Source organism: Arachis ipaensis, chromosome B2 (assembly GCF_059453495.1).
Source record: "Arachis ipaensis isolate K30076 ecotype BB chromosome B2, ASM5945349v1, whole genome shotgun sequence".
NCBI classification, from domain to species: domain Eukaryota; kingdom Viridiplantae; phylum Streptophyta; class Magnoliopsida; order Fabales; family Fabaceae; genus Arachis; species Arachis ipaensis.
This window is the reverse complement of record NC_142437.1, coordinates 10,376,781-10,448,869: the sequence shown is the minus strand read 5'-3', so window position 1 is coordinate 10,448,869 and position 72,089 is coordinate 10,376,781. Positions and strand designations below refer to the sequence as shown.

Below are 72,089 nucleotides of genomic sequence, written 5' to 3'. Positions count from 1 at the left end.
GCCGAAAGGAAATGCGAAGGGGGGAGGGGAGGGGAGGGAGAGGGGGAAGGGAAAGGGGAAGGGGGGAGAGGGGACGGCGCCGGCGAAGCTTGGAGTTGCCGTCGCCGTCGCCGGAAGAAAGAAGAAAGGAGAGGGGCTGCGACGGAGGAGAAGAGAAGAGGGAAAAGAGAGAGGGAGCGCCGGTGGAAGGGAGGACCGTTCATGCATGCTTCTGCCGCCGTGGAGTGCGTCGCCGGGAAGAGGAGCACGACGCGAGGAGGGCGCACGCGAAGGAGAGAGAGAGAGGGATCCGAGGCTGAGCTGGTCCGTGCATGCTTCGTCGCAGGTCCGCGGGTGATGGCTGGGTGGCCGAGGAGAGAGAGGGATCCGAGGGTGGAGTGCGTCGCCGGTCCTCGGACGCTCCGTCGCTGCCGCTGGGGATGGATGGCCAAGCGCTGCTGGTTTTGCATCTGCTTTTTCTGCTTCTTCTTCTGCTGCATCTGCTTCTTCTGCTTCTTCTTCTTCTGCATCTGCTTCTGCAGCTTCGGCTTCTGCATCAACATCTTCTTCTTCTGCATCTGCTTCTACTTGAGTTTCTGTTTCTGATTCTATGACTGCCTCTGCTTCTGCATTTGTGATTGCTTCTACTTCTGATTTTGATTTGGTTGTTGAATTTGTTGAATTTGGGTTGAATTGTTGAATTTGGATTGATTTGTTGAATTTTTTATTTCTGGATTTGTTGAATTTGTATTGATTTGTTGAATTTCTGATTTTTGGATTTGTTGAATTTGTGTTAATTTTATTGATGTTGTTTTTTTGGGTGGTGGAGGTAAAGGTGCTGGTGGTGATAGAGGTAAAGGTGCTGATGGTAGTGGAGGGCATTTTTGTCCAAAAAAATTTAAAAGGACGATTTTAATACAAAAAAATACGTTAAGGATGATTTTAAATCAAAATATACACCAGGGATGGGTTCAATTCCGACCCTCAATGTGAGGGACCAAAACAATACTTATCCCTATTTGTTATTCGAAACACATAACAGAAAAATAATTCTACATACTAATAAAAGTAAATTATAAAAAATAAACTCCACGTCCTTTAATTAATTTTATGTATAGCAAAATTCTATAGAAAAAAGAACAATCACAAAAAAATCTTCTAATTAATTTTATTAATTATGAAAAGTTTTTATTGAGTAAAAAATTATTTCAAACTGTATGTTATGCAGATGTTTTAGTAAATTTGGGTTGGTTCGATATCTAATAATTTGGGAGCAAAACTTATTCCTCTTATGAATATCAATTTCGAGTTGTGCATCAAAAGATCCCAATGTTGGACGAATAAAGAAGAGAATAAAAGATTCGAAATGTGAATGAAATTTAAATGACTTGATATTAAAATTACAAAACAAAATAAATTACTTGAAATTAAATCAAAGTAATAAAATACCTTCAATAATAAAGGTCAAAGGACTTTGAATTCAAAAGACAATGTGAAAATATTAAAGAAGAAAAAACAAAGACTTTGCAAGAAAGTAAATTTGCAGAAAGGGAAAGATTACAAGAAATTTAAAAAAATTTAAAAGATATAGAAGGAATCTTACAGAAAGAAAGCTCTTGACAGACTTAGAAAATCGTTGGGGATGTGAGTATGCGAGAGTGTTTTCTAAAATCGAACTCCAAGCTATGTCTATTTAAAGCTATCTTCAACCAATCAGATTTCCTTCACGTATTATTCCTTATACAAGGAAGTCAAACATAATTGTTCCCGCTATAACAAGTATGATAACCATCTTCAACTGTCTCGATCTCTGGCCTCTCTATTGCTTCGATCATGTACCTTTATTTTCGATTTGCACCTTCAATCAATCTAGCTTGCTTATTGATGCAATCACCTTTGTGTGCCTTCTCAACATAATCCAAACAAATGTCTTCAATTTGTTCGTCATCAACTTATTATTTTTAACCAACACTAACCATGAAAGATTCTGGCGTTGATAAATTTATCTATAAAAAATAAAACTAATATTATACCCATAAAAGATAGATTTAAGTTGACAAAACAAACAAAAACCTAAATAATTATTCAGAATTTCTAAATTATCCCTTCTTTACCAAATCTAATTCAATAATCTCTCTTCCTCCTTCTCTTGCACCACTTCACATCCCATGCGCACTTTAGCCAACCCTCTCCCTTTCCCATGTCCATCTTATGCTGCCTCACCCTAACCCTATGCCATCGCCTCCACCACAATCGTCATTTGCTGCATTGCCACCACATGTGCTACTGTCTGCCAGGACACCACCCTCTGGACCCCAACCCTACTCTCTCAGGTGGAATCTACCGCCGAATCCCTCTTTCACATTGCCGTCGACACCTCTGCCACACCCAATCTTGTGGAGTCACACACACGCACCGGCCAGTACCGTGTTGAAGAGTAGGGATCATAGTTAGCAGAACCGGACCGGACCGGCCGGTTCGATTGAAAAATTGGTGAACCGGATCTAGTATCGGTTCGGTTTGATATTTGGACCGTATAAGGTATAGAACCAGAACAAATCGGTCAAACCCGGAGTGAACCGGTGAGAACCGGTCAAACTCGGTAAGACCGGTCTGACCGAACCGTTTGAAAGGCAAATTATCCAAAATGTATGATATGGGGTTTGAACCCCTATCTGCTAGAAGATCAAAACCTCTCTTTGCCGCTGAGCTATGTTGATTTTCATTAATATGTATGCAAATTATAATATATATAGATATCTTTCATCAAATAGTTTACTTTTATTTATTTTATTTTAATTTTAGTTATAAACTCACTTATTTTTTCTTTTCATAATTATATAATATATTAATATTATTTTTAATGAATACATATAGCACTTTTTTATTTTACTTATATTCAATTAATTTTAATTTTAAAGTCACTCATTTTTAAATCAATTATATTTTATTTAACTATAAATTTTATTAATATATATATATATATATATTAAAAAGATAAAAAAATTATAAACCATAATTTATTTTTTCTTTTTATGATTATATGATATCTATTAATATTATTTTTTCAATAAATAATTATAGCATATAATAATAGGTAAAGACTCACATGCAGTTATCTTCATATGAAGTTAATAATTGAAAATCGTTAGATGATATTTAGTTAAACTTGTCAAATCATCTAACTGTTTTTAAATATCAACTTCACATGAAAATTAATTGTATGTAAGTTTTTATTTATAATAATATAATAATACAATAAATATAAATTAATTAATAAAGTATTAAAATTTGAAAATAATTATTATTTTTATAAAAAAAATAAAAGTACTTATAATAAAGAAAAAATAATTAAATTTTACATAATTACTTAATTATACCGGGTTAACCGGTTTGACCAGTGACCCACCGGTTGAACCAGTAACCCAGTGACCCAGTGACCTCACCGGTTCGATCACCGGTTCGGTTCTGACAACTATGGTAGGGATGTGGTGGAACTAAGTTCAGTCATGGAAAATGGGTTCGACATCATTCGGCTCGTCCCGCCAGAGAAATTCGGCATTGTCATCGTCTTTGCCACGAGTTTTGGAATTAGGTCAGCATTTTACCTCAATTTTGGCATTTTGATTTTTCACTGTTGAAGATATTTTCTTCTTCTCTCAAATTATGTTGGTCTTCATTTATTTTAATTTTTTATTTTATGTTGGTGATGAAATTTCACTTTATTGTTGTTTATTTCGACTAGAAATGGCTTGAGGAGGAGGAAAGAAGATGATAATTTGAACATCAGGAAGTGGATGAGTATATAGGGGACAATGAAGCTGGATTTGTAAAGTTGAAGGTGAGGGTGGTAGTAGAAGAGGAAGAGGAAGAGAAAAAGAAGAGATGTTGTGAAATTGGATTTAATAAAGAAGGAATAATTTAAAAATTTTGGATAATTTTTTAAAATTTTGGTTAGTTTTGTTAATTTAAATATATTTTTTAGGGCAAATCACTCAATTAAGCCAAGGGGTGGAAAAAATTACAAGAATCAGCAAAATCAAAAACTGGTTCATGAATCAACCAAGAGACATTTCTATATAGTTCGAATCAACCTAATTCGAACTTCATTTCAATGTAATTCGAATCACACTGATTCGAATTACACACACACGCACACACCCACTAATTCGAATCAACCTGATTCGAATTACTCACACACAGTAATTCGAATCAGGGTGATTCAAATTACACCCATGCACGCGTTCCTAAATAATTCAAATTTGGATGATTCGAATTACACAATGTATAATTCGAATTAGACTGGTTCGAATTATACTGAGCCAGACGTGTATAAATATGGTGTGAACGTGAATTGATCTCATTAGAGTGAGAAAATAGCTAGTGAGGAGAGTTTTGTAGTGTTGGTTCATCACAAAGGATCGATTAAGAGGAAAACATGATATGGTGTGAAGTTCACTAATAAGGATCCTCTCATTATTTTTATTAGGCCTACGACGAGCTATGATGAGTTTGTGAATTCTATACTACCGAAACTTGGTCTGCAAGGCGTCAAACAGGTTCAGAAGTTATTCTATCAAATTCCGATCTCAGTGCTGCAAGAAATAGTGAAGCATGATTGTTTCACGATCGGGAGTGATGAGGACTTGCAGGTCCTGTTTGATTGTCGTCGGCAGTTTCCCGAGGTTAGGACACCTGAGCTGTTGGCGAAGTTGGTTGATGTGGTATCTAGCTCGGGGGGTTCGAACCGGAATACCCACGCTATAGGCACGGTAGCCGGTTCTAGCTCCAAACCTGTTGGTGCATCTTCGTCTGTCCTTGTGAATGAATCTCCGGTCGAGCCTGTCGCCTCCCCGTCCTTCGCTGTTGATCTCAACTGTAGTGGAGGTGGAGAGGTTGGAATAGTGGATGTTTTGCCGACTTCTTTAGAGTGTGCTGCCCCGGCTGGTCTGGGCGATGCATTGCTGGATGATGTTGACGATGATGATGTGGAGCCGGATACCATTGCTGATGACAGTGGCGATGATATTGGAACAAGTGATCCAGCTGGGGCTGGAGGTGGTTCTAGCTCTGCCACACAGCAGTACCCTCCGCACTTTTCATCTTTGGACTTAGATTCCATGAGACAGGAGGAGGTTCCTGGGGAGCTTACTAGATTTGGTGCTAGATATGGCCAGGGGTCTGCAGGTCTCACAGAGTTTCAGGTTGGTCAGCAGTTTCAAGATAAAGATGAGGCTGTGTTAAGTGTGAAGACGTATAACATCTGACGCGGGGTACAGTACAAAGTGGTGGAGTCTGACTATCGCCAGCTCCCTCAGGGCACTAACAAAACCACTAACATAAACCACTAACATAAACTACTTGCAAAACCACTAACAAAACTAATAACATAAACCACTAACATAAACCACTTGCAAAACCACAACCCTAAACCACTAACATAAATCACTTGCAAAACCACTTACAAAACCAATAACATAAACCACTAATATAAACCACTTGCAAAACCACTATCATAAACCACTTGCAAAATCACTAACAAAACCACTATCAAAACTGCAAACATTATAACTAACAAAACATAAAAAAACCAGTCACATACAATGTTACCAACGTCATTTACCATCAAAACCACTAACATAACGTATATAAATAAACGAATAAGTTACCTAATCCTACTTTAAAAAAAAAAGATTACGTACTAACCTCTTCGTTGATGACCCCGGCTATATGAGCTACTCCATCCAAACGATATAGTCTGTCCGGATTATCCCCCATGGGCTGAATATCCTGCTCGAGCCTTTCTTCGAGTTGTGATAGGTTGTTTTCTCTGGAATTTGGTGGGGTATGATAATGGAAAGGTGGTTCCAATGAGGTTGGTTCGAACTCCTTTATAGCCGAAGCAAGAGTAATTCGAAACACCGCAATTCGAATTACTACCGGAGACAAAAATTGAGTAATTCGAATCAGCCTAATTCGAATTACTTAAGAATGCGTGCGTGGGTGTAATTCGAATCAAGTTGATTCGAATTAGTGGGTGTGTGCGTGTGTGTGTAATTTGAGTTAGTTTAATTCGAATTACATAGAGATGAAGTTTGAATTAGGGTGATTCGAACTATATAAAAATGTGGACTGGTTGATTCATGAACAAATTTTTTATTTGGCTGATTCGTGTAATTTTTTCCTCCCCTTGGCTTATATAGGTGATTTGCCCTAATTTTTTATGAGCACAAAGTTAGTTTTGTTTTTTATGAACGTATTTATCAGTATTTGAATTTTTAATAATTAAAAATAATTATTTATTCTTATTTCAATTGCATAAAGAAAAATAAATTTAAAGAATATTAACAGACAAATATATACATGTATATAAAAGTCTATCAGTTGTATTAATACTAAAGCGTTTTAGTATATTCCTTAGACATGCCATTGATATATAATTAATGTAGGATGAGTCAAATATGTGTATACTAATAAAATTGAAGAGTAATAATTTTGATAAATCTCAATTAATATGAATATAATTTATTCATAAAATAATAAATACATCTAATTTGAATTATAAGAATATTTCTTTTTTTACCACATGACTGATCTCCACAATATTCCTGAAAATGTTAATAAAATAATTAAATAATAAAAGAAATGTCTAGAGAAAGAAAAAGAGACAGCACAATTATATAAATAGATCCAAACAAAAGAAAAGAAGTAATAATTAATCGTGCCTTTCCTTTCCTGCAAGAAGACATCTCTTCAACTATAATAAAATAAGTCAGCTAAAAACATAATTTTTTTTAACTAATATTTATTAATATTTTTTAAAATTATACTTTTATCATTTTATTTTTCATTTCTTTCATTTTTTTTTCCAACACAAAATTAATTGTTCGTAGATGGTCAGATATTTTTCCATGGGTAGCTTGAATTATAAGCGTAGTCTACTTTTAGGAATTTCTTTTTGTGGAAATATTTAGCTTTCCACTAAGGAAAATAGCGTTTGGAGTATTCTCTAATAGAGATGGTAAAAATATCGATCTGTATTTGTAGATATTCGTAAAAATTATTCATGACAGGTAAATTAACGAAAATTCATAAAATTTTTATAAGGATGAAGATCTGTTCCGGCAAAGAAATGAGAATGGAAGGAGACATTACGGGGACCTATAAATTTCTTTTTAAAAATTACTTAAATATTTTTATGTAAATATATATTTAATAGATTTTTTTAGTTTTATTAAAAAATAAATTAATAATATATTATAATATTTAAATTTACAATAACTAATTATTTAAATTTTTGTCATTACAAAAAGAGAGTATTATTCATGTTTGATTTACCACTAAAAATTGTTATATTATTTTGTTAGAAATTATTTTATTTTATTTTATTTTGTATGTTAAAGATTTTGTGTGTATATTAATTATGTTGAATTTGTATTTAAATTGTGTTCTAATTTGATACATTTAGTTGAATTATATTAAATTATAATTGTGTTAATTTTTTTAATTTTTTTAGAAGCTTAATATCCATGGATATCTATGGATATCCACCTTTTCCGTGGGCAAAATAAATGGGACTCGTAACAAAAATGGGACGCGGATAAAGGACGTTTTATTAAATGGAGACGGGGATGGGGGAGTGATCCCGTCCCATGGAATTCCATTACCATCCCTATTCTCTACCCATATTTTGCGAGTAGCGATTGATTAAACGGTTCGAAAGTTCGACCTTTCTTCTTCTTTACTTTACTTAGGTTGGTCCATCTGATCCAAAAAATTTTATGTTTCCATTTTCAATAATATTAGCTAATAAACGTTCAATCTATTGACATAAACTCTTTGGCAATTGAAAACAATTCCATTATATAAGATGGAATAGCTTGTGCGACTAATTTTATTAGAACTTCTCTACTTGTTTTAGATAGACTCGTCTTATTCCAAAATTAAAGATATACTTTTTGAATCTTTCGACAAAAATAGGTAGATCTAAGGATTTTGAATGAGTCTCGATTATCTTAAGTCCTAATCAATCTTAGATAAGTGTTTATATGAGAGGTGTCATATTACGACTAAGCAAGATCTTTGACTTATCTAGATTAATTTGTTGTCTAGATGCTAGTTAGTAAAAATGTAAGATTTTCTTTGCCTTTGTTATCTCCCAATCTGTAGTGTGTACGAATATAATAGTATCATTCACAAAGAAAAGACGGGACATTGTCAAGACATAATGTGAGTTTCGAATGTCGTGAATAACATTTGTTTGTTGTGCTTGAACCTGTTAGGAATAAATAGTATGACCACAATTCAATCAATTATGTGTCAAATAATTTGTTATTATTATATGGGTTAAGTACTGAAATCGTCCCTAAGGTAAGGGGCGAAAATCAAATTCGTCCCCGACCTTTTTTCGTTATTAAAATCATCCTCAACGTTCAAAAACGCTTTAAAATCATCCTTCCCCGAATTCTTGGACCAAAATATCCTCATCATCATCATTCTTTTCTTCACCTTTCTCACCCCACCACTTCCATTGCCACTAACATCACCACCACCACCACCACCACCACCACCACAAACACCAACACCAACCAATACCAACACCAAAAACATCAAGCAACAGCAACAACATAACTCAGAAAATCAGAACTCAAAACTCAGCAACAACAGTAATCAAAACTCAACAAAACTCAGCAAAACTCAGCAATAACAAATTCAGCAACAACAATAATAAAAACTCAGCAAAAAGCAATAATCAAAACTCAGCAACAATTCACAAAAACTTCAAAAATTCTACAACAAAAATTCAGTTCACAGAAGAAGAAGAAGAAGAAGAAGAAGAAGAAGAAGAAGAAGAAGAAGAAGAAGAAGAAGAAGAAGAAGAAGAAGAAGAAGAAGAAGAACAGTGGCGGATCACAGACGGCAGGCGGTGCAGCGGTGGCGGCGGCAGCGAAGATCGGCGGCGTCCGTGAAGACCGGTGGCGGCGGCGGGGAGTATTCTCCTTCCCCCTCTTCTTCCCGAAACCCCCTCCTCCCTCTTCTCCCTTCGCGTTCCCTTCCCCCTTTCCCCGAGGAGCAGAGCGGCGGCGGCGACAGCGAAGAGCGACGGCGGTAATGAAGACCGGTGGCGGCGGCGAGGAGAGAAGATGACGGAGGCGAAGGCGGCGAGGTAGCGAGGAACGGCGACGAAGGCGCGGCGGTGACTGGTGCGATGGCGGCGACGAAGGCGAGGCGGTGACTGGCGCGATGGCGGCGACAGCACGCGGCTCCTCCAACGGCGGCGATCCCCTCCCCCCTTTCCCCTTTCCACTCCTCCTCCCCCACACCCCTTCCCCCACCCCCACCCCGCGTCCTTTCCCCTTCCCCCCACCCCCACCCCGCGTCCTTTCCCCTTTCCCTCTTTCGCCGGCGCCGTCCCTCTTCCCCCTTCCCCTTCCCCTCTTCCTTTTTCCCCACCCCCCCTCTTTCTCGCCCCCCTTTCACCCTTCCCCTGATTCTCTTTCTCCCTCAGCCTTTCTTTTCTTTTTTTTTTAATTTTATTTTATAATTTTTTAATAAAGGGTAAGTTGGTAATAAAAAATATAAAATTGGTAAAAAGGACGATCGTATAACGTTTTGTAACGTTGAGGATGATTTTAATAATAAAAAAAAGTCAGGGACGAATTTGATTTTTGCCCCTTACCTTAGGGACGATTTCAGTACTTAACCCTTATTATATTAAAATATTATTATAATAAAGTTCTTGATTAAATTTAGAGATTTATCATTGTGATAGTGATCATAATATTAAGAGATAAATCTTTTAATTTATAATTTAATCTAAATTGTTATTGATCACAGAATTATTAAAAGGATATTAATAATCTGAAAATATCATTATATATATAATGGTCTTCATTGGATGAAGATTAATATATCTCATATATATATATATATATATATATATTAAATTCCTAATGGTTATAATTATCGCATATTTGTTAATAGAATATTCTCAAGATGAACATGGTAATAAAGTTTCCTTTGACCTGTAACTATTATAGTAATTAACAATATATTTATTATACTTTAATTTCGGACACCTAATACCCTAGGGTACTAGTTGAATGGATATTGGGTATGATTTAAATACTTGTAGAATTAATGATCAGTCAATAAGGAATCCGTCAACACTCGCTAATAAAGAGTTTGAGCTCTATGATTATAATGATTGAGATGAATAAAATCTTGGCTAAGGGAATTGAATGAATGAAGAAATGAGTTTCTTAAGTCATTCACAGTTCATTATAATAATAAGGGTTAACCAAGAGCTAGAAAGATGGAAGGAATTATACCTTGTTCTTCTCAGGTTCTTAGTAAAAATAGATTACTTCATACTATCGGGTCATTGAGGAGTGTTGCTAGACGCCAACCTTAATTAGTAAATTTAATATGACTAATTTACTACCCGCTTAGTATTAAATCTATGGAGTCACACAGTAACGAGTGTTCTAATCTTTGTTGTAGAATTATTTAATTATTATTTTAATTTGATCAAATAAATAATTATATTAATTCAAATAAAATATTATTATATTCTTTACTAGCACCAAGAATATAATAATAATAATATGATAATTGAGAATATTAAATGAGATTTGAGAATAATTAGTTATTCTATTTCTAAACTTGAATTCTAAATTTAGATGAGATCCTAACGAGTTAAATCTCAAAGTAGTCCTTGCACTTGCACTCGAGTCTCAAAGTGATCCCTGAGATTAATAATTACTTAAATTCGTCATTGAAATTGTCCTCCGAGACTCATAGTAGTTCCTAAAATAATTTCCGTCCATCTTGCCATTGGAAATGACTAAAACGACGTCATTTTGTATTTATTAAAAAAAAAAACACGCTCTCCTTCTCTAACCCTTCTCCAGTTTTCGTTTTCCTTTTCCTTCCATGCTCCCTTTCCTCTTTCCCAATCCTTCTCTAGTTCCCCTTTTCCTTTTCCTTCTCCAATCTGAGCCATTCCCCTTCTCTTTCCCTTTTCTCTTCCCCTTACCAGTCCACTCCTAAGTCCTTCCATGTAAATGGCAATGGGCTGCAACGGCTCAAAAGTGGAGAGGCTTCCGGCGGTTTTGTTGTGTCGCGACCATTACAACTTGTTCGACAATACACTCTTTCAAAGCTACGCCCTCTTTGGCGCCCACGTGGTGCACATGCACTTCCTCAAAATACTTGCCGCTGTCATTGTCTTTTTCTTCCAACAACACTACTCCATACCTCCCCTTCCCACTCTAACTCCAATCAACGGCTGTGATGATGCCAGCAAGAAATCCTCCTCTTCCTCTTCCGATGACTCTGAATCATGCAACCTCCTGCATTTTGAATCAGATTTTCAAGATATAGACGATAGCTAGACATAATTATTCATCACTGTAAGCCGTCATAATGAGTATCTCAACCACCATACTCATGATAACATCACTTTCATGCATTACGTACTACATCTCCGCCACCTCTACCTTTCTCTCTTAGCACCTCGCGCTGGAAATTCTTCAACTTCTTCGAACCCTATGATGACATTTACTGTGCCACTGCTGATGTGGAAACAAAAAAAGAGAAGGAGGACATTGACAGGGGAAAGGGGAAGGAGAAAAGTCTCAAATTGGGGAAGGAAAAGGGGAAGGAAAAGGAAAAAGGGAACTAGGGATGGGTTGAAAAAGGGGAAGTGGAAGGGGAGCGCGAAAGGGAAAAAGGAAGGGGAAGGGTTGGAGAAGGGGAAAGGGAAAGGATAACTAGAAAAGGGTTGGGGAAGAGGAGGTGTTTTTCTTTTTTCTTTTTGATAATAAATACAAAACAACGTCGTTTCAGTCTTTTCTAATGGGAAGGATGGACGAAAATTATTTTAGGGATTACTATGAGTCCTAAAGAACAATTTCAGAGACGAATTTGAGTAATTATTAATTTCAGGGATCATTTTGAGGTTCAAGTGCAAGTTTACGGACTACTTTGAGATTTAACTCGATCCTAACTGATTCTGTTTTAGATTGAATTATGATATGATTTATAAATTTGAAAGATTCAAGTTTAAAATAGTAAGATATGATTCAAATTTAAATTGAGATTCAATAATAAATCTCATACTATATATATATGCCAAGAGTAGAAAAAAGAGAGGAGAATAACACACAAGTATTCTATTCCTTTATCTCTATATATATAAACGTATGTGAGCCTAATTCTTAGAGAAGAATTTTATGGAGTGCAAAGAGTTGCAAGAGGTTTCTCAATTTAGATAAGATGTCCATTGGTCAAGGAGTTGATAGCAAAGGTTGGTTTCAGTGTGGATACGTATAGCGCTTTCGTACAATCGAAGGAGAAAGTGATTTTTACTAGCGTACACACAGGTATTTAGATCTGATCTATATATTGTTTTTCGAATAAAATTTTTAAGTATAAAATGGATTTTTAGATTTTTTTTCTTCTATTGTGTGTTATGAACACATAGTAATCCTTTAGAACTAATAGATTAAAGAAGACTTTTGCACATAGAATGAATAGATAGGGTGACAAAAAATTTTCTTATCAAATACTCTTTGAAGGCGCAAAAAATTTTGATGGAGTTTTGTTTTTAAAGATTGAGAAAGAGATGATAGTGGTGCACTTGCAAATAAGATTGATCCATTTTTTCAAAAATTTTATCATGTTTTATTTGATTGGAAGAAAAAAAATTAAAAAATAAAATAAAAAAATTAAATAAATTTTTATTTTATTTTTTATATGTTTGAATGAAAAAAAACATAATTAATATTGCGAAATAATAATTTTATTTTTTTATATTTTAAAATATATTAAAAAGGAGAGAACAATATTAGAATATGATAATGAATATATTTTCTTTTTATTTTTCATCCAAAGTTAATTAGAAGAAAAAAATTTAATAAAAAATGACCATTTTTTTCTCAATTTATTTTCATTCTATTTTTGTTTTTCATTTTTTTCTCAATCAAACAAAACCAAATTTGAGTACTCGAATAAGAAATTCCATTCGATTCGATCATAAGTTTTGGTCATATCTGATTTAATTTTTATATATTCTTTTGCACTCATTTTTTTCTCGTAGAATAAAAATATCGTTATACGAAATTAATGATAAATGTGCGATGTCAAATGTCCAAATCCATTCTTATAAATTTGTTCATTATTATTGGAAAAAAAAAAAGTAAACTATTAAAATAGTACTTGAAAATTTACTGATGCTAATGAAAAATAAATTTTTGAAAAATAAAAAATACCACAAAAAAACTGAATATTAAATATATATTCTAAAAATAATTTTAGAGATTATATTTTGATGTAATATTTTTCAAGTATTATTAGAAAAATAAGATCTTTTTATTTTTAAAATTTAATAATTTTATGTCAAATAATTTTTTAATTGTGAATGACCAAGTTTTAAAAAATAAAAAATCTAACAATCAAATTTCGTTTCAAATTTTTTGTACACTTTATAAATATTTATTTAAATATTATTAAATACAAAATGTTTTTATTATTTATAAAAATATAATATTTATTAATTATTTTTATCATATTTTTAAATTATTTAATAAATATTTTATTAATAATATTTTTTACATTTTTTTTGTCAACCTTTAAATCTTTTGAATATCAAATTAACAGTTAATAAAAAAAACTCTCATGTGAGACTAATTTTTTTAGTTATGAAAATTCAGTATTATGTCCGATTATAGAGAAATAATATATTTTTTTATGGACGTAGAGATATATTTTTTTTTAAATTAAAATTTACAAATCAGAGACTCAAATTTGTAAAAGCTACAAAATTTAAGGTTTAATTTGTGATTAAAAATAATCAGAACCTCAAATTTATAGATGAAAATGTTTTTTTTTTCCATGTAAAGTAAATTGGGCTCCAATTTGTAGCTTAAAAATTTTTTTTTATGCTAAAACGCAAATCTAATCCTTAAATTTACAAATTAAAAAAAAATTTCTAAATTTAAATCTCAAATTTATAATATCTATACACAAAAATATACAAAATTTTTACATTATTAAAAATACCATTTCAACTATAACACAAAAAAAAGAGTAAACACCCAATTCGATCTTTGTCCATTTTTACAAAGGACAAAGCGATTTTTGTCCAAAAAAAGGATATTTCGACTCTCAACCTTTTTATTTTGGGACAATACGGTTCTTCTGTTAAAAAATTTATTAAATAATAATAAAAATTAGTTTTGTGGGGTTTTATTTGTATTTTATGGGGGTTTTAAACCTCCACAAACTATTAATAACTTTGTTTTTGAAAAATTTCTTTATCAATGGTGGTTAAGTGAAGAAAAATCATTGAAAAAATGATGCAACAAAAAAAATAATTATAGTACAATACTTTTTAAAGGAAAAAAATAACATCGAATAAAAAATGAAAGAAGAGAATTTTAATGTTGATAATATTGGTATTGGTGATGATGACGGTAGAGGAGATAATGATGATGATAAAGTATGGTTACACAATAAAAATAATAGAGGTAGGAGTGATAATAATGAAGATGAAAAAGATAATGGTAGTAACTGATTATATTGTTGAAAAGATTTTTGTGGAGATTTAAAACCCTCATAAAATAATACAAATAAAATCCCACAAAACTAATTTTTATTATTATTTAATAAATTTTTTAACAAAAAAATCATATTATTCCAAAATAAAAAAATTGAAGATCGAAGTATTTTTTTTAAATAAAAATTACTTTATCCCTCGTAAAAATAGACAATAAACGAATTATATCTTTACTCTAAAAAAAATAAAAGGTGGCCATGTGAAGGTGTAGGGGGAAGAACTCTTGGAACTTGGACTCCATTCCTATTTTAGGCAAACAGAACTTTTTTTTTTGGGAAAAATAAATAGACAATATCATCAGTAAGGTGATAAAGTTATACTATCCTTCCCTACAAGTTCGAGGAAGCAACGAGGAAAATACATATTAACAAAAAGAAAAAAAAATAATTCAAAATGGTATGTGCTTCAAAATTTAATTTTCTATAGAACATAGTGCAATTTATATAATATTAAAAAACAAATGAATATATATATAAGAGATATATTTGATTTAAAAGATAAGCATTAATGACTTTAACATGACGTGGAACACTACCCTTTGCTTCTTGTTATCATCAAATTAATATGTTACGTACCTTGTGGGAAATTAAACTCAAAATAATTAATTGGTGGCAAAATATGGAATATAGTTCTACTCATCATAGTAGTCATGGTGAAAATTAACCATATACGTTTCAAGTACGAAAAAATTTGAAGGGAATAATTTACCCGGTTGTACACGCTGCAACATGAAATCAGATGAAATAAATTGCAATCCACTGCGTAAATTTCGTGGCATTTTCATAAAAGGTTCTTTAAAAAAAAAATTCGGGTGATAAAAAAAAAAGGTTGTGAGAAACAAATATAATAATAATGTGTATGATCTAAGCAATTACCTTGGTAAATATTTAAGGAAGGAAAATACACAGTAATAGCAACTTCGCAAGGAATTGCACTGTGATAGTTTCATAAACCAATCAGAATATTAGCATTACCTTTTTATTTTGTTCTCATTTCCTTTTTATTTATGGGGAGTTGGTTGTAAATTTTGATTTTGGGACTAGTCTTTTTTATTTGATAAATAATTAAATAGTATTACAGTTGTTAACAATTTTAAATAATAAGAGTAACAACTTTATTATTAGATTTTTTTTTGGACTTACTTTATTACTACATATTTAAATGTGTAAACTCCCCACATTTCTCCAATAAGACTCTAATGAGACTGATTTTATGATGGGTTTGGATTGTCTTTAAAAAGTGTTTTTGTTTTCTTTATATTTTTTAAGAATATTTTTTAGAGTTAAGTATGATTTTGGTCTCTAACGTAGAGGTCGAAAATCGGAATCATTTCTAATTTTTTTTTGTTACAAAATGATCTTCAAAATTCCAGTTTAATTTAAAATCGTCCTTTTTACCAATTTTATTTTTTTATTACAAAATTACTCCTCAATACAAAAATTATAAAATAAAATAAATATAAAATAAATAAATAAAAAAAGAAAGAAAGGGATACAAAAGCAGGGGGTGGGGAGAGAGAGGGGGCGTGAGAAAGGGGGGAAGAGGGAGAGGATGGGGGAGAGAGAAGGGGGACCGCACCACCGCACTGCCACTCAGCCGCGTTGTCGCCTGCCGCACCGCATCCCACCACCAGTTTCTTCTTCTTCTTCTTCGCCGCCCTGCCGCCTGCCACACCGCACCGCACCACCAGCTTCTTCTTCTTCTTCGCCGCCCAGCCGTTCTGCCGCACCGCACCACCACCAGCTTCTTCTTCTTCTTCTTATGTGAATTGGATTTTTTGTGAAATTTTATATTTTTTTATGAAATTTGTTGTGGAATATTGTTGTTGCTGAAATTTTGAATTTGGAATATTATTGTTGCTGAATTTGTTGATTATTGTTTGAATTTTCTGATGATGATGATGATGAGGCCATGATGATAATGGTGGTGGTGGTGGTGGGTTCTTGTTCAGTTTGGGCTTCTGGTTGATTTTGGAAAAAACTCTAATGAAGATGATGATGACTATGATGATACTGGTGGTGGTGGTGGTAGTTCTGGTTGGGCGTAGGCTTCTGTTCTGGTGGTGGTGGTGGTGGTTGATTTTGGGGTAAAGGGAGAAGGGTATTTTCGTTCGAGGGACGACTTTTAAACAAACTGAAACTTTGGGGACCATTTCGTAGCAAAAAAAAGGGGTAATGCTAGGTAGACAAAAAAAAGTCAGAATTTGTCTTATTTAGCATTAATTAATTATCGCAACAATTAATGAATGCTAAATAAAGCAAGTTATGGCTGTTTTTGGCTGATTTTCTTTGGTTACCAAACATTTCCGAAAAAAAGTTGGAGACGATTCCGATTTTCGACCTTTACATTGGGGACCAAAATCGAACTTAACTCTATTTTTTATTAAAAAATAATTTTATTTTAAAATAGAAAATGTAAAAGTACTCCTTTAATTTATTTTAGTATACAATTTATTAATTTTTTCTTAAAATTTTATTTTGTTTATAAAAAGTAACACATTACTTGCTTAAAATAATTTTTTAAGCTTTAATAAAAATATTTTTTAAAACCTTTTTTTTTTGTAAAAATAGGGAGACTCAAACCCACAACCTCTAGGTGAGTATAGAAAGACTATGTCATTTAAACTATAGCTCGTTTGGCAAATATTTTTTAAAACTTATATCCAAACATTTTTGTAATGATATAAAAATGCTATTTTTAATTTTTTATTAAATAATAATCCAAACTAACACTCCTCCATTATTAAACAAATAAATTACATATTTACTATTTTACATCAAAATACAAATATTTATTTTTCTACATCTTATTTCCCAAATTTGTTGAGAAAAATAAAAAAAATTATTCCAATTTAACTGGTCGTACTTATCAAATTGGAACAGCAAAACACAGCATAACTTTCAATTTATTGACCTTTCTTTCTTTTAATATAAATGTGATAAAAAATACCTCAATTAACTTAAAAATAAAAAATATCAATATGCTGAATTGTATTTTGTTGTTCTAATTTTACTAATACTACCTGTAAAATTGTAATAATTCTTTTTTCTCTATTTTGCCGTTAGTAATTGTAAATTGTATGGCTGTGAAATTGAAAAATAATATATAAAATAGTAAATATTTTTAGTTTGATGTATAATGATAAATATATAACCGATAAACACATCCTACATTTTAAATTGGGTTTTTACTTTCATTTTCACATAAATGTTAAAGAGTACTCTATACAAATTAAAGTTATATAGAAAAAATATATAAAAAAAATTTTATAATTATTTTTTACTATATTATTATTGTTCAAAATATGGGTCATAATTTTCTCAAATATTATTTTATCCCATAATAAAAAAGATATATAAACTTAAATTTTTAACATATAATTCACCAAATGTTAATTGACAATTTTTACATCAAGAGTGGTCAATTAAGTAATTAACTGATTCGGAAATAGGAAGGAAGAAGGGTTTGTCACAAGTCACAAGTGTGCTTAGTGGACTCAGTCATTTGAACAATATCATGAATCATAAATGTGTTAGTTTGGCACTTTGGCTTATAATGGAAATAAAGCAAAGCCTAGGCTGTATTTGTTTGGTATTTTCATTTTCATTTTTATTTTTATTTTCAGTAATTTTTATATTTTAGATTTTATTTAAAAAATAGTAAAATAATAAAATTTTATTTTAAATCTTTATCTCTTATTTTTTTTATAAAATTTTGAAAATAAAAAATACTAGAAATAAAAAAAAAAAGTGCCAACCAAAGCAATCTTTAGAGTTGCGGAAAGAAAAAAAAAGCATTAGGTCCCGGGCTGAGGTTCACCATAAATTTGGACGGATCATAAACATCATTGTCTACCACATTAGTCTAATCAAATATTCAAATTTTATAATACACGAATAATTATAATGATATAATAAAAAATTATTATAAAATGACAATTGTATTGTATTGATAAATTAGTAATTTATATATATTATTAAGCAAAATTTTAAATTTGTTTCGAAAATCATTTCTGCTTATAATGTGTTTCAAAAATATTTTATACCCACAAAATTCAGTCAGTCATCATAATTTGTGTATAAATACATTAATTATTTAACTTATTTTCAGTATCTTTTTTAAACATATCTTTATACAAATAAACCTATTTTTCATATATACATTATATTTGTTTATTAATTGTTACTTTACATCCCTTCCACTAGTCAAACAATTTAATTCTCTTATATGAAGTTTTGTAGTTTGAAATACTTTTGAAAAACCAATTTAAAATTGTCCTCTATATTAATTGACATTGTCAATTTGTCATGAACTCTAAGCAATATTAAATTAAAACAATATAGATTTTGTACTTTTTTGAGTTTCTTGAACAAGATGGTGACTTTTTGACTAGATAGATAAGAGTAAAGACAAGGATCACAGTCATCGATTTTATCACCGCCGCACCGAATGCGCCGCATTTACACTTACCAGTTGCCCCTTCACCATTTTCCTGCTGCGCACACTGCCGCCACAGTCCCTTTTTTTTATGATTCAGCGGTTCAGCCTTCACTACAATTTAATACCAATTCAAAATCCCCGCATATTCTTTTTTTTTACACAACTATTTTACAGAAAAAAATAATTGAGAATTAATATTCAATTTAACTCTAAAATTATAAAATAAAATTTAATTTAACTTTTAAAATTATAATAGACTTAAATTAAATTTTAAAATTTATAATCGTAATTTATATTAAATTTTAAGTTAATTTTCGTTACTGATGTATTAATTTAGTAAATTAACTTGTTGCGATTTGAATTTTTTATCTAAATTTTATGTGTTTAAAATTTATTAGAATTCTTGAAAAGCCAATTAAATTTATAGAAGATTTAGTAGGTATTAGCTAAATGAAATTTAAAAAAGAAGTCCAAAACTCCAAATCAACAAAAAAATCAGTTCAAAATTAACGTGAGTTACTGTTATAAATTTTAGAAGTTGAATTGAATTAATTATAATTTTAAAAATTAATTTAAATTAATTTTAAATTTCAAAAATTAAATTGAGTATTATTTTAAAAAATTACCTATTTAAATATATAATTTTTTTTAAAGATAAATGTTATTTTATTAATATAAAATAAAAGTATTTCTATAAGAAAGTACAAAATAATTGGATATTTTCATTTATTACCAACTGTGACTGAAAGAGTAAGAGTTTAAAGAAGAGTAAAGTAAGAGTAAAGAAAACTAGCAGCATCTATAAGGTATGGCTCACGAGTTCACGCACTAAATTGCTGGCTTCTTTCACTATTTCTGGTGCCGGGCTTATTACCTTCTCAAAAACACACCGATTCCTCGCTTTCCAAGTGCTCCAACACAGCGCCACTATGAGGAGGGTCTTTTGTCTACCGTTGAATTGAGTCACTGCTCAGGATAAGACTCGTTGTCACCAATTGAAAAAAGTCTCTTCTCTCATCCATAGGTCAGGGGTTATTAAGTTTAGACTCCATATTATTGAAGACATGGAACATTGGAACAAAGCATGAGAAATTGATTCAGCTTTCAACATGCATCTTGGATAAGTGGCAGGAGTAGATGCCATATCAACTTAATTAATCTCATATTTCTTATTTTAAAGGTTAGTGTTCTTTATTTTAAAGTTAATATTATGAATAAAAACAATATAAAATTTATTTTAATATGTTTATATTACAGTAATTATAGCTCAAATAACATAATCTTTTCATACTCACCTAAGAGGTTACGGGTTCAAGTTTTTCTATCTTCGATATAAAAAAATTATAATAATTATATTATTTTAAAAAAGAAAAAGTCTAGAGGCCAGCAACTTTATTAAATTCTGGCCAGCATGTAACCAGCAAAGAAAAGTGAGTTATTGGATAAAATCTCACACCATTAAAATCATCATTGATGACTATTTGATGATTACAAATCACAAAAGTTGCTCGCCCCTAATATTTCTCTTTAAAAAAATATTATTCAAATTAAAATAATACTTTTTATTATTTAACAACGTTATTTATCAAATTGTGCTAAATTTTTTTTATCAAAATATAAAATAAAATGACTTCAATGTTAATAATATTTCATAACTATCGAAAATATTATAAATATAAATATAAACATACTAAAATTTACCACATAAAATATAATATATTCTCTTTAATAATCATGCATCTCAATGAAGAAAATCATGTAAATAATATTCCCACCATAAATTACATTAACATCAATATAATTTTAGTTAAAATTAATTTTTGAAAATTGATACAGATATATATTTGCAAAAGTTAACCCAAACACTAACAAAATTCTGTAAAATCCAATCAAAGAAGAGTTTCGTGAAACGGGTAGAACTGAAACACGTATGTATTGGAAATTGTTTTACATCCACCAGAATATTATATCTAATCAAATGCCTAAATTCCTAAAATTAGGTCACCATACATATCATTCCAACAAATATCACATTCTGACGCAACAAACCATCTAGTAATGGAAATTCTTAATTCATCAAATCCAAATTAAAAGCGGAAAATAGAGGAAGTAAATTGCTTTCACGCTAGAAATACCATTACATAATTACAGTACATTAACATTACATTATTATATATAAATTCCATAAGATAATTGATATAGATAATTGAAACATTAATTAGTAGGATCCTATATTCCTATTCTCAACGGCATATCCACATCAAAATAATATATATTAATCTTTTTTGTTTATTTCAATTGATTGAGTCATTTAAACTCGATTTGACAAAAAATTTATCTCGTTCAAAAATATAAATATCTCATTTTATATTTAATAAAATAAAAGATTATATGCTTGTGATTTGATTCAAAAATCCATCTATAACTTTTAAATTAAAAAAAAAATTATCTTTTATTATATATGTTTACTAAAATTATTTTAAATATTAAAAATAATTTTATCAAACATCATTTTATAACTTATAAAAAATTATTTCATTTTAACTCACAGGAATTACCTATTCGAGGAGGTCCGTGGAAGGATATTTGTCAGATACAGTTCAAGAATCAGGAAGTGAAGCAGAAGATGATTACTGGGTTGTCCATGAAGGTGGGTGACGGGAGACGAACTCGGTTTTGGGAGGATGTCTGGATTCATGGAGGTTCTTTGAAAGATCGTTTTCCAAGGCTCTTCTCTGTTTCAAACAAAATAGGATCGGTGATAGGGGATTGTGGGTTTTGGGATGGGTTAGTGTGGATATGGAATTTCCAGTGGAGGAGAGAATTATTCCAATGGGAGTTGGATCTAGTGAACCAATTTCACCACACTTTGAGGCTGGTGAAAATTGAGTTTGGAAGAGAGGATAGAGTTGTCTGGAAATATGATAAACAAGGAATTTTCTCTACTAACTCATTTGTGCAGGTGTTGCAGGTGGAAACGGTCCCGGAGGATATATCAAGCTACAGCTTTACTAGGACTATTTGGAAAGGCCTTGTCCCACCTAGAGTGGAGTTGTTTGTATGGTTTGTCCTAATTGGCAAGGTCCACACGAAGGAGAGACTGAGTCGGTTTGGGGTCATTCACCAAGAAGATAATTTATGTGTTTTATGTAACAATAGTGTTGAATGTGGCCACCACTTGTTTCTTGGTTGCAGCTTTTTTTGGCAGGTGTGGTGTGCTTGGTTATCATATGTTGGTGTGCAATGGACTTGCCCGGGTGCGATAAAGGAGCATTTCCAAAGTTGGACTGAGATCTCAAATAGAAAAGAGGAGCGCAAGAGATGGATGGTATGCTTTTGTGCGATCATTTGGAACATATGGTTGGAACGAAACAATAGGATATTTCAAAATAAAGGAAAAGGAGTTGAGGAGATTATCAACATGTCCTTTCTGAACTACAAGGAGTGGTTAGGTGCAGACCCTTTCTGTTGTTGATGGCAATGTCGGAGATGACAAAAAGGGTTATCTAAGTTTATTCTACTTATTTGCTTTTAGTTTGGTTACTATGTTGTTATCATCTATGCTCCACTTGTTGTGTTGAGCTTCTCTTTAAAAAAAAACAATACGAAATTTAAATTCATGACGAATAAATTCTTGATAGCAAAAATGTGGCTAATTTTTTTATATAAAAAAATATTGATATTTTTATTAGGAATTAGATTATTTGATATAATTATAAATGGGTGGATTATGTAGATGAGAGGTCAACACAAAAAGGATATGTTACAACTTATAATACCGTAACAACATCTTAATCAATACAGGAGTGTGTTGAAAAGGTCAGTATACAAATAAAATATTATCTTCACTTTCAGGTTAAAAATAATTTCTGCAGGAGAGTGATCCAAAATAAAAATAAAAAATATTTTAAAAATCTTTGCCAAACTAGTGATACAGAAACTCATGGTGTGTTTGGATTTGCGTTGGAGAAGAGAGAAATTCGTTTGAGTTCCTTGAACGCTTCATCTTCATGTGCAACATTTTTATGCTGTAAACGCAGAAGTGATTTCTGTCTTCAACCCAGGTTTACCAAAAACTAAAAATTCTAGCTTTTCCGTTCACCTTTTACATTGGATTGAACTTTATGTTCTATGTACCAATTATGTCCTTCATTATTCATATGTTTATTATTTTTTTATAATACTTTTTTTTAATATTCTCTTGTATATATTATTATTTTTTATAAAACTTCTGTTTTTTTATATGAGTTCTTTTACTATTATTGTTATTTCTTTTTTATATGGAATAATTTTTTTATTTTGTATTATGATTCTATTAATCCTATTAGAATACTAAAAAATATTAAGAATATTAAAAAAAAATTTAAATTTATTTAAATATTTAAAATAAAATTATAAAATAACATAAAATAGTTATTTAAATTCATGTCTTTTTTTAATAATTTTTTATCTAAAAATAATTTTGAATAATATAATCCAAACAATATTTAGTTTACTATAATCCATTTTGAATTAGAATTACCAAACATAAACCAGGTTAATACTAACTCACTTTTGATTAAAATCAATTCTACAAAATCAATTTTATACAAACCTCCCTTTACAAACCGTAATCCAAACCCACACTCAACTATCCCACTCTTACAAAAGAAATAGAACTTTTTCAACGAAGATAGTTTTGATTCACAAGACTCGAACGATGTAAGTTGAGAAATTAAAATTCTACTGAAAACAATAACACCACACATTATGTTAACATATTCAAACTTAAAGACAAATTGGAAACTAGCTCATATATAGTGAGTTCCTACTTCCAATGCAACCTTCACTCTAAGAATTAGTTATTCAAATTTTGCAAAACACATTTTAACGCTGGGAAGTTGCATTTTCTAGATCTCATAAACTTAGGTGATCTTCCAATCTAATCTAGAGGAGTTAACCACAGATTCAAACATAAAATAAAATAAAAGCTTCTAGTAATGATTAATGAACATACTGAATAATTTTGCCAGCTGTAATCAGATGTTGTTTCTCCACCAAACAGGAATGCCAGTAACAACCGCATTATCAGAAGCAGACGAAGAAGAACAACCCTCACTCTTTACACCAACCACCTCTTGGAACCCATGAAAACCGTCACAGCCACCACCAACCACCTTCGCAAGCGGCGGAGCAGCGGCCAAATCCCTAACGGAGAAATTAATAACGCCATTCTTCAAGCCATCCCAATCCCTTAACCGGTAACACAAGAACTGAAGGCAGTGATCGGGTACAACGGTTCCCAGGAAATCAGATAGTGCCACCCTGGCAACCCCAACGTCCCTAACGGATCCCGTGGGGGACGTCTTGCACTTCACCTCAAACGCGATGCTACGCGCGTGTGCCGCAACTTCCACAACAAACTTCTCGTTCCACGAGACGAAGCCGTTGGAGTTGCTGCCGTTTCCCTTACACGACGTCGTGTGGGCGGTTAGGGATTCGGCGCGTACCACCACGAACACGTTCTTGGTGGCGGTTTTTCCGTTCACGCGGAGGTTCTCGGCGGAAAGCACCGTCAGCTCGAGGGTTCTTGGTTTCGTTTTGATGGAATCCATAGTATTTTGAGAGCTCTTCTTTTTCTTTTTTCGGAATGAAGGAAGGGACTTGTAAATTGTGAACTCTTTGGCACGTGGGTTTGAAGTAAGAAAAAGTGTACCGGGATAGCAAAAAATTGAGTAATCATTATTAAATAAAATTTTATATCGTTAAAAATATTATTAATTATTACAAATCATAAAAGTTAGACCCTAGCATTCCAATTGAAGTAATAGTTGATACTTGATAGTGAAGTATTTTCAAAGCGTGATTCGATTCAAAATCTAAATTAAATCGGTTTATGTTTTAATTAATGTCATGTATAAGTGGAATTTGGATTTTCTAAAGTTTAAATTTTACTTTAGAAAATAAAGTGTGATCTTTTATTATTAATTTTATAGGTGGAACAAAAAATAAATATGAAAGAAAAAATATTCAAGGATAGAAGATCAGATTTTACTCTTTAAAATAAAATTCAAATTTTAAAAAATTCAAATCCATACAAGTATACTTAAAAGAGTGAAAATTCATGTGTCAGTTAATTTTATCTGAAATTTATAATTAAAAATAATTAAATAATTTGATTAAATTTTTATCTAATAATTTTTAATTATAAAAATTTGATTTTTTTTTGTGACGGTATACAAAATGGATTACACTTGAACTTTTACTATTTAAAATATAATATCTTTAAAATATTGTTTTCGTTGAACTAAATTAAAAATTAATTCTTATAATTTGATTCAATTATGTAAAATAAAAATTTAATAAAAGATGAAGATTAATATATAATTATTTTTATGTGATATTAATAGCTGAAAATTATTATAATCTAAACAAATATTAAATTATCTAAACATAAATATTTTTTTTCGCTCATGATATTTTATCTAAAAGATGACACACATGAAGATTGAGATGTGTCTCGTTTTTTGGATAAAGGGTGAGGAGAGAAAAGAGTATCTAGTAATTTTTAAATATTAATTTTACATAAAAATAATTGTATGTAAATTTTCACTTTAATAAAAATGTATTTGATTTGAATGGATAATTTTGTCTTTTGTATTCATTTATTTGTAATACAACCTACCATTGTTACGAGAGTTAAACCTCAAAGTAATCCATGAGATTCACAAAATGTACCGATTTAGTCTCTGACTTTTCAATTACACTATTTATGTCTTCGAGATTGAAAAAAATGCATCTATTTAGTCCCTTTCCGTTTTTCTGTTTAGACTGCTTCCCGGCGGCAATAATGTGGCAATAGATTGCCATGCTAGAGTGTCAATTGAAAGTGTTTAACCCAATGTGATCCCTAAGCCCTTTTTAACCCTAATCGCTGCATGGGTACAAAAATCATTTGATTCGACCTTGTTTCTCTTTTGGTTCATCACCAATCTTCGGTTACCTACCAAAAACAAACTTCAATTTTTAAGTCCTCATGAATTCTGAGCTATCTAGGTATTCTTACTTCCATGAAAGAGCTAAGGTAATCTTTTTTCTTCTTTTTTGTTGTTTCAATCCCAAATTCTTCAATGGCACAAGTTGTTGAGGAAAGAGAGAACAGCAGAACTCGCATGAGTAATTTTCCAAGAGATATGCTAAAAAGGTTTATGTCAGTGAACCATCTTCACCATCATGAGCTACAACAACAACAACATCGCCATGGTGATGGAGATGCAAAACAAGAGATTGAGCTGAGCCTTGGTCTTTCAATGAACGGTCGTTTTAGTGTGGACCCAACAGCAAAGAAGATCAAGAGAACAACATCAATACTCGAATTCTCATTCTCAAAGTCCCCTCATCAGAGATGGAGATAATAACAACGGTAATAATAATAATAATTAAGATATTGGGGTTACTCTAATAAGATGCCAATGCCTTGCACAACAAATCTGATAAGAACATGTTCCCTTCCAACAGAGACAGAGGAGGAGTGGAGAAAGAGGAAGGAGTTGCAGACGCTGAGGAGGTTGGAAACAAGAAGAAAGCGCTCTGAAAATCAGCAGAGGAACATGAAGGTCATGAGAGAAAAGAGTAACGGTTCTTCTTCTTCTTTCTCTAAAGATATTGCTACTTTTGTTGATGGAAACAATAGCAATTTGGTGGAGGCTGCTTTGAATGAATTTAGTAGTTTGGAAAGAATGACATTGTTGAGTACTAGCGTGGTAATCCATTGCCACACATCACTGTCGCCAGGAAGCAGTTTTGACGAAAAAACGGAAAAGGATCAAATAGGTGCATTTTTTCCAATTTCGAGGATATAAATAATGCAATTAGAAAGTCAGGAATCAAATCAGTACATTTCGTGAATCTCAGGGACTACTTTAAGATTTAACTCTTGCTACGACGACCATTAATTATAAGACGGTTGCTATCAATTATTAATCAAAGAGAAAACAGGTTAGAGTTCACCTTTAATAGGTCAGACTTATAATAAATAATTTTAAAACTTAATTTGATTTAAAATTTGTTAGGAAGTTTGATAATTTAAAAAAAATACAAAATAAATAAATACAATTAAATAAAATTAAAGATATAAGATCAAGTCCTTGTTATTATATTTTTAGTACAATAAAATTATATATTTATAGGTCTAAAATAGTGGGAATGGATCTTTTTAATTGTTAAAAAAAATTGAAATATAAAATATAATTTTTAATTTTTTATTATTCTCTCTTTTATATTTATTTTTGGTTCTACTTATAAAATTAATGGTGAGAGATCATATTTTACTTTTTCAATTATTAAAAAAGTTGAGAGGATCCATTTTCTAAAATAGCCTATCAAAGTATTTTTTTTGTGGGCCAAACACAAACTTCTCCCAAATTATTTTTAAACCGTTCTCTTTTATACTAATATATCTAAAGAATGAAAATATATTTTTAAAATTTTGAACGCATTAAATCATTTCGATTCTAATTAAATCATCTAAAAAAAGCTGCATCTGCACTCCTAAATTCACAAGAGATTGTGTGTGTATATGTTTGTGGGATAAGAGAAGTGGTAAGAAAGTTGTTCTTATTGAAATTAAAAACTGATCAACTAAATTTCATCAAAGCACCAGTGGTCTAGTGGTAGAATAGTACCCTGCCACGGTACAGACCCGGGTTCGATTCCCGGCTGGTGCAAAGTTTGTTCGGAGCGGTGATGTAATCCAAACTTTGTGTTGGATAGGGTCCTTCACGTTCTGATCCAATTGGATGAACTCAAGTGCCGTCTGAGCTCTTCTTTTTGTACTATTTTGAAAAGGTGTGAAAATATTTTGATCATCTAAGACTTTTATCTTCATTCTCCATAGACATGTTGTTTAAAAAAATGATAAACTGAAAAAGTCTTATTTCGGACCAATTGTTCTTTTAAAGTGCAAATAATTCTCTAAATTTTACTGACCTAAATGAATATTTTCTCTAAATATTTTATTACATGATGAATTTCTCGGAATAATACAAGTTCGCTTGCAATATATTTGGTTGTAACTACCTCTAACTTACTAATTCTTCAAGAATCAAGAGTATTATATTTATATCAATTCTGCTACGTTATCAACAATATTTTTGTCAACTTCTTCCAACTCTTATTTATAATGGTATTTAATAGAAGTGTCTTTGTAGATGTGTCTAATAAAAATATTTTTTTAGATTGTGTTAGGGGTCGGCAACTTTTGTGATTTGTAGCCATCAATGATGATTTTAATGGTGTAAGATTGAGGTGAGATTTTATCCAATGGCTCACTTTTCTTTGCGGGTTACATGCTGGTCAGAATTTGAAAAAATTACTGACCTCCTAGGTTTTTTCTTTTTTTTATGGCTATATTTAATAAAAGTGTCTTTACTCTTTATAAATATATTTTTTAAATGTATCCCTTTATATATGTGTTTAAAATATAATAATTAACTATTGTTAATAATAAATTAATAGATAATATGTTGGTACCCTATACTTTTCCTATTTATATATATATATAAGTAGTTATCCACATTGGAGAGACAAATCTACCAACAAGTACCTGCGTGCGTTTTTTCATGTACCAAATAATTTCGTTGTGATTACCATGAATCGTGAATTAAATAAATATTTTTCCTCTTTGGAAACTCAAAGGTGAATTTTGATAAATTAACATTTTTCACATTGGAATTCAAATGCACTATATACATGTACTAGTATTTGGCATGAGATTAATGAGTCAAAGACCTAACGCATAACATATTTGAACAACGAGACATAGCTAGATAATTAAAGTTTTGAAAATTATTCTCATCTCATGGGATATATTTTAAAACAATTTAATTTATATACTTTTTTTCTACAAGAACAATCTCAAACTAGGGATGACAATAGTTTATTATGGGACAGAGACTCCTCTCTCATCCCTATTCCTATCTTATTTTTGTCACAGATTCTTGTTTACTTTTTTTTTAATTGCGATGGAGACAAAGATATTAAATTTTTAAAAATTAATACAGTTATAAAAGATGGTTATAATAACGAGCAATGCTAGGGGGCCAGCAACATTTGTGATTAGTAGCCATCAATGATGATTTGATGGTGTGAGATTGGCGTGAGATTTCATCCAATGGCTCACCTTTCTCTGCTGGTTACATGCTGGCCAAAATACAATAAAATTGCTGGCCCCCTAGACTTTTCCTATAATAACATCTAAAATAATATAATTCAATCAAATATATCAAATTAAATATAATTCAAATACAAATTTAACATAAACAACATACATACCAAAAATTTTAACATATAAATTAAAATAAAATAAAATAAAATAATTTCCAACAAACTAATATAATAATTCTTGGTTTAAGATTTAAATTTATTACATAACATTATATATATTAGATTATTTAAATAAATTTTTTTTCGCAGAAATTTCACGAGTCTCTGTGAGACCAGGTACTTCAATCTCCACCTTCGTGTTAATTTATTCCTGGGACAGATTTCTCTCTTCGTAAGAATTTTGTGAGTTTCAAATAATTTTTCTGTCCCGGATAATTTTTATGGATATCTGTAGGTGTAAATTCTTTTGCAATTCCTACTCAACTAATTTTTAAACAAAGTTTTAGTTCTAAAAGATAAGAAAACAAAATAACGAATGCTAATTATGTTTTCATAATCTCATTACAATACTTTTTGTCCAATAGAATAAATGTTAGATTGTGCGTTGCTCACTAAACTAAAAGTTATAACTGTTACATACAATTCCGTATCTCTAATTAAGCTTATGACATTCTCTTGGCTCAAATTCACTCTTGGGGCATATTTGGGCTATAATTAGGCTTATGACCCTCTATTTTGTGTATGCAGCAATTCATTGTTCAGCAGTAGACTTTTAAATGGAGCTTAGAACCGTAACGAATTAATCCTTAATCTGTCGGATTGGAAAATACGGTAAACAACTAAAAAAAATCGGCTAAAATCTAGTATAAATCACTTCCAAATTTATATATATGCACTATAAATATAAGATAGAATATCTGCTCTAATTTATGCTATTTTTCTATAATTCTTATACCTTCTAGACAATCATCGACGTAATCGTCGAAATCCCTTATAAATACCACTTCCTATATATTTAACTCATAAATTGTGACTGATTAAAAGTTTTCATTCCCTCAAAAATGAACAAAAATAATTACTGTTGAACAATAATGTCTATCGATAATCTGAATACATACAACTCCTTTGACAAAATTAATCTAGTCGGCATTATTATAAAAACATTATATAGTTTTCAATTGACTTCGACTCGAAGTACACTTTTAGAAATGCAAGATGTATGTTGGCCATTGCCAAAAGGAACCAATAATAATAATATATAGTCATCCTAAAGTGGTAACTAAAAACTACCTAAGAGTGCCTAATTAACATTACGTCCTCTGCATGGTAATTGCCAAGATATGATCTCAATAATGTGTTCTTATGTGACACAGTGCAAGATAAGTTCTACCTCAGACATGATAATAAAGAATGTATGTCTTAAAAATTATTTGATAACAAAATAAAATTAACAAAAAAATAGTCAAAATTTATCCATTTAAGATTCATTAATTGTTGTAACTTTATTAACTCTAACTTTATTATTATTATTATTATTATTATTATTATTATTATTATTATTATTATTATTTGTAAGTGCATGCCGTTTAACATTTTTTATGAATGAAACTTTTTTGTTATAAAGAAAAAAGTATGTAATGTGAATTACTCTGTAGTGATATATTTGAAAATTAAAGTGCTAATAAAATCATATATACAAAATGTTATTAATTTAAAAACCTTTTAAAGATGTTAATCATTCATATAATAAGAAATTATATGAGTGTGACTTGGTAGGTCATCACTCTCGATCTCTTAATTACGAGGTGGGAAATTTAAAATATATATTTTACAAAAATCATACCCACATCTCATATATAATATATATTTTACAAAAATTAGATATATAGTGAAAGAAGTGAGAATTGAACCCACAACTTCTTTTAGAAAAAGTCTAGGGGTCAGCAACTTTTATATTTTGTGGCCAGCATTTAACTATCAAAGGAAAAGTGAATGATCTCCCACCATTGGATGTAATTTCATACCATTGAATATACTATTGATAGCCAATTGATGGTTACAAAACACAAAAATTGTTGGCCCTCTAGCACTCCTCCTTCCCTTATGTAATGATTTACAATAAATAAACAACCACTAAAACTAGTTAATTAATTTTGTTAGAGCATTAGATTCTTATTTTTTATATTATTAATATGTATAAAATTCGAAATGATTAAATTCTATATTTACTTTAAAAAAAATTGATATTTTTGCGGGTAGGATAGGGTAGGGTAGGATAAGGTTTAGAATTTTTGGGTGCAAGTAAGATTAGAGTTAAGAGATTCTCAACCCGCAAATAAAGTAGGGTAGAGTTTTTAATAAAATTTTCAACCTTCAGGTAGGATTAGGGTAGGGTTCAAACCCTACCCTACTCTACTCGTTATCAGCCCAATTTTTAAGTGGATGACTTATGATAAAAAGAAAGAAAGTACTATCTTTTAAAAAAATCATATAATAACACTAAGGTAGCGTTTGTTTTGAGGTATTGGGACAGAGACTGAGAGACTGAGATTCAGTATTATATTTGTTGGTTCAGAGACTGGTACTAAAATTTCTGTCTCTGTCCCTAAAATTTCAGTATTTCAGTACCTCCAAAAAGTGAGGACACAAGGGACTGAAATTTTTAGAGACAAAGACTAAAATTTTAATAACATTTTATACCTAAAAAATACGCTCATTTCAATTAATTAATTCCAATTTTATCTTTTGTAAAAATTAAATTAGAGTTTCATTCTTGTTTTAGTTTCTGTCTCCCACTTTATACCAAACAAAATATTAAAATTTATTTCTATCTTTGTCTCTTAGTATCAGTCTCTCAGTCTCAATCTTTCAATCTCTGTCTCTCCAGCAAACGCTACCTAAAGATGCCCAGGGATTTAGCAACAGCTTTATTTAGGAATTTGCACTATTTTAAACCAACACAAAAGGAATATCAACGTTTAAGCGGCCTCCGTTCTTTAAGACGTGGAGATTGGAATTTGTGACAGTTTTCAGCGATCATTGACGTAATCCTCGCTATATCAAAATATTATATTATTTAAAAGTCATTATAATATATCAATTTTGAAATTCATGGTTATTTTACAACAATTTTAATTTAAACCGTTTCTATTTAAATCATAAAATTTTCAGTTTTTTTTTTTTTTTTTTTTTTTTTTTTTTTTTTTTTTTTATACCGTAGTTTATAAATTTGCTATCTGAAAACATAATTTTTTTTTAAATTTAAGATTTAGATTTAAAGTTTATAATTGTCATTAAATCTCATTTACAATTATTACAAAAATATTGTATTTTATAGCATAACTCTCTAATCGCCATTATTTTTTTTAAACATTCTAAGTATTTTTTCGTTACTTTTTAGTGGTATGTTATTTAATTTTAAAAACATTATTTTTTTCTCTAGTGTGGTGTATAAATTAACTATATGTTATATTAAAAGTATATACAGTATGTTATTATTAAAATTCATGATCAATTATTATTATATTACATTATTGTAGGGAGCAAACCCCTCCTTTGAAGTAAAATTATGTATATACAATTCATCATAGCTGGATGAAATAATAATTAGAATGGACTTTTATATTTATTAATTTGTGTACGTCTGCATCATGGTGAGAAGGAGAAAGAAGACAGTACACTACCTTCATCTAGCTAGATATGTAACTATACATTGTCTTTATCATTATGGCGTGTTAAGCACTGCTTGAAATTTATTTGGATACCATTAAATTATTAAAAAATTAATAATTTTTTTATTTTTAAGTATATTTAACAAAATTTTAGTAATATAAATAAAAATATTAAAAAAATAAAAAATTATTTTTTAAAATTATAATTTATATATTTTTTTAAAAATTTTATTAAAATTTTTTTAACATAATAAATAAATAAATAATATTTTTAAGTTATTATATCCAAATATATTGTTATATAAAAAATATTTTTACATAAAATACATATTCAAACATAAATTATTTTAATTTTTATAAAAAAAATTAAATAAAGATAACTTGATTTTTTTTTCATAAAAACTCATCCCAACACAAACTCTTAATTATATAAGATAAATTAATACAAAAGAGACATATTAATAAAAATAGAAGAGCATACAGTATTAACGCTATGTATATATTTTTAGTTAATAATATTTTTTATATTATTTTTTATTAAAAAGATTATTACCATACAATATACGAAACTAATAACAAAAGAGAAAATGGATTATATGAACTCTCTAATTAATAGTGTTGATACAATGTCCTTATTCAATTTTAAATTATAATTTTTGGTATATCATTTTATATTCTTGTTGTTTATTATATATCTTTTTCTCAACGAAACTCAGAAGGAGAATGCGCACCAAACGCTAGTGTCTTTTTTATATGGAGGAATGCAAAAGAAAGTGTTAACTAAAAATTATTTTACTTATTTTAAAATTTAAACTCTTAATTTTATATCCTACATTATGAATTTTAAAGTTTTTTTTTTTTTTTTTTTACCAAAGATACCCGCAATCTCTTAATTGAGTATGGGGAGACTATGCCATTTGAGCTATTACTCATTGGCTTATAAATTTTAAAGTTGATTAATATTATTTAACTAAATTTTTTTTTTTAATTTTTTTTTAAACGATCCCTATAATATTTTCTAATCAATAATTAGGCATTAAAGTAATCAATCTTGTCACGCATAGTAATTTATTTTTTATGAAAAAGTTTCAGGCGCGCTTTTATTAAAATCTAGTCAATATTTATTAATCATAAAAAATATGTAATTTCATATCATTAGATATAATCTTATACTATTAAAAATATTAATAATAGTTAATTGATACCTACAAATCACAAAATGTGCTAATCACAAAATATACTGATTCCTACTCCCTAACATTACTAATTTTTTATACTATACATTATTTTGATATCAAAACTTTTTAACAATTACTACGTGTATTTTTTATTTTATTAATAAAAAATAATTTAAATACATAATTTTTTATTTTATGTCACATTTTATATAAAGGTACATATTATGGTGAAGAGAAAAACTGATAAAAGAGAACGGAAATTACATTCTCTTTTATCAAGTGGAATGCATCATTTTGTTTTTGTTAATTTTTTATGAAATGGAGTTAAATGCTTTTCTTGTTTTTGCACCCAAGACCTCTTCCGATCATATTAGATTGGTCTTATAATTAAGAAACCATATATATTTCATTTGATGAACAAATAAAAGTGAAGACGTAAATGTAGTTGAAAATCGTTAAATAACAATTTAATCAAACTTATCAAATTATTTAACAATTTTTAAATATCAACTTTACATAAAGTAAGTTTTTACTTCAAATAAATTGTTTTATAATTTAAACCCAATTAACCGGAATTCCAGTTACAACTGCATTAGAGCTATTTCCGGCCGACGGCGGCAACCCATTCGCCAATGAAACCACCGGCATTTTGACCCTAACCGAAAAATTGATAACCCCATTTCTCTTAATTTTTCTATCCCATAACCTATAGCTCAAAAATTGCACTTGATTTTGAGGGACATAGCCTCCTACTATATCCGAAATTGGTATCCTTGAAATTCCAACACTATTGATTCCCATCATTGCTTTGTAATTCACCTCCAAAGTTATGAAACTTGCATGCAATGGCACGTCCATTATAACCTTCTCATTCCATGTCGGATAGCTTCCGCCGTTGACGTCCATTCTAGTTGTCCTCACGGCACTGCTTGCGTCGGTTTTAAGCGTCACAAATGCATTCTTCTTTATAGATTTTTTGTTCACTCTAAGATCCTCTGCTGATAAAATAGTAATCTCTAAACTCCTTGACATATTTCTTATATAAATGTTACACAATGTATTATGTGGGGGCAAGTAATATAACTAAAAGCTTAGGGACTTAATTGGATATATATAGAAGAATATTAATTTGGCTAAAGAATAATAAAAATAATGAAAAATATGAGAGAAAGAAGAAGGGGAAGAGAATGTTTTATATGCAATTTTAAGTTGTAGTTTTGTGAGGAAATATGAGAGAAAGAAAAGAGAAAGAAAGAGGTTGTTTCTGAGGAAGGAAACAAACGAGGAACGTCTCTTTGTTGTGCCGTTAGAAATAGAATACGCCGCGCGTGTGGTTTTCTCAAATGTTGTGGACTAAGGAACTTGTTTGACATTTTCAAGTGCCATAGTCAACAACGCCGCTAAAAAAAATTTTAAAAATATAAAATGAAAATGTGCAACATGTATGGCCAAATTAATGGCGCAATATACGAAAAAATATTTAGTAACTAAATTAATTTTTATGTATATGTATATAAATATATATTTATTTAATATATATATATATATATATATATATAACTGATTTAGTGATTTTTTTATAGAATAAATGTCATTTTCGATCTCTAACTATTTATTAGATAGACTTTGCGCTTCCTAATAAATATAAAAATCTAAATTGATCTCTATCTATTTTAATTAATTAATATATATACGTTTTAGTCTCTGTAATTGATTTAGAATAAATCACTTGTTGATGTGTCAATAATTTGTCTCTACAACAATGAAAAAAATGGCCAAACAAATAACTGACAAGTAAATAAGGACCGAAAAAATGGTTAAACACGGAAGAAAATATTTACTCTTTTTTATATATATGTAATAAGGCTGGAGTGAATTAGCCAACAATACAAACTATAATAATTTGATGACCTTCCCGATAACTCTCCACACACAAAAAGTTAAAATAAAAATTAGTATATAAATACAATTGTGTTATGAGTATAGAAAAAACTGTTATAAATTTGATTATTTATTTAAAATAAATTTAATTATATTGATGATAGAATGATAGATTATTTAACTGAAATAATATGTATAAATATATAATTGTTTATTCGGTGATTGATTTTTAGTGTTTACGAAAAATTTTTATATAAATAATATTAATTAGTGAACTGATGTTAGAACTCTTTTTTGAGCTAGGGAGAAAAATTTTAAATTGAAGTAAGTTTAATATTAATTCATTAATTCCTTCGTATTTTATATAATAATGATTCAATACTCTTATTTATATTTTTAACAATTTTTAATAGATTAACCAACTCATTAAGTGATCTAATATTAGTTGAGTCGTAACAATATTTCTCATTAAAATAACTCTGTTCTCAAGATTGGTAAAAAAAAGAAAAAAAATTCTTTAAATCCTAAGTACAATTACTCCTAATTACAATTATCAACCCCATCTCCATTTATTAACTTAATAGTCTCTTCACTCATCTCCATCCAATACTCAAACATGACTAGACCAAACATGAGTACAGAATCTATAGAAGGAACCACCATCACCCTCAATTTCCATCTAAGCCTAGGCTTCAAAGCAGGCAGTTTCAACTTAATTGAAAAAATCATCACAGACAGAGAGCTAAAGTATAAGGCCATCAAGAACTCAATCCTAGGAATGTGGGGCAACCCAAAGAATGTTACCATCTCAGAAGTTGGAAGGAACAAGGTCCTTATAAGCTTCAAAGACAGTCGCACAGGAAATAGATTCCTGAGGAATGGTCCGTGGAATGTTAAGGGACACCTGATGAACCTACAAAGGTGCCTGTAGAAAAACTAAATGCTGAAACTGCCAGAACCATTGGAGAAATGATTGGAATAGTGGGAGAAGTGGAAGACCCCATAAAAGAAGGAACCCTACAAAGGAACTTTCTAAGACTCAGAGCAGCCATCAACATTACACAACCTCTTCAGACAGGTTTCTGGTTGAATAGAGGAAACAAGCCCAAATCTTGTATAAGCTTCCACTACGAAAGACTACAGGACAACTACTGCTTCAAGTGTGGAATCATTGGCCACGAGAAGAGAAACTGTGACAAGTCTCAAGCCATGGAATGTTGGACTCTACTAAACCAAAGTATGTTGTAGGGATGGGAACAGAAAGGGCAAGGCCGCTGCACTCGCCAAGGGAGGAAGAAGCATGGGAGCAACAAATCAGGGAGAACGAAGTAGCGCGTGGAGATCAAACGCTGGAGGATGAAGGTGTCAATAGCAAAAGCACTGAAAACGACCCTACGAACCAACGGGTAAAAGGAGTAGAAGAAATAGGGGTCACTTCTGGAGAGATTAAAACAAAAGAGACAGATGGAAGAGGCGGCGAAAAGATGGAGGAGCAGAGATGAGCTATCCCATTATCACAAGAAAATTGGCCAGAAGATAGAGACATACGCCTCCTGAATCTCCTCGGAACAGCAGTTCACAACTTATGAGGAATAAAAGGTAAAAGTTTGATGGGAGGAGAGGAAGCTTCAAGAAAGGAGAAGTGGACAGGTCTGGAAGGTATCTCTCAAGAGGAAATTAGGATCCAGTCTGGGCCATCAAACTGGATGAGGCCCAACTCACCACAAAACCAAGATAAGAGAAGCAAAGAAATGATGGAAGGAAAATCAAACAATAATGGCCAAAGCAAATCTCAATACTCAATAAATTTACTTCAACCGGGGCAGGATCCCATATGGGCCCAACGAGGAGGAGTTTGCCAATATGATCATCCATCCAACCCTCACTCGGGCCCGTGAAAACAGGAAAGGGAGAAAGAAGGTAGGCAAAACAAAGAGGCCAAGGAAGGGGATAAGAACAACGTCAACCTTAGATGGGCTGCAAGAGAAGAAGTTGAAAAGTGGAAAAAAGAAATGAACCAGGAGAAAAAGCAAGCATACAAAAATCAGGATAGAGTTACCTACTATGTTGAACTTGCATCGGATGATGAGATGGCTGAATCTAAAGCAAGCAACCAAGTTAACAAAGACATGAAGATATGGGAAGAAATATTGTGCATAGGAACAACAACTAACCAACTCCAACCGGGAAGATGACCAAGAGTCAAGGAACAGCAAACGGAACAAAGGAGTGGTACAGCAAGAAAACAACATGGATTTGGACGAACAAGAACCAACTTACAAGGCTGAGGAGGCGGGCCCACACATGCCCCCACCCCAACCATGATTATCCTAAGTTGGAACTGTCGCGGTACCATGATTATAACTCAACATAGAACCAAATCAGAAGGTACCAAGGCAGTTCAGATACGAGGCCTACTCGGACGATAAGGAGGAGTGCAAGAAAGTCATAAGAAAGGGGTGGACATCTAAGGCACAAGGTGGAGACTGGAACAAATTTATGGAAAGAACTAGCAACTGCATCAAAAATCTCCAAGAGTGGCACATGAGGAGCTTCAAAAGAGCCGACAAGGATATTACTAGATGGCAACGTAAAATTCAAAATCTCTAAAACTCCCATCACAACCCAAGGCAGCAGCAGCAAATTGAGAATGCTAAACAAAGAATTAGAGAACTATGGAGATAAGAGGAAAAATATTAGGCTCAAAGGGCTAGAGTGAAATGGCTCAAATAGAGAGACCGAAATACGGCCTTCTTCCATGCTTCAACCATTCAAAGGAGAGATAGGAACCGCATTGACAGGCTAAGGGATGCAAAAGGGAGATGGGTACAAGATCAGGAGGAAATGTTGCGGCTCAGAGACTACTACTCTAAGCTTTTCACTTCTAGCGGTGTATAAAAGAGGTCCCCAAAAGAGTCACTGAAGAAATGAATGCAGATCTCCTGAAAGAAGTCACAGAGGACGAGATCAAACAAGCAGTGTTCAGTATGGATAGTACCAGAGCTCCAGGGCCAGATGGGTTAAACGGTCTTTTTTTATCAGAACCACTGGAGCACCATAAACAAAGATGTATGTGCTGTGGTTAAAAATTTCTTTAAAGGAGGCTCTATACCAAGACAAATCAATGAAACACAGGTGGTGCTCATCCCAAAGATTAAGCAAGCAGAAACCTTGAACCAGTTGAGGCCCATAAGCTGCTGCAACTACATCTACAAAATAATATCTAAGGTGATAGTGGCTAGATTGCGAGGAATCATCGATAAGATCGTTTCACTAACCCAAAGCGCATTCGTCAGTGGAAGGCTCACTCAAGACAACATAGTCATAGTCCAAGAAACAATTCACAGAATAACAAGTAAAGGGAAAGAAGCCACAAAGGACTTAGCCATTAAGCTCGATATGAATAAAGCTTATGATAGGATGGAGTGGAAGTTCATAGAAGAAGCACTAAAGGCTTTCGGGTTCCATCAATAATAGGTGAAGCTCATAATGGAGTGCATCGGAAGCGTGACATATAAGTTTAAGATCAATGGAGCTCTAACCAAGGAAATCATCCCACAAAGAGGATTAAGACAGGGAGACCCCCTTTCCCCTTATCTTTTTATTATAGCTTCGGAGGTTTTTACCATTTTAATGGACAATACCTTAAACAGAAAGATTATTACAAGAGTTAAGCTAGCATCTAAAGCACCAATTATCACTCACTTATTGTTCGCTGATGATTCATCATATTTTCAGGGGCAGTAGAAGAGGAAATCTATCAACTAGTATAGATTCTGAACCAATATACCTCGGCCTCTGGACAAGTGATTAATTTAGAAAAATCAGGAATAATCTTTGGTAACCAGATTCCGATCCAAACCAGAGTCAACATAGAAGACATTCTCAACATCTCAACTTGGGACAACCCAGGGAGATACTTGGGACTCCCGGCTCATTGGGAAAGGGCGAAAGGCAAGGCTCTATAGTAGATCACGGAAAAAGTGGAAGGAAAAATAGAAGGATGGAAAGAAAGCCTGTTAAATCAAGTTGGGAAGGAGGTTTTCATAAAAGCAGTCATACAAGCAATTCCAACATACGCCATGTGTATTCTAAGGTTTCCCAAATCTTTTTGAAATAAATTAAATGCCAAAATCGCAAAGTTTTGGTGGAGGAGTCAAGGAAAAGAAAGAGGGATCCATTGGAAGGCTTGCCGAAGATATGCAAGAGTAAGAAAGAAGGAGGACTCGGTTTTAAAGAGTTTCACTACCAGAATACGGCGCAATTAGCCAAACAAGCTTAGAGAGTGATCAGGAACCCGGAAGCTAAATGGGTACAAGTGCTCAAGGCCCTATATTTTTCAAATTGTGATTTTTGGGAAGCGTCAAAGCATCAAAATGGCACATGGATATGGAACAGCTTACTGCAAGAGATGGAGCTTATAAAATGTAAAGGAAAATGGAGCATAGGCAAAGGAAGTGGAGTGAAGGTATGGGGAAATAACTGGATTCATGGATTCAACGAGCCACTCAATAGAGGAAGTATTGACAATCAAAGAGTAGAAGAATTACTAACATCCTCTAGAGATTGGGATAGAGCGAAAATCCAAAGGAGTTTTCCCCTAGATGTAGCAGAAAAAATAGTCCAGACTCCAGTAAGCAGGATCTCCAAGGAGGACAGGTTATTGTGGCCCTTTCAGGAAGGATGGAGAATTCACAACCAAAACAGGGTACTGTGTGGCAAAAAAAGAAGAAGACGAAAGAAATCGCAACAACAGCCCCTCATCAAGCGCAGCGTTCGAGGAACTATGGGAAGATATTTGGAACATAAAGGCACCCCAAAAAATCAAAATGTTCCTGTGGAAGGCCACACACAACATCATTCCGGTAAGAGCTAATTTTTTTAAAAAAAGAGATTATTGATTAAAAGTGTTTGTCCGATCTGTTTGCAAGAGGAAGAGACCGGTGAGCATACTCTCTTGCTCTACAAATGGACTAGAGCAGTGTGGTTCGGCTCACAGTCGCAATGTATGCCAACAAACCAAAATGTCAGATCAGTGGGTGAATGGCTGCAACAAATGTACATGAAGTGTAAAGAAGCCAGCAGAGCGGAAGCGAACCAGAATTGGAGTAGAATAGGCATCACTATGTGGACAATATGAAAGGCAAGGAACAACCACGTATACAATAACATAGAGCCTAACCCAGAGTCTACCATCAATCATGCAAGAATAATAGAGAAAGGGTACAATAGCCTAATAAAAGAAAACATCTCCAAAGTCAGAGAGGACAACAAAGGGAGGCCAATACTCCTCCTCATAGCTGGCTCAAGATAAACTCTGATGCTTCGTTTTCCATTGGAACCAAGTCAGGGGCAACAGCTTTTGTGATCAAAGACCATGGAGAAAAAATCATGGGGGGATTAGCAACAGTGATTCAAGCAAACTCAAGCCTATCAGCAGAAGCACAAGCAGTAAGGGAAGCTGTAATTCTAGTGGAAAATTTAAATATTCAAAAAGCCATCATTGAAACAGGTAGTCTGCACCTTGTTCAGACTCTCAAATCCGGGATTACAATTTGGGAAATAGACCCAATCATTCAAGACATAATTTCTATTCAAAAAAGACTTTCAAATTGTGGTTTCACCTGGACCCCTCGGAAAAAAAAAAACAGACTGGCCCATTCATTAGCAGCTCTGAAACTCAAAAATCAACTTCCTACTATTTGGCCAACAACTCCCCCGCCTCAAATTGTAGATATCATCAGAAGGGAAAGAATTAGACTGCCTCTCCGAAATTCTCATCAGCAAAGCTGAAGGCAGAGTTAGAGTAGTCAATAGAGCTCACCTCGCAAGCATGGCTTGATCTATATTATATATTAATAAATAATTATATACTTTCATATATATATATATATATATATTTTCGAAGTATAAAAAAAATTTGTAGTTAATAACTTTCTTTTGAGAATTGGGTATTAATTAACCAAAATATATATATAATATGATAAAAATTTATTAATTGGCAGGTTTCAGGGGATTGATGATTGGAGCAGTTGAGAAGGAGAAGTCACCAATGCCGCAGAGAGGTTCCGGCCTTGTAAGCTTGCAGTGATCCCCTCAGAAACCTCCTCCGCCAGAGCAGTGCCGCTTGTCTAGGCACCATTACGATCAGAGCTGTTGCATCGCAAGCAGCTTCCAGCAGCCTTGCATCAGTGAATCGGAGTAGCGCTCCTCAGAGACTTTCCGTCCAGAAGAGCTGGAGTAGGGGAGCCATCTCCGTCTTCCTTCTTCACCGGAGTGCTGGAGCGAACTGGGTCACTGCCAAGAGCCAACCTGATTTAGAGAATCCTCTTCTATTTCTCAAGACGTTAGCCCTGGAATTTAGCTTCTTCTAGTTTAGCGCGTTAAGTGAGAGTGGTTGGTTGAGAGAGAGAGGTAATCCGTAGTTTGAATTAGGATAGTTAGGCGGGCGGGTCTGGGTCTCGGTTCCTTTTCAGTGTGTGGGCTGGGTGTGCGGCCTTCACCAGGTCCAAAAAAAAAAAATGAACCCATCAAACTATGGCTTCCTCTTTTAGTATTGTAACCCATCCGCCCAAATAAAAAGCTACCTCCTGCAATAACTTGACACTAGCGCTGTATCCGTAGTCGTTGCCACTCCTTTCTTGGTCGCGCAACCTTAACCACTAGTACCGACATGCACAGTTTGTCACTGTCCTGTTGTTGGTGTCTTGATTGCGCGGTGGTACCATGGTGGTTGTGATCGCACTATCGCGGTTCCAGGAAAACGCCATTGCCATGGGCGCCTGTGGTTGGAACTCTCTGTAAAAATCTCTGTTGGAACTCAATGCTGCCACCATGTGGTTGTTCGTTGCTCATGGTGACGAAGACAAGGTTGTTTTGATGGGGGAGTCTTATTACAACTCAACTAATGTTGGACCTCTTAATTAGCTGGTTAGTCCATTAGAGGTTGTTAGGAATATAAATAAGAGTATTGAGTTATTATATGGAGTAAGGTTCTGAAAATTGAATCGATTATTGAACCACTCTAACTACTGACTTGGTATACTTACTCACCTCCTTTAATACAGTAGTTTACGCGAGAAGGGACGAGGCAGGATGGATGGCCTAGTTTGAAAAAAGATTTTAGAGTGTCTACGGTGAAACCAGGAGGGTTTCTTAATGCCTTCTTTTTTGTTCTCATTGGAATTATTTTACCAAAGAGAAAAATCGTTATCTTCTATTAGCAGAAATCTAATTATTGGACTGCACGAAATGTGTACGAGATACCATAAGGGCCCAATATCTCAATAGCATCTTTGTCTAAAGTTTCGAATGAGACTTTGATCCGAAAGGCAAAAGCAATCTTATTAAAAAGTCATTTACTGATTTATTGGTTCAACCGGAAGAACCGTTTTATAATAAAATAATAAATAAAATATAAATAAATACACCAAAATATAATTAATAGTTTAATATAAAATTTAAAATATAATCCAAATTAATACTACTACCGCGAGTGACAAAAAGCCACGTGGTGGCAGCATTGAATTTCGACAGAGATTTGTGATGGAATTGAGTTACTTCTATGATGAAAGATTCTCAACAAAAACACCAATGTTAAAACTTTCACTTCGAGTTAGGAAAATTTTTTAAATTAAACTAAGTTTAATATTAATTCATTAATTTTTTTATCATCTATATTATAATTTAAATACTCTTTTTTTTTATCGTATTTTCTAATTTGATAGATCAATGTATTTTTTTTATTACAGATCAAAATTTTATTTAAGGGTTTATCATTAACTTTAAATACTCTTATTTATATTTCTAATAATCTCTAATGGGCTAACTAACTAATTAAGCGGTCCAACATTAAGGAGGTCGTAACAAATGATGTATAAAATATGATATTGGTGACAAAATAATTGATATAGTTACTAAAGTAACGTATTTGAATTTTATAGGAACTTGGGTTCAAAATTTGCTTTTAGAGCAATTTTGGTACGTAACATTAATAGTCGCCAATCGGACCATGTTTATGAGTTGTGGAAGTAGATATATAACAAAGTATACGCACATGTAGCAGCCGGATGAATAATAACGGAGTATATAAAGTGGACTAATTATATTATTTATGTCTGCATTGTGCTGATGAATGAAGATACATTCATCTCTCTTCTTAGACTTGTATTATGAATGGCAGCTAATTAATGCTTGCTGATCAGTGATGACACACATATATTATAGCCGCCATTAATATTTCACTTGTTAAGCACTTCCAATATCGTCGTACGGTGGTAGCTATACATATATATGCAGCTGAAAGGCACCTAACCCCTGTATTTATACCCCTTTTTTTTAGAAATATTATTTTTTAAATAATCTTTAAATTTTTTCATTTAATTATAATAATTTTTTAATTTTTTAAAAAATCGTATCGATTGAAATTTAGTTTAATTTTTATATTTTTTAATTTTCTCTTATTTTTAAATTTTGTACACTATTAAGTTCTTTTTTTTAAATGAAAAACTCAACACAATAAGATATAGAGTATCAATAGAAAAATATTAGACAGATAAATAAACTAATTCCTAATCATCTTCGATAATACTATTAACAACCAAAAGATCAAATATCACTCCATTTTCTGTAACTTTTAATCAATTTGTTGACTACTTCTACAATACGTGTTTCTTGATTCATGAAGATTATGTCTTTCTTTTCTAACCAAGTGCTCTAAATGATTAGTTATTTTATCTTGGAACATTAAAAATACATTTATTTTTGAAAAATATATCCCAAACTAATTAAATACAGACCACTATCTTCTTATAGAATTCTCTTTTTATTTATTTATTTTTTTTATTAAATATTGTTAGGTACACATCTAAAATAATAAATAATAAATAAAATATTTTTAAAATACATTCAAAAATATATATAATATAATTTTTTTGGTAAAATTAAATAAACACATCACATCTAGAATAACAAATAACAAACCAAATATTTTGTAAACACATCTAAAATTATCAAAAATCATAAAAAGATAGATACTATCAGCAGCAAAGATAATAGTTACTATGTTTATTTAGGTATGATAACTTCAAAATCATTATTACAAAAATAAAACTTTCTCCCTCAAATATGATCAAAAACATAGATTTAAAAAGACAAAATTTTTTATCACAAGAGGCCAGAAAGCATTATTTATAATTTTTTAGTGGTGTCTTTTGAAAAAAATGATTTAATTTATGGTATAATTTTTAATTATATTCGAGACAACATCTAAAATAATAAATAATAAATAAAATATTTTTAAAACACATGCAAAAATACATATAATATAAATTTTTTTGCTAAAATTAAGTAAACACATCTAAAATAACAAATAATAAACAAAATATTTTGTAAACATATAAAATTATCAAAAATTATTAAAAAAATGTGAAGATAGTAGTTATTATGTTTATTTGGCTATAATAGCTTTAAAATTATTCTTACAATAATGAAGCTTCCTCCCTCAAATATAAACAAAAATATATATTAGAAAGATAGAATCTTTTACTAGAGGAGGCGGAGAAGATGAAGAGCAAAGAGCACGTTATACATCTAAATTCCGGTAGAGGATCGGAACGCAACAAAGATGAGAGGAGCATAGGACGGAGAAAGAGTGCAGCGCGATGGAAGAGGACGGCTCGAGGGAGGAGCGCGGCAAAGAAAGAGCACAGGACGGGAAAAGAGCGCGAAAACGAAAGAGGAGTGTAAGGCGCTACAAATCTAAAAGATTTAAAATTTAGATTTAAAATTAAATTGTTGAATTTTAGTTTTACTCACACTGTTTTTAAATTTATATTTTAAATTTAAAAATATTAAATCTATTTAAATATGTTTGTTTTAATTTTTTAAATTAGTGCAATAAAATCTGTTTAAAGAATAAATAGTCGTACTATTTCTTTTTTCTCTGAGTAAATTATTAAAAAGTATCGAAAGTTTAGATTACTAATAAAAAAGTTTTTAAAAATACTAACAATAAATAAGTTCTTAAAAAAATTAAAAATATAAAAAATTAATATTATATATATTTTAATATATATTCTATATAAATAATTAATTCGTAAATAAATTTATATATATATATAGAATAATTAATTATTTAATTGTGTTTTATTATGTCAAAAAAATAATTAATTTTTAAATTTATTATTTAAAAATTGATTAAAACACGTAGTTTTGATTAAATAATCGTATAATATTTTTTTAAATATATAAAAATTAAAATCTTATATATATCATTCCCTTTTTATTATTGTTATTGTATATTTCTTTTTTCCCAACATATTAAAAAGTAAAATGGACACTCAAGTCTAGCGTTTTCACGTCCAATAATATTTAAGCAACTAAAAATAACTATTAACAATATTTTCCATCACTCTTTATAATCTAAAACCAATTAATTGGAATTCCAGTTACAACCGCATTAGAGCTCTTTCCGGTCACCGGAACTCCTTGCGCCGGCAATCCATTTATCGCCGGCGGCAACAACGACGAAATCTCAGGCATTTTGACCCTAACAGAAATATTTATAACCCCATTTCTGTTAACCTTACTATCCCATAACCTATAACTCAAAAATTGAACTTGATTTTGAGGGACAAACCCTCCTACTATATCCGAAACCGGTATCATTGCAATTCCAACACTCTTAATCCCCATTGTTGCTTTGCAATTCACCTCCAAAGTTATAAACCTTGCATGCAATGGAACTTCCATGACAACCTTCTCGTTCCATGAAGGGTAGCTTCCGCCTTCGCCGTTCACCTTCGTCGTCCTCACTTCGCCGTTTCCATCGGTTTGAATCTTCACAAAAACGTTTTTCTTTATTGATGTTTTGTTCGTTCTAAGATTCTCTGCTGATAAGATAGTAATCTCAAAACTCCGTGACGACATATTAGATTGAAAAATATGTTCCAAAGTTTTTGGAGCTTATTGATGAGAGAAGAATATGAATATAGAATGTGTAGAGAGAAGTGAAGGAAATTTTGGAATGAAAGGTTGGAAGGTGAAGAAGATTTCTTATATAGCGTTTGGTTTGGAAGCTTGAAAGAAAGGAGGAAGAAACAAATAGGTTGTTTCATTAACTTTGGCCGTTAAAAGTTAAACGATGACGGAGCGTGGTTTTGGAAAAGTCAACTATGGAAACAAAGAATATACGTTTTCAGGGTTTTTTTTTTTGTTTGACGCTCTTTGGGAGGCGAAAGGTCACAATGAAAATAATAATGATTTTAAATGGAAACGGCAGCGTTTGACTTGACGGCTGATTCTAAGACGAAATTTCGATCCTCTTAGGTGGAATGCTCAATCTTTGCGTGGAATGAAGGGTAAAAATTTAAGTATAGTCATTTTCATATGAAATTATCAATTAAAAAATATTATATAATAATTTAATTAAATATATTAAATTATTTGAGGTTTTTTAATTAATAATTTTACGTAAATCTGTACGTAAGTCTTCACTAAAATGAAATACTCATTTACTTGTTCTTAAATTACACTAAAAATTATTCTTATCCATAACATGTTGGAAATTTTTTTTCTTTTTTATTTTTTTATCAGACAGTTGTTTTATTAGTTTTGATAGTTGCTTGTTATTATGTAATATTAGCGTAAAACAATTTTATGAGTAATTTGGTTTAATTTTATTTTTTATATATAATTAAAAAATACTACTTAAGATTAAATTAGTCAATTTTTTAAAAATTTATTATTATTTACTTAATTTAAATACCTATTTTTACAATATTAGTAGTTCAAAAAATCAAGAAAAATATTTAAAGGATGTCTAGCTACTCTGATATAATTAATAAAAAAATAACTATATAGATATTTGCCAAATATATTTGGCTTATATAAATATTAAAGCACAACCTTTGTGAAAATTAAATTTGTAATATATGCCGGTGAGGGATACTTTAAGAATACACTTAATTTTTGACAAGTGTAAATATGGAGATTATGTACTAACCTTTTTTTTTTAAATATTTTAATTTGTCGGTAACATAAAAAAATTTCACAATAAAGTTTTTTCCGCTTGCACGTAGAGCACGCAGGTCAATTATTTTTGGCGCTATTATGCTACTCTTAGAGTAATAGTAAGCCCTCTTGCAAAGTAGATTTCCAATCCAACGGTAGAAAAAAGTGTTTTTTGTTGTGTTTTGAAATGAGAATTGTAGGTATTTTCTGCAAGCCGAGTCAACTACCGTTGTTGTTGGGGGAACATAGCATGACTTGTTCCTTGTACACACACTACCTCGAAGCTTACTAGCTTTGAGACAAATACTAGATTGCAAGTTTGAGAATGTTTGTTGAGACAAATTTTGGAATTTTATATGGAGAATGGTTATTTGGAAAATGTGAATGGTGTTTCAAGGATGGTTCCTTGCCTTGGATATGGATTTTGACATAATTGGGTTTATTAGTATTAGACTTAATAATTTGACAAGTGGTTGTTAAGGAGAAAGTACCAACCATTAGATGAATGCACAAGCATTATGATAGCAATTTACACAAAAAAAAAAAATAAAAAAAAAAATAATTGATAAGAAATTTCAAGGGAGACTTGGCGAGCATGTTTTGTTCGTTTCAAAGTAAGTTACATTGAACTCTCATATGGTTAGAGTATCATACACACTTCTATTAGGTAAACACATATGGTAAAATGTGACATTGACATCTCTTATAAACGTAACATTCACTTCCCCTCTTAAGTCTTAAACATATATGGTTAATTTGCATGCTAGTTAGATCTTAGATGCCTGGAAGTGGTTCCCTTAGTAATGCTTGATTGGTTCAGTTTAATAAGTTCGATGCAGCCTCTCCAAGGAAAACAAAAATGCTAGAACAATTTATCAAAGGAAAGAAATATAAGTATATAACTAATTACCTACATCATCTTCTTATTAGATAATCTCCATCAAGATACATAAGTTAACTCATTGTTGACAGTACTCGATCCTCCCCATGTAGGCTCAATTTGGTTAGAAAATTCGTATGTATACATACGAGGGAAATGATACTATCACTCATATTTTTTATAAAGACTATGTTACGGGTACACCAAAATCAGCCACCAAGATAAAATACATATTTTTTTTTTTTTTACCGAAGATATGGAGACTCGAACCCGCAACTTCTTAATTGAGTATGTGGAGACTATGCCATTTGAGCTATTGCTTCTTGGCAAAAAAATACATATTGAAAATAAATTAAACTACACATGTATTTATACATAAATATATTGGTGGCTGATTTTAGTGGCTGATTTTGGTGTACAAATAGCATTTTTATTTTGATAATGTCACTCCATACATGATCATACGTGTGTAAGATAGGGTGTTGAATAGTCTCTTGATTTCGACACCATATCCACCATTGGATGAGATGTTGACCCCGCTTGAATTAGATCCACACTCTATTCAATAGTAGATAACATACGAGTAACCAAAGTGTCTACGCTTAGCATTCTTTGAGATTCACCATACATTACTTTCATTAGTCCCTCAACCATGTTATTGGAGCATCTATCCTTAGTACTATTTCTTCCCAATTCTCTTTTATTGAATAGAAAAAAAAATCTTCAATGTAAATTAATAATGGGGAAAAAGAATTATGGCATTTATATGCTTTTGAGATTTAATATTTCTGGCAAATATACATCCCCTATACTAATTTCTCAACAGGAAACATGATCAGTCTAAGTTTTGTATATCTTCCTAATGCTTCAAAAAGAAGTGAGGAACATTTGATGATGAATTATTCACTTTACCTCAGTCAATGTAGTGTTGGCAATTCCTTCGTTTAAGTGATCTTTGAGAATGCTTCTAAGGTACTCCAATTGTTGGGATGATCCTTCAAGTTCCTCCCACTACAATGAACAACATATATGTTACCAAATTCTCTACACACAAATTCATGATTCTTATTCTTATCAAATTACAAAGCCTGTACATATTCTGATTGAGTAACATGTATAAGAGAGCTCACCTCTTGATAGCATAATGATACAACTTTCCACCCAGCAGCAGTAATGTATCGACGTTTTAGCATGGTATGTCCCAAAGGCACACCTATATCAAGTAAATAGGAAAAAAGAAAATAGTTAAAATATATCTAAGAGAATACGGCCGAGTTTAGAATGGAAAATGCAAAAATACAGAGACACTAAGAAATTGAGATTGAGAGTAGAGTCACAACTTTTGTCCCTTCTCCAAATAACTTAGTGTTTTCCTAGTGTTATACTATTCTGAAAACACTTAGCATAGTATAAGAATAAGATTACAAATTTAATTTATGAAACAAAAAATTATACATACCAATATTTCTAGAGAAATGAGTTGGACCGTCAATCTCCAAAGCTAGTTTCTTATCAATTATCACAGCATCCAATGTGTACCCGTCCACCACATATTCTTTGACCCAATTAAGGCCAGTATTAACAAGAAGACGCCCAACATCTTTCTGAAACAATGATGTTATCTTCTGATTAAACCTTTTAGTTCTACAAGCACGAGCAACTTTTTCGTCAAGCTCATGGCATAATGATAACTGAAGATGGGGGAATTCAAGCTTCAAGCACTGGTTTACAAGATGAACTTGAGAAGCGAACATGATATCCTCTCTATATAGCTCTGAAATCCTTTGCTCCTCATAGTGGCTTAGGGTTTTCCAGATATGCGAGAAGAAACTCCTATCCAATTGTCTGAAGACAGCATAGGACCAAGCTATAGTTCCAAGCTGATCCCTACTTAAAGTGAGTGTAGGAAAATCAAGAGATCCATTTGAGACACCACTTCTATTGACACTGATCTGACCATAATTATTTGGTGTGTTTTCACCATTGCGAGCTTTCAGTTGGCAATGATCAGCGAAGACACTGTCTAAAGAATCAAATACAATTTCAGCAGGCTCATATAGAGACGCAAAAGCCCACAAAAGCTGTGCTAGTTCTTGCTCTTGGAAGGTGTGAATTATGTCAGAAGCCCTCTTCGACAACTCTGAAAAAAGTTCAGGAGCAGAGTGTTGCATTGAGGCAAAAGCACCTGCAATATTAGCAACATTTTGAGAGTTGAATTCCCCAACCTTGGTCATTGCGACCTCCGCAATCCTATCCATCTCTGAAAAATATAGCAGTTCGCCTCCAATTTTGGATAATGCCCAAGATATATTAGAGATTCCTTGTGCCGAGCATTCAGGTAAGGCTGTCATTGCAATCCCCACAAGCATAGACATCTCTTTTTGTCGGGCGAAAGCCAGCCTTCGAGTTGTGATCATAGAAACTTTCTCCATATTCTTAGCGATGCGATGAAGGGCAGTAGCAATGTTCAAAGGGGAAAGAGGCGAGGGGCTTAGACCTTTTGCAACAGCAACAATTGTCTCAGCAGTAACATCCAATACATCCTCTGCAGTCCGTGCTTCTACAATTGCTTTATTCAAATTGATTTCTTTCCGATGATCAGAAGGCCCAGAGAATTGGGATAGCTTATTTACAAACTCTTCCATGCTTTTCTCCTTCCTCTCTAAAAACATTCCACCGGCCAGCGAACTCACCTTCCTTTTCAAAACACCAACATCATCGATTGTTTCTGGATTCTCCAGCAGCATGAAGTCTTCCTCGGAGGTATAATCAACATCAAGATCATCTATATGCTCAAATTTCTCAACAATCTTCTTCTTGGTTTCAACTTTCTTCTTAGCCTTTTTCTTTTTCTTCTTGGAGGCAACCAAATCCTCCATCATTTGAGCCATGCCCCTTGCTTCAATCGACCTAACTGCCATCTTCCTTGCCCTCACACACCAATCCATTCCATCAGTGTCTTCAAGCAGCTTAGACTTCTGCTCTTTCACCCTCTTCTTGGGAGCCCGGTAACCAAACGGATCAAGTTCCCCGATGAACTCCGATTCCCAATCCACATCAGATTCCTCTCCTCTATCATCATTATCCTTCACTGCACCAATGCTAGCTCCCCTGGAGCCAGTACCGGTGTCTCTACCTAACCTAGTGCAATCACTTCTCAAGATAAACGGCTTAAGTTTCCTATTCAAATACCCGGTTCTTGTGATCACTGGGAAAGTGCAACCACAACCAAGCCTTGGAGTGAAACCAAAGGGTTTCAAACAACTTTGGTGAAACATAGAATTCAATAACCCTTCCATACTTTTTCACCTTGTCATCCAAACAAAAAGAAAATCAAACCAAAACACAACCAGGTTTTGAGCATGCAACCCAACAACAACAAAATCTTGTCTTTCCCAGTTCCTAACTTTATTAACGCCAATCAATAAGCACATAAACGTCAATCCTTTATGAGCTTCATAATAGCAAGGAAATGCAAAAACCTTCAATAAAATTGACAGAATATATAAATAAAACAACACATTTAGCTGGGTTAGGTGCTTAACAATACACCAAAAAAGTCCTGTGAACAGCACAAATAGCACCGAAGAAAACAATTTAAATTCAACTACAAAAGGAACCTATTTTCCAATCATTAAGAAAAAAAACCCGAAAAAGGAGATTTTGAAGCTCACCTTATCTTGGAGGAAGCACGAACTCACTGTTTTGAGGAGCGAACAGCGAAGATAGTGCAAGTGTATGCTTGAAGAATGAAGAAGAGCGTTTTACCTTAAAACGCAGCGGTTTAGCTTCTGTGTCAAAATCTGAGAACCAAATCCATCAATAAACCAATGGAATAACTGATTTAACGATTCAACCGGAATTGAATCATGATTAAACTTAATTAAATAAATAATTAATATAAATTTTTAAATATCTAAAAATAATAATTTAACATGAAATTTTAATAAAATTTCACATTCAACTAATAAATAATTTAGGTAGGGGTGAGCATGGGTAGCGGGTACCCGAGGGGTACCCGATTACCCGTTCGAACCCGAACCGAACCAATTAAATTGGTTTTAAAATTATTTTATAATTATATTTAAAAAATTTATAATTATATTTAAAAATCAAATAGTAAAATTGGATTTATTTTTTATAATCTAAAAAGAAAAAAAAAAATAAAAAAAGCTACTGCACTATCTTATAAGTTATAACCAAGGTTTTGAGAACCGGATCGATCATCGAACCGTTCTAGTCACTGGTTCACTGGTCCAACCAGTCCAACCAGTGGTTCAACCGGAAAAACCGTTTTAAAATAAAATAATAAATAAATTATAAATAAACATCCTAAAATATAATTATAGTATAATATAAATCTTAAAATATCTTCGAAATTTAAAACACTACATAAAATATCATCAACCTAATCCATATGATCTTATCAAAATACAAATTCAAAATCCATAAGAACTTGTTGCAAATTTGCTTCGGTGGATTAGGATTAGGATTAGCAGCATCATTCGAAATTAATAAAAGTTTTATTAATCTCTATTTAATTAATACTATTATCCATAACTGAAATTAATAAAAGTTTTATTAATTAAAACAAAATTAAAGACCAGCCACAGCACAATGAAAAATCAAAAAATTATCAACATGACCATATCTAAATTCTGCCACCAACATTTAGCAACAAACAAAGCCAGCAAAACCAGCAATAATTAGGAGCCAGCAACTACAAATCAAAGCAAAACCAACTACAAATCAAAGCAAAACCAGCAACTACAAAACAAAGAAGTATCCATAACCAGATACGAAATTAAAGACTAGCCATAGCACATTGAAAAATAAAAAAATTATCAACATGAGCATATCTAAATTCTGCCACCAACATTCAGCAACAAACAAAGAAATAAAAACAGCAGGACATTCAGCAGCAAAAACACCATTACCAACAGCATTCAGCATTCAGCATTCAGCAACAAAAATTATCATTCAGCAACAAACAGGGCATTCAACAACAAAAATTAGCATTCAACAACAAAGTGTGATCTTATCAAAATACAATCTCAAAAGTTAAATAGCAAAAAGAAATATCTAAATATTAAAAACCAACATGAAGATTTATCAATCATCAAAATCCATAAATTAGAACCTTGTGACTGACTATTATTCGAACTAAGTGGATTAGGATTAGCAGAATCATTTGAATTAGGAGGATTGGCAGACTAATTATTACTCAAACAGGCATTATAAGCAACTGCTTCTTGATTAATACTTTCATCCGTAACTAAATTCAATAAATCATAATCCAAATTAAAAACAGCAATAGAACGGCTAGAAATCCAATAATCATCCATAAGACCATAGAACAGAATTAGTAACAAATCCATTACTCAATTTCAGAATCAGTAACAAATCAGTAACAAAAGCACATATTAGAACAGAATCAGTAACATATCAGAAATCAATCACTAACTTCAGAGTTCAGATTCACAAATCCCTAATTTCAGAAATTGCATATTTGAGTAATTTGAAATTTCAGAGTTCAGACCACTAACCTTGACTGAGAAATTATAAAAGCTAAAAATTATAAAACCAATCAGAAATATGGTTAAAGCATTTCATCAAACATGTTGCGTGCGGTAAAATTAAAATGAAATAAGAGAATCCAAAGCTTAATTTCAATGTGATAGAGAAGAGAACAAAACTATTGTAACTTTAATTTAATCTATGAAAAAATCCAAACCACTACCAAATCAAATAATTACTTATTGTAGTAGAAATCAGAAGTTGCAGAGTTTGAAGAAGAGTATTGGTGTTGTCTGTTGTGTGAGTGTATTGTCTGGTGGCTGGTTTAGGGAACTCACGGCGGGGACAACAGAGAGCAGTTCGACGAGTGGAGCACGCGGGTTGGTCGCAGAGTTTGAAGCAGAGCAACGTGGCTTCCAGACGAACGCGAACTCGAACGGTGAACAACGAGTGAACGCGAACGGTGAACGCCGAGCGAACGCGAACGAAGACGCGAACGTGAACGGCAAACAAACGGCGACGGAAGCGTGGCTGAGCAGACAAAGACGACGGACGCCGAGCTCGAGGAAGCAACCGCGATCGGTGACAGCGAACAGGGGTTGAAGACTTGGAGCACGAGGGAAGCTAGATGACGGATGGCGAACTCTGAGTGCGACGGACGGCAGCAGTATGCCCCCTCTTTGGGGCGGTGGTATAGGCTTACAGTGCTAGGGTTTTGTGGTTAGGTTTGTGAGTTCTCTGACTGAAAGAAAGAAAGGGAGAACGGGAGAAAGAAACGAAGGAGCTTCCCTTTTTGTGTGAACCGGCCGGGTTCCGGTTCGGTCTGACCGGTCAGTTCTCGTCCGGTTCAACGGTTTTTAGCCGATTTTCTGATTGTCGGTTTTATATACCTGACCGCACCGTTAATACTGTCGATTCGCGGTTAAACCGGTCTCATCTTTTCAGAACATTTGGTTATAACACTTAAGTTCATTGATTGGGTCCAATTTATTATCTAAAACTAAAAAAAATGCTGGCTCATTAAGATATAAAAAAAAATAATCCAACATATAAAAATATAAATAAAAACCTTAAAATTATAGCTTGACTCATCATGACTCATGAAATCATCTTTTAACATAAATTAAATCATAAAAAAAATTAAAGAGAAAATAACCTGAGGTTACGTTTCCTTATCTTTTCTTCATAATTCATAAGCAAGCACAAGCGGTGAAACCAGTGAAGTGCTCACCGTAGAGATGAGCGACGGCAAGAGAGCGACCGCGATCAATGAGTGAAGAGGCGAGCACCGAGCAGAGACGGCGGCGATCTTCGACGATTTCTGGCTGATTGATTCCTCGTTTCTGAGGCTGTATATTGCAAAGGACGAGCCCTGGGTGAGTGAGTGGGTTGTGGATTTGGGTTTCTCTCGTTTTTCAAAATAGCTAACTCTCTTATCCCCGAAACGACGCCGCTTTATAAGCCAGATATTTAAAATAAACTGAAACGACGCCGTTTAGCTTTATCTTTTTTCTTCTTACTTGTTTGGGTTCAGTGAAGTGAAACGCTGTGAAGAAGGCAAAAAATGGCTTCTTCTTCTTCTTCTTCGATGTGCGCGTCTTACTCTTCAGTAATCTCGAGACCTTTTTATAAATCTCAACGGCAATTCGCGTTCTTCCGTACCGGGAAACTCGGTTCGGTTCCCGATTTGGGTGGGCGGTTCAGGTGTATGGCTGGTCAAACCGGATTCTTCACGAAGCTTGGGAGGCTAATAAAGGAGAAGGCGAAGAGCGATGTCGAGAAGATATTCTCCGGCGGGTTCACGAAGACGCGGAAAAACCTCGCCGTCATCGACGAGCTTCTTCTCTATTGGAATCTCTCCGACACCGATCGAGTACTCGACGAGCTCGAAGAGGTTTTGCTTCTTACGAAATTGAAAAGCTCCTAAAATAATAAAATGCGTAATGTAATGTTATTTGAAAAAGAAAATGGTTTTTATTATTTACTATTTAAGTTTATGATTTGATGTGTTCATTTTGTGTTCAGGCTCTTTTGGTGTCTGATTTTGGACCAAAAATCACTATTAAGATAGTGGAGAATTTGCGTGAGGATATATTGTCAGGGAAGCTCAAATCAGGCACTGAGATAAAGGTATCATTTCAATCAGCACACACTCTCTGATAGAAGAAAATCCTTGCACTGTGATCATTTTATATATATATTACTTAATATACCAGGGAATTTCAAATTTTGTGACATGAAATATGTTATGCATGGATTTGAATGGCTTTAGGAAGCACTGAAACAGAATGTCTTGGATTTGTTGACGACCAAGGGGAGAAAAACTGAACTTCAACTTGGATTCAGGTGAGAGGGCTATTTAACTTTTGATTTTGACATTGTTATGAGACACCAATTTTTATTAGTTGCCAATTTTGTGCTTTATATTGGATTAATTTGTTATCTTCAGGAAGCCAGCTGTAATAATGATAGTTGGTGTTAATGGTGGTGGAAAGACAACATCTCTGGGTAAGAAAAAGACTTAAGAAATTACCCTATTATTTGCCTTGTAATGAAACCAAAAATTGCTATGAAACGCAATTTTCTTTTATCTTTCTCTCCTATGAACAAACTTATAATCTAAAAGTTTATTGTGTTTGGTGAGGTTGGAAAAATATTAAACTTTTATGGCATAGAGTAACTAATAGGTTAAGGTTTGGTCGTTGATGCTGTTATAGTGTAACTAGTGCTTAAAAACTCCAATTCTTTTAAGATATGAAGCAGAGGCAAACAGTTTAGAAATTTAAAAGCATGCGAACATGACAGCTCTTTCATGCAGGAAAGCTGGCGTATAGACTGAAGAAAGAAGGGGCAAAGGTTAGATTATGTTACTTGAGTTTGGTTTATGCCATGACTAGTTAGGATATGATGGTTAATGCTGGTTCTCTGTTTGTATCTTTAAAAATCAACCAGATACTGATGGCTGCTGGTGATACATTTAGAGCAGCTGCTGGTGATCAGCTAGAGATATGGGCTGAAAGGACTGATTGTGAGATTGTTAGGGCTGAATCAGAGAAAGCCAAAGCATCATCAGGTACAAATGAAGTTAGAGTTCACTCAATTACCACCAGATCTTCTGTTCATTCTTTTTCACATAACTTCATTTCTTACTTTATTTGATTTTATTTTTTAAAAAATTCGATTAAATTTGTTTCTTAGTCTTTATTGTTATATCTATAGTTGTTACTATATTGTTTTACTTGCAGTGCTTACACAAGCTGTGAAAAAGGGAAAAGAACTAGGTTTCGATATTGTTTTATGCGATACATCTGGACGTAAGTGCGAAATTTTACAGATAGCTATTTTGTATTTTCATGAACTACTTGATTGTTTGTAATACTAATGCTGCTGTTCACTTTGAATTGTCAGGTTTACACACTAATTACAGCCTAATGGAAGAATTGATTTCTTGTAAAAAGGCAGTGAGCAAAGTCGTTGCTGGTGCCCCTAATGTAAGTCCAAGTTTTTGGCAGTTACTTTTTGCTCTTTTTACACGCATTTTACTTCTGGTGATAGATGAACTTATGATTTGAAAGTGATTTCCCAAGTTTTATTCATATGAGGCTCTGAGGGGTAAGCTTTTAGACTTCCAGACAGAATTTGATGAGCCATTATAGTACTTACAATCTTTGTTAATGTACAAAAACTCTCTATATCTGTATTTTCTTACAATCTGTGTTTCATCTAAATGACTTGTTTAACCCTGTTCAACAAGATTGTGCGCTTTTGACATTTTTAATTCCTCATGGGCTGACACTAACAATAACTTCTTTCTTACCTGAGTTGCCTCTCTCTCTCTCTCTCTCTCTCTCTCTCTCTCTCTCTCTCTCTCTCTCTCTCTCTCTCTCTCTCTCTAATAATGCGATGTGAGGGCATTGATGATGTCTGCAGGAGATCCTACTGGTTCTGGATGGAACTACAGGTTTGAATATGCTGCCACAGGCAAGAGAGTTCAATGAGGTAAACACTAGTTTATGTTTTGAATTGGATTTGTCTGACGAGTTCGAAGTTCTACTAATAGGAATAATAAACTTCATTCTGTCCCTTCCCGTGCTTACATCTTTTATCAAACCGTGACCCAATGAATTGTCTATCACATATTAGCTTTTTAGGGTGTAGTGTGATTATTGCCCCTTAATATTTCCAAATCAATTCGATGTTAGTTGTTACCTAAACTGTTTCAACGCTAAAACCTCCAATGTGCAGGTTGTAGGTGTTACGGGTTTAATTTTGACCAAGCTGGATGGTTCTGCAAGAGGCGGCTGTGTGGTATTCTCTTCATTTCATCTTACTGATCTCTACTATTTTAGGGCTCAACAAATCTAATATTATTTATTTTTGCTGGGGCGATCATGTTGAAATTGTAAGACACTGATATCTGTTGTCAGGTCAGTGTTGTTGATGAGCTTGGAATCCCTGTTAAATTTGTGGGTGTTGGTGAACGTGTAGAAGACCTTCAACCCTTTGATGCAGAGGCCTTTGTCAATGCCATCTTTTCGTAAACCAATGTTAGGTTATGTTAATATGGTATGCAAATTATGATTTGTTCTCGTCATTCCTTTCAAAATTGAAATTGAAATTAAAATTTTTTGCAAATTTGTCATGGTATAACTGGAATTACACGCATTTTGAAAGTACAGAAAATGGCTAAAAAACTGTCCAAGACATGTCTCTTGTATATCTCTATTTAAGCTTTTGTTTATATCAGTTATCCAAACATACTTTTTACCCCAGCTTCTCTTTCTCTTCTATGGACAGTAATAAAATGCTACCTTAAAAATGTAGAACTCTATGAAAAATGAAATATTAGCATTTTAGTTAAACCAGAAGCACTTTGAATTGTAGCCTTGTGCTTGTAGGACATTTTCTTGCTTGTATTCGCTATTTCAATTTACTTTTCCATACCATTGTTGTATATGTTCTGCTTCAGGATCATTTATTAGCAGAAAAGCTTGGCATGGATATGAAGAGCCAATACCAGGTCATAGGAAAGATTGGCAGTGAAGCCATGCTTAGGAGAGGGAAGGCAATCAAGGCATTACAAAACTGTGTAAATGATTTTGTGGCGCAGAGACGATATTGCTTTTGATGCACGTTAGGGTGTATAGAAACATTTTTCATTATCTGTGGCTCAGTTTTTGACAACACAAAGGTGTTTATATGATGTGCATGTAAACATGTGCCCCATTGTTTGTAATATATCTGTTTGATTAATGATATGTTTTCCTTGCTTAGATTTCTCAGGTTTTTTAGTTTCAACCATCATCAATTCATCATCTATGCAAATTTGCACTTGTAAAGGAAATTTACCCTTAATAATTATCTAAAAGGTTTGGTTTTTGCCTTTTTGGTAACGTTCATACATTATTGAATGGTAAGTAAAATATTACTACATGAATGATATGTGTATTATTTAAAATATATTTAAAAAGTTAATATAAATTTTAAAAACTATTGACATGATTAGAATGGTTTTTACAATGACGTGCTTACATCTCAGTTAATAACAAAAAAACTTTATAATACAAAATTTCATGTGTAATACACTACTATTCTAGGTTGCCACATCATATGTTTGACAATATTTCATATTTGTTTTGTAAATTATCACTAAAAGAGGATAATCCCATTGGAATTAACAAAGGGAAGTAGAACATTATGAATAGGCTAATTCATCTTAAGGATTTTGGTATGACAATCAATATGAATCTATAGAGCCACTTGCACCTGAAAGCTATATGTTCATAATCATAGACTAGAAGCTGGCATGTTATAGTAGGTAGCATGACAAATATAGACAGAATTTCCAGTTTTCTTGAGCTTGAAGTCAAGTGCAACTACAGTCAAATTTCTTCCACTCTTCACCACTGAAGCATTAGCTACCACTTCTTCCTGCATAAACCGTTTACATTTCAAAGGGTCAAACCACCAATCAGAAAGTAATTAGGCAGTTATGATGAATCCATGATTTAATGTGCTGTTTCTTTAAACTGCACATTGCAGCTTATATGCTCTTCATCCAAGTGTTACATTACATGAACTGTTAAGAGGCATATGGCAAATGTCAATGTAAGTCACCATCACCAAGACAACCAACATTGCATCGAGGTTGTGACTAAGTGACTATTTGCGAAGAATTACCCTGGGTGGTAAGAATGTGAACCACAAGTCCCCTGGTAGGTAGTTAGTCGATGAAATACAAAAACAGAAATTCTAGAGGCACTAACACACCAAACTTTTGACATTCTATCAGATTTTGCATACACACATGCAAACATGAATAGTATAATTTGCACCCACATTACAGAGTTTGCACACATAGATTGACAAAAAGCATGCACACACAAATCATTATATTTTGCACTCTTTTTGAGTGTTGGTTACATATTGTCCAAAAGACTATTGACCACCTAGCAAGGCTCATAGAAAAATAAAGAAATAAGGAGCTTACATCTATTGGAGTGGCAGAGAGGTAAGAAATGCTAGTTTCTCCGAGGAAAAGCTCCTTGTCCTCTGCAACAACAGTTCTAGCACAAGCATGGGATAAAATATCAACCAAGGACGCAACGGCCCCTCCATGGAGTGTTCCATACCCATTCTACAATTCCAATCAAGAAAATAAGGAACAACAAATCTTCATTGAAAATCACATAACAGTTTTATAGTTGAACTTTGAACACAGAAACAAAACATCACATTTCCGACATGAAGCATTTCAACTAATTATAGCAATCCCCAAGTTCAACCAACAAGTTAAAACTTAAAAGCCCTAAGGTTAGTAAGGTAGCGTTTGCTTACTGTCCTAAGATATAAGAGACTGAATTAACCAGAAAATAAAAATGGAAACCGAGAACACTCTAAAATTTCCCCTAGTCTCAAAAATTATTTGGATAATTTCTACACTTCAAAGATAGAGCAACAGAAGAGTCATGTCTCAGAGATGATTTATAAGTAAAATTTTGAACCTCCCAAGAAAAAGGGACACAGAAGACAAGTCTCTACCGTTACACTATCTCCATTTTCGTTGGAGATTAGTAACCGAAGCTACCTAATTTTGCTCAAACAACACCAATAATGCATAAATACTTCATTTCTACTCACGAATGAGCATCAAACTTTCTAAATTGTTTACTAATTCTTGAGATTGCATCGTATACTCGCATTTCAATGTATAAGATCCGGAACATTAAATTCAGCAATTTTAATATTCTAATTTCCTCAGCTAGAATCAGTGTAAAAACATGAACAACACAATAATTGAAAGCAGATAGAAGAATGTGTTGAGTTGCGTACACAGATAGGGGGTTTGGCGAGGATAGTGCAAGTGATTCGTCCCCGTTGGATGAGATCAACGGTGATGAAGCTGCGAAGGAAATCGTCGAAGAATCCACGCGCGTTGCAGGGATCTGGGACAGGAGTGGCGGCACCCATAACGGTGAAGAAGCGCAAGGTCTCTTCAGCATGTTGAGGGTCCATTTCCTCAGAAACTTTAAGTGATGGAGACGCACACAGAGAAGAAGAAGAAGAAGGTTTGTGCGCCATTGATGACTCTTTAGTGGGTTAGTTGGTGGTTGTGCAGCTAATCAGAGTAACAGACGGAGACGTATAGCGTTTGTGATCTCAGTCTGAAACTCTATAACGAGTGTGGTGTTCTAAATAAATGTCAGCTTAAAAATTTGAATATTATATAAGAAAAAGTCTAGGGTCAGCAATTTTTGTGTTTTTTGGCCAACACTTAACCATCAAAATAAAAGTGAGTAATTTTTTATCATTAGATGTAATCTCATATTATTAAAAACACTATTAATGACCAATTAATGGTTACAAAATACCAAAATTACTGACCTTCTAACATTTCTCACTGTATAATCTGTTAATTAATAATATATTTTTAAATTAAATTTTATTTTATGTATATAATAATTTATTAATTAACGATAAATTTTTAATAAAATTTAAATACACCACAAATTAAAAAAACTATTAGGAGTTGGACTACTCTTAAACAAAGTGAGCGAGCTTACATTTTTCTATTCTATTCATATTAACTATTAGTTTAATTATTTTACATTTTTTTCTGTAGAGATTATTTCATTTTTTTTTATTAAAAATAGATTATAAAAAGTAAAAATATTGCATTGAAATAGAAGAATAATACTAGATATATTTATCCAACAAAATATGAAGTAAAGGTTAATTACTTAATTATAAATAGTAATAATAATATAATAGAAAAAGAAAAAAGGTAGGTGTGAATTTTTTTTTACCATCAAGTTATCATAATACAGATTTTTATTCTCAAGTAATATATATACTTTTGTTGTAAGTAATTCAATAACATAGATCTTTATTTTCCAATAATATAAATTTATTACTCAAAAGGAATTACGATATTAGAGCCTGTTTGGGAATTATTGGATAAAGATTCTTTTGTCAAAAAAGTTTTTTTTTTTTTTAAATAAGCATTGTTTGAATAGAAACATAAAGATAAATTATAATTTTAAATGTAAAAATAGTTTATAATAAAAAATAATATTTGAGATTTTATTAAGCTCTTCTATATATAGTGATGTAATTTTTTTTTCCAAAGATAATAAGTTATATTTCATTAATTATTAAAAAATGAAATACAAAGATGTCTAAAAACAGGACAGCATAATAAAAGGTGGGGATTTCCCAAAAACACTACACTTATGGTATTCATCCGACGGTCCGTGGTCGAAAAACGAAGAAAAATCTTAAAGAAGAAAGAATGATAAATCCAATTGAATGCAACTAAGAGCTTGCCTCATGGAGATGACGACCTAAACTGGGAGTTCTTTGGATTTCACGGAGCAACTTGACAGAGCTTGCTAGAATGGCAGACGGCATAGAAGTAGAACCTTCAAAAATCAACTGGTTGTGAGCTTTCCAGCAGTTCCAGCAAATGATGGCAAGCAATTGAGGATTACGGTCAGCATTCTTCAACGGGTTAAGTATATCTGTTGATGCAGTCCACCATGTCCAAAAGTCGTTAGAACTCTGAGGGGGAAGACAGTCACGAAGATAACTCTGAGACCATACGTCTTTAATTCTAGAGCAATCGATTAAACAATGAGTGACTGTTTCCGTTGCTTCATGACAGCAGGGGCATATTGGTGATATAGATGGGATGCGGTGATAAATCTGAGCAAGCACCGGAAGTCGGCCATGGAGAGCTTTCCAGATAAATAGCTTAATTTTGTGAGGCAAGTTCAACTTCCATAGATCAATCCACGGCTTTTTCTGCTGCATATAATTAGGGCAAAGCTCCAGATGCGGATGGTAAAATAAATAGCCAATTCTGTAACCTGAAGCTGTATCATATTGCTTGGATTTGTTCAAATCCCATTGCAATTTGTCCCTACACTGCTGAATTTTAACTGACAAAATCCTGTTTGCAACGTCTTGGGGAAATAATTCTTGAATGAGATTCTGATTCCAATTCCTATCTTCAGTAATTAGATCTTTAACTCTTGGAACCAACTCAGAAATAGCCTGTCTATTTGGCATGTCAGAAATCATTAAAGGATACGGAGGAGGCAGCCAAGGATCCTCAAATGTTCGGATATTCTCACCAGTACCCACAGCCCAATTAAGACCTTTTTCAACAATCTTTCGGCCTTCCAGTATGCTCCTCCATCCCCAAGAAGGTAAGACTCCAATTTCTGTCGTTATAGTATTACCATTGCTAAAGTATTTACCTCTTAGTATTTTGGATAATAAGGAAGTAGGCTGTGTTACAAGTCGCCAAAACTGTTTGCCTAAAAGCGCCAGATTTTGGATTCTAAGATCTTTAAATCCAAGGCCTCCTTCTTTTCGTGGGCGAGTCATAGTGTCCCAGCTAATCCAAGCCATCCGCCTTTCAGAACCTTTTTGTCCCCACCAGAACTGAGAAAGTAGAGAGTGGATTTCCGAAATTAAACCATCAGGCAACTTGAAGCAAGACAATGTATAAATAGGAATAGCTTCTCCCACTGCCTTAAGCAATATGTGTCTACCACCTGACGAAAGAAGATTGCGCTTCCACCCTTGGATTCTTTTTCGAATCTTTTCTTTGATCATACTAAAAGAAGCCTTTTTCGATTTAGAGACTGTAGAAGGCAAACCTAGGTATTTATCCTGAGCCCCAATATGATTAATATTCATAGAGTTAACCAGTAGTGTACGAGTAGTGGAGGGAGTGTTGTGGCTAAAGAATGCAGCAGATTTATTAAGATTTACCCTCTGGCCACTGATGCTCTCATAAGAATTCAATAAATGCAGGATATTTGAACATGCTTCAGGATTAGCCTTACAGAATAAGATGGAATCATCAGCAAATAGGAGGTGGTTGACCTTGGGACATCGCCTATGTATCTGAAGACCCTGAATTAGTCTGTTTTGTTCTGCCTTGTGTAGCAAGAAGGAGAGACCTTCTGCACAGAAAAGAAAAAGATAGGGGGATAGAGGATCTCCTTGTCGAATACCTCTATTTGGTTTGAAGAAACCATAAGGTTGTCCTTCCACAATAACAGAATAAGAAACAGTTGTCACTAATTCTCGAATCCACATGATCCATCGGGAGTCAAAACTAAACTTCTCCAATATAAACCAAAGAAAGTGCCATTCCACCATTTCATATGCCTTACTCATATCTAATTTTAGCGCCATTTCATTTTCGAGACCCCTTTTTTTGTTCTTCAAGTAATGCATACACTCGTGAGCAATTAGGATATTATCAGAGATTAATCTGCCTTTAATAAAAGCACTCTGCGTAGGGCTAATTAGTCTATTCATCATACCCTGAAGCCTATGTACAAATACTTTGAAGATAATCTTGTAAAAGACTGAAGATAGGCTTATTGGTCTTACCTGAGTCATATATTTAGCATCAGAAATCTTGGGAATAAGACAGATCTGAGTGTGGTTAAAACCCTTCAAGATTCTGCTCCCAGAAAAGAAGCTCTTAACTGCTCGAAACACATCACCACTAAGTATGTTCCAGAAGCTTTGAAAAAATTTTGCTGTCATACCATCATCTCCTGGAGCACTTTGAGGATGAATGCTAAATGTTGCGCGTTTCACTTCCTCCATAGTCACTGGTCTTTGAAGCCTACGGTTCATGTGAGCTGTAACCTTAGGTTCAAAATCAGTAAACAGAGGTTCAGGGTTCTCATGACAAGTGGAGGAAAAGATGTCCTTGAAATAAGATTCAGCCACAGAAGCAATACCAGCATTTGAAGTAGCCACTTCACCATCACTGCCAGTTAGTTGCCAAATTCTATTCCTTCGGGTTCGATTTCTAAATTTCTGATGGAAGAAAGCTGTATTCTGATCACCAGATTTGAGCCATTTGACTCTAAACTTATCTTTCCAATAAGATTCCTCATTTTGCAATGCTTTTTTAAGTTTGTCCTCTATTTTTAAAATGATGTCGCCTCCATGAATTCCTGCTAAACGAAGTTCCTCTAATTCCGACTGTAGTAAATCAATCTCCACCTTCGAATTAGATCTGTGTTCTTGCTGCCATCTGACAATCTTATGCCGACAACGCTTTATTTTTTGAGCTAGGATATACATGGCTGAACCATCAATCTGTTCATGCCAAACCTCTCTAACAATCTGCCTTATTTCATCATTGGAACACCATCTTTCTTGGAATTTGAATCGGCGTTTAGATATCTCAGTTCTCGGATTAGAGTCTATGAGAAGAGGGGCGTGATCCGAGCCTGATTCTGATAGTCTAAGAACCGTTGCATTGGGATAGAGTTGCTGCCAATCAACTCCTATCAGGAATCGGTCCAGTCTTTCCTGTATCAACTCATCACCCCTCCGTCTATTTGACCAAGTGAATAGTCTTCCGACCATACCAATATCAATCAGGGAATTATCATCAATAAAACTATTAAAGGTTTCAATAGAAGAAGGAGATTTAGCACCCCCACCTTCTTTCTCCAATTGATTAGAAATGGCATTAAAATCCCCCATTAACACAACCTTACCATCGAACTGTTGGGTGACTGAAGTTAATTCAGCAAATTGAGCCATTCTATGTTGATCATTTGAACTGAGATAAACACCTAGAACACCATAGGGATCATTAGAACCAGCTGTCAGAACTGATGCCGCAATGAAAAATCTACCATGCTGTAAAATCTGAACAGTACAACCATCCCTCCATGCCATTGCCAAACCCCCTGATAATCCATCCGGATCCACAATAAACCATTCCTTGAAACCACAAGATCTTAGTTTTCCTTCAACTTGTCGAGATTGATTTTTTGTTTCACAGATAAAACCAACCTCGGGGGAGTAGGATTTGCAAATCCCTTTAAGATTGTGGATTGTCAGGGGTCTCCCCAAACCCCGACAATTCCACGAGAGCAGTTTCATATTTCTCTGGGTGCCACTTGAAGGCTGGCACCCTCCACCGTCATAGCAATTATATGAGGGTTCTGAGTCTCTGATTTGTTGCCCATGGTGTAAATCAGAATTGGTATTCAATGATTCCAAAGAGAAATAAGATATATAAGATATATGGAATGAGTGAATAAGAAAACGGAATGAATTAAAAGAGGAATGAATTGGGAGAGAAAACGAAAATTAGGGAGTTAAGTGGAAAAGAAATTAAGAAAAGAAAGTAGAAGAAGATGGAAAAGGGTTTGACGAAGAAAAGACAAAGAAAGGTGTAATCATGGAGGTGGCGCAGTGAAACCCTAGCAGAGCTTCGGGCGCTAGATAAGGAGTACGTACTCCCACTATAGTTGATTAGTGATTATATAGTGATGTAATTTAGTAACATGAAAAAATAAATATTTAATCATCTTTAAATTTTTAAATTAGTATAATAAAAATTAGTCAATTATAAGTAATAGAAGTTAAATAAATCATCACTTTGACGTTATCAAGTTTTTACTTTAGAGAATTTTTTTCTTTGAAGTTTATATTTTTTTTCAGTTATATCACTTAAAATAACATCTTTTCATATTTAAACTATCTTTCAGCTCAAGTATATAAATATAAATTAATTATTGAGTAAATAATTAAATTAGTTTATGAAAGATTATGTGATTTTTAATTTGATATCTGAATGATTTTTTTAATCAAAATTGACTTCAAAAGATTTAAAATTAATCATGTTAGTTCCTCTATTTATTCTGTCATTAACAGCACTAATGTTTGCTGAGATGTCACATTAACTTAACATATCAATATTACACATTACTAAACAACAGGTGCTGAAGAAATATGTTAAGATAATTATGTTAAATAAGTTCCAAAAACATATGTTTTTCTCCAATTTCTTCAACAACGATGACATACTCATTCTTCTTCACTCTCAGAAAGAGAAACGGCTTCCGGTCCTTCCTTTACCTCTCTTCTTCTTCATCTTTTTCCAAAAAACTTGATGTCAACAACAATGGCGGCACTCCAAAAGTCCCAGCAAGCACTTCTTCAGGTTCGGGGTTGATGATCACCAAACCTACTGCCACCAGGAGAAAGTGTATGGCGGCAGTTCATTCTTCTTCTACAACAACCGCCACGACAGTTGGCGGCGGTTTACAAAAAACTAGCGACAGTTCATTTCTGTTTGTTTTTCGTTTGAGGAAAAGGTTTCAAGATCCCAATAATGTTGTATGTTGGTTGTGGTAACAACAGAAGCTTTTTCGATGATTTCTTTAACAAAATCTCAAACGGCTTCGGTGCTGCACTTTTAGAAGAGTCGAATTTCAATGTGAATGAAATCATAACAAACATTATCAGCAGTGCATGAAGGAGAGAGTTAAGTGTGGAGGAATATTCGGTGGATTCATGATGATGCCTAACACTTCTTCTTCTATTCGTCATTGTTTTTACATTTTCTTCATGGGATTCGGTTCTTTTGAAGGTAAGGTTTTTCTTTTTTCCTGTTGCTAAAATTTTTGTTAGGATTGTGCCATTATTAATAAAATTGGTTTCTCTTTGGTGATTTTTGCTGGAACTAAAAACTATCTTTGGGATTAGGATTTCGTTCTTGTCAACTACACATTTTTTGGTACATCAAAGTTGATCATCGGCTTTGCGACGATGATGAATGTTTCTTCTTCTTTTTCTCTGCGACGTCGAAACGGAAGTGAGAAGGAGAGTGTTGTGAGAGAAGCAGGGTCTACAATGACATCGTTTTATTCACTGCCTCTCACCCTAAAAAAAACGACGTCGTTTTAATGCTGACCTGAAGCTTAACGTGCCAGATCAGTTTTTGTTAATGCCGTCCACAATAAAATTAATAGAAGGACTATCGTGACTAAACTAAAATTTTTGGGAGACAGATTTGGTTTAAAAATCTTTTGGTGATCATATTGGAGATAGCGTGATTTTTTAGAGACCAATTTGACCATTTACTCATTAATTATTACATAATCAATTATTTTTTTAAAAAAATTATACAAATAAAAATTATGGAAATAAATTTAATTTTTAAGTATTTCTAAACACAATTTTAATTCACAATTCATTTTGTTAGAGTGCAAATGATTAAAAAAGAGAGTCAAGCACAAATAATTATATGTACATATTTTTTTGTGTTTTTTCCCCATAATTTGTGTGTATCTTTTCATTCATGGCAGTTTTATTTTTATGTTTTCATTAAAAAAATTATTGGTAATTAGATTATTTTTATATATTAGAGATATAATTATTTATGTGTCTCTTTTTATCAACTTAAATTTTTGAAAAAAATAATATTATGACATAATATTAGAGCTTCTATGATTGAAAGGTCTAGAATTCAATCATTGGTGAATCCAAAAACAAATAATTACAACCTAATGCAAATTATTAGAGATATAACTAGGTTTAATTACTCTGCAGGTCTCTATAGTTTCACCGAATTTTCAATTAAGTCCCTATACTTTTTTTTTTCAATTGGGTCCTTATACGTTAATTTTTTTTTCAATTAAGTCCCTACCGTGAGAATATCGTTTAAGATAATAGAATATTCTGTTTAAAAAACAAATATTCTCCTGTTTGGATTAGATATGCTAATTGGACATGTCTCTATTTTTTCAAAATACCCAAAACACCCTTGACATTTTGTCCCAAAAGAAAAAAAACCCTAGCCAACTCCTAATTTGCTCTCTGAGAATCGTGTGCAGTGCATTTCTCCTCCGTCGGTCCTGTCCGCCTCTCGGCGTGCCTCACCTCGCCTCGCCGTCGAAGCCCTCTTCTTCTTCTTCTTGTGTTAAAATTTGAAAAAAGAAAAAATTGGTGATTGGAGATGATGGGTTCAGATACCACTTTGGTTACCACGGTCATTGGGTTTGGGATGAGTGCCACTTTCATTGTGTTTATGTGCACAAGAATCAATTGTGGGAGGATAAGAGGGAGTGTTGAATCTCGCATGATGTATGAGATTGAATCCAGGATTGACATAGAATAGGTAAAAAATTCACCTCTTCAAACCCCCTCCTTTTATGAACTGATTTATTAAGCTTTTTTTTGGGTTGTGATTTGTGAACATGAGTTTGAGTTTTTAATATTCTGCTCAACTTTTGTGAAAATTAGTTCTATACTATGTATTATTTGGTCATGGTTCCTAGATTGTTGTTCTGATCCAATCCTCTTTAAGGCATATAAGGAATGAGGACAGCTATAATTTTGGTTCTTTTGTAAGCTTCTATATCAAATGATGCAAACGATGCATCCTTTTTATAGAATAAATCTGTGACTTGACTATAAATTTCAATCAGATGTAGAATTGGTATATAGGTATTGAACAATGTATATACTGCCCTTTCATTTGATTCTTTTGTAAGATGAGTATGTGGTTGAGACTTTTTCATAGGTCAGTATTCCATATATCATATACTTCGGATTCATGAATCTGCATATATCATATCATTCAAGTTGATATTATTCTTTGCCTAATTAGTAGTTTAGTTTATACCTAAGTTGTGGTTTTGTTTATTTTACTTGTTTATCTGTTGGTGATTTAGATTTTAATTTTTCATTGTTTATGATAGCCAGAAAATCATGCTAATGACCCTGAACCTGAGCTTGTTATGCTTGATGCAATCCCCATTTTGAAGTTCAACCAAGAGGCCTTTAGTGCTATTGAAGATACACAGTTAAGTTTGGTCTCTCAGTTTCATCTCATGCACAACTTGCACCTCATATGTTCCTTAACCTCGTAGTGTAACTTCTAGTGTTTTCTAGATACTGTAATTGTCTTAACATCGTTTTTTAAGAAAAACACTTCATGGATTCGAAATAAACTCAAGGAGTCAATGAATGGATAACTAATTCGCATTACTTCTACAGGTGTGTCATATGTTTGGCAGATTTTAGAGAAAGAGAAGTGTTACGCATCATGCCGAAATGCAATCACACATTTCATCTTTCTTGCATTGACATATGGCTGAGAAAACAATCCACTTGCCCGGTATGCCGTCTGCCGTTAAAAAACTCATCTGAGGCGAAACATGTTAGAATTGTTACATTTACCATGAGCCAGCCTCTTTGATGAGTCGCACAAGAATCAGCTGTTATCAATGTTATTATTGATTCCTATGTTGGTTCAAAGAGTGGGAGATTGCAACACAAGAACTGATTTTTAGATTATTTGTATTACACTGAAACGTTTTCTATGGTTTTCATTTTTAGATTTCAAATTTCAATAACACAAATTACATAGCCTTGTGGTTTTCTATGATGTACCATGATAGAATAAAGATACAAACTATATTCCATGAATCCATACAAATGTAAAATATTACATAATCATAATGATTACTTGAATGGTGAAAATTGAATTTATATATACTTATTATTACTATTTCTGTTTCATTTCATCCATTCCTTTTTTTGTATGTTCTTAAGATAAGGTATTTTGAAAGTAAAAAAAAAAGATATTTTTGGTACAATTTGTATATAAATACACAAAAGAATGAAAGTGAAAAAATAAAAGGGATTATAGGAATATCTTTAATGTCTTAGAATCATTGAATATGATTATAGGAATATCTTTCATTGAATATTTATAGTTTTATCGAATTTTCAATTAAGTTCCTATATTTTTTTTCTTTTCAATTGGGTCCCTAAGAGTATACAAGTAATTTCATAATTCACTAATATTTTTTTGACGTTTAATATTAACAGGGGCTAAATTGAAAAAAATATAATGTATAGAGACTTAATTAAAAAGAAAAAAAATATAGAAACTTAATTAAAAATTCAGTAAAACTATAGGGACCTGCAGAGTAATTAAACCATATAACTATTCATGTGTGTATTATCTTATCAGCATAAATTTTTTTAAAAAGTTAATATCTTTACACTATACAAATATCTATAATAAAAAAATTAAATTAAGTAAAAAGAATACATTAGACAAGACTCATAGTTAGACAAGTTAAAATTTTTATTACTCTTAGTTATCTATTGAATTGCTTTATTAATAACATCTTACAACTCAAAATATTTAAGGCTATATAGAAAAAAAATTCACAAATTTAGACACGTACAAATTGAATAGTTTGACACACTTTGTATTAATGCCTTTATTAATAAGTATAGCTTAACATTTAAGACATATATGATAAATTTTAGAAATTCTATAAATTTTAAAATAATCATTGATTTTATCAATTATTACAAAAAAAAAAAATTCAACTTACTTGCGGATTTTCATAAGTTCAATACTTTACAATATCAAAAATTTATAATAAAGTACAAACTCTAAATTTCAACTG

The 72,089-nt window shown here is 32.5% G+C and overlaps 6 protein-coding genes, 1 non-coding gene and 2 pseudogenes across 13 annotated transcripts; 4 read left to right on the top strand and 5 right to left on the bottom strand.

Annotated features, from left to right (window-relative positions):
* Nucleotides 1-23,557: 23,557 nt before the first annotated feature.
* On the bottom strand, nucleotides 23,558-24,738 carry LOC107626800 (BON1-associated protein 2). Its single transcript, XM_016329699.3, has one exon. It carries the CDS (start codon nucleotides 24,631-24,633, stop codon nucleotides 24,058-24,060), a length of 576 nt encoding a protein of 191 aa, XP_016185185.3. The 5' UTR covers nucleotides 24,634-24,738; the 3' UTR covers nucleotides 23,558-24,057.
* A 1,410-nt stretch (nucleotides 24,739-26,148) lies between these two features.
* LOC148573015 (ninja-family protein AFP1-like) lies at nucleotides 26,149-26,880 on the top strand (annotated as a pseudogene).
* Nucleotides 26,881-27,673: 793 nt separating this feature from the next.
* On the top strand, nucleotides 27,674-27,744 carry TRNAG-GCC (transfer RNA glycine (anticodon GCC)). The gene has a single exon. It is a non-coding gene; the product is annotated as a tRNA-Gly (tRNA).
* A 6,842-nt stretch (nucleotides 27,745-34,586) lies between these two features.
* LOC107626799 (BON1-associated protein 2-like) lies at nucleotides 34,587-35,164 on the bottom strand. Its single transcript, XM_016329698.3, has one exon. The coding sequence runs from the start codon at nucleotides 35,061-35,063 to the stop codon at nucleotides 34,587-34,589; it is 477 nt and encodes a 158-aa protein (XP_016185184.3). The 5' UTR covers nucleotides 35,064-35,164.
* Nucleotides 35,165-46,259: 11,095 nt separating this feature from the next.
* Nucleotides 46,260-46,952, bottom strand: LOC107624858 (BON1-associated protein 2). The gene has a single exon (XM_016327328.3). The coding sequence runs from the start codon at nucleotides 46,839-46,841 to the stop codon at nucleotides 46,335-46,337; it is 507 nt and encodes a 168-aa protein (XP_016182814.1). The 5' UTR covers nucleotides 46,842-46,952; the 3' UTR covers nucleotides 46,260-46,334.
* A 2,592-nt stretch (nucleotides 46,953-49,544) lies between these two features.
* On the bottom strand, nucleotides 49,545-55,692 carry RAP (RAP domain-containing protein). Of its 7 annotated transcripts, none has more exons than XM_088504788.1 (5): nucleotides 55,553-55,692; nucleotides 52,479-52,607; nucleotides 50,264-52,286; nucleotides 49,935-50,017; nucleotides 49,545-49,815 (listed from the first exon to the last, which is right to left on the bottom strand). In XM_088504788.1, exons 3-5 carry the CDS (start codon nucleotides 52,101-52,103, stop codon nucleotides 49,708-49,710), a joined length of 2,031 nt encoding a protein of 676 aa, XP_088360914.1. In that variant the 5' UTR covers nucleotides 52,104-52,286; nucleotides 52,479-52,607; nucleotides 55,553-55,692; the 3' UTR covers nucleotides 49,545-49,707. The 7 variants fall into 7 exon arrangements, with proteins under 7 accessions (XP_088360914.1, XP_088360913.1, XP_088360915.1 ...); XM_088504787.1 differs by having other exon boundaries at nucleotides 55,478-55,618; XM_088504789.1 differs by having other exon boundaries at nucleotides 50,264-52,113; nucleotides 55,478-55,618.
* Nucleotides 55,516-59,596, top strand: LOC107624857 (cell division protein FtsY homolog, chloroplastic). The gene is made up of 13 exons (XM_016327326.2): nucleotides 55,516-55,697; nucleotides 55,856-56,215; nucleotides 56,347-56,451; nucleotides 56,594-56,667; nucleotides 56,771-56,829; nucleotides 57,140-57,177; nucleotides 57,274-57,394; nucleotides 57,567-57,635; nucleotides 57,730-57,812; nucleotides 58,252-58,320; nucleotides 58,567-58,629; nucleotides 58,749-58,887; nucleotides 59,291-59,596. Exons 2-12 carry the CDS (start codon nucleotides 55,886-55,888, stop codon nucleotides 58,860-58,862), a joined length of 1,125 nt encoding a protein of 374 aa, XP_016182812.1. The 5' UTR covers nucleotides 55,516-55,697; nucleotides 55,856-55,885; the 3' UTR covers nucleotides 58,863-58,887; nucleotides 59,291-59,596.
* A 185-nt stretch (nucleotides 59,597-59,781) lies between these two features.
* LOC107624855 (uncharacterized) lies at nucleotides 59,782-62,002 on the bottom strand. The gene is made up of 3 exons (XM_016327321.3): nucleotides 61,654-62,002; nucleotides 60,812-60,958; nucleotides 59,782-60,252 (listed from the first exon to the last, which is right to left on the bottom strand). The coding sequence occupies exons 1-3, from the start codon at nucleotides 61,900-61,902 to the stop codon at nucleotides 60,109-60,111; spliced, it is 540 nt and encodes a 179-aa protein (XP_016182807.1). The 5' UTR covers nucleotides 61,903-62,002; the 3' UTR covers nucleotides 59,782-60,108.
* Nucleotides 62,003-69,616: 7,614 nt separating this feature from the next.
* LOC107626798 (RING-H2 finger protein ATL54-like) lies at nucleotides 69,617-70,955 on the top strand (annotated as a pseudogene).
* Nucleotides 70,956-72,089: the final 1,134 nt, after the last annotated feature.

Excerpts from the sequence above, each read along its gene's own strand:
- LOC107626800 (XM_016329699.3), bottom strand. The coding sequence starts at position 24,633 with ATGGATTCCATCAAAACGAAACCAAGAACCCTCGAGCTGACGGTGCTT.
- LOC107626799 (XM_016329698.3), bottom strand. The coding sequence starts at position 35,063 with ATGTCAAGGAGTTTAGAGATTACTATTTTATCAGCAGAGGATCTTAGA.
- LOC107624858 (XM_016327328.3), bottom strand. The coding sequence starts at position 46,841 with ATGTCGTCACGGAGTTTTGAGATTACTATCTTATCAGCAGAGAATCTT.
- RAP (XM_088504788.1), bottom strand. The coding sequence starts at position 52,103 with ATGGAAGGGTTATTGAATTCTATGTTTCACCAAAGTTGTTTGAAACCC. Across the intron at positions 50,018-50,263 it reads TCATTTCTCTAGAAATATTG|GTGTGCCTTTGGGACATACC; the intron begins GTATGTATAATT and ends TACTTGATATAG. Across the intron at positions 49,816-49,934 it reads TATCATTATGCTATCAAGAG|TGGGAGGAACTTGAAGGATC; the intron begins GTGAGCTCTCTT and ends TGTTCATTGTAG.
- LOC107624857 (XM_016327326.2), top strand. The coding sequence starts at position 55,886 with ATGGCTTCTTCTTCTTCTTCTTCGATGTGCGCGTCTTACTCTTCAGTA. Across the intron at positions 57,395-57,566 it reads GAAAGCCAAAGCATCATCAG|TGCTTACACAAGCTGTGAAA; the intron begins GTACAAATGAAG and ends TTTTACTTGCAG. Across the intron at positions 58,321-58,566 it reads AGGCAAGAGAGTTCAATGAG|GTTGTAGGTGTTACGGGTTT; the intron begins GTAAACACTAGT and ends TCCAATGTGCAG.
- LOC107624855 (XM_016327321.3), bottom strand. The coding sequence starts at position 61,902 with ATGGCGCACAAACCTTCTTCTTCTTCTTCTCTGTGTGCGTCTCCATCA. Across the intron at positions 60,959-61,653 it reads TCGCCAAACCCCCTATCTGT|AATGGGTATGGAACACTCCA; the intron begins GTACGCAACTCA and ends TTGGAATTGTAG. Across the intron at positions 60,253-60,811 it reads TCTCTGCCACTCCAATAGAT|GAAGAAGTGGTAGCTAATGC; the intron begins GTAAGCTCCTTA and ends CGGTTTATGCAG.